Below are 70,911 nucleotides of genomic sequence, written 5' to 3' on the forward strand. Positions count from 1 at the left end.
TTATTGCTAATAACCAAAGGTGAGGACTTAAGTCATGTGACACAGAACTGAGTCAGACTCCAGTCACAAATTTAATGACTTTAGACGTGATTGAGGCAAAATACTTTAGACTTGACTTAAGACTGTTACACCAATGATTTGTGACTTTACTTTGACTTGAAAAGACTTACTTACAGTGGTGTGAAAAAGTGTTTGTCACCTTCCTGACCTCCCTTTTTTATCCATGTTTGTCACATATGAGTGTTCGGAGCATCAAACCAATTTACTCAAAGGCGACACAAGTGAACACAAAATGCAGTTTGTAAATGGAGGGGTTTTTTATTAAGGGAGTTTGTGATGACAAACATCACAAAAAAAAAATTTAAAAATTAGGCAATCGGGAAGGGAGAAAACACTTTTTTATGCCACTGAATATCTTAACCAAATAAAAAAGTGTGTCAAAAGCATTGAGTGTGCTACAATGGGTTACCCTACACTATTTAATAAGTTTTCTCCGCTTTCCTTCTCTTATTGCTACAAGAATGTCGCATCTACCGTATTGTTTACCTGTTTTTCTTCTGCATGCTACAATGACACCAAGGAAGCCAAAGGTAGGAGAGAGGGTCTGCCATCCACTTCTACCAGGTAGGTATGCACAAAGTAGGAAAAAGAAAAAAATGAGCAGCAAATGGCATCACCCAAACAATCGGTAGGTAACAATGCAGAAAACGTATATATATATGTCAGATAAGAGCAAATTAACAAAAGCATAACAATATACTTCTGTGTGCTCTTTATTTGATTTAGTTAATATGCCACAGATGCAATATTGACTTTTTTTTCAATGTTAAATGTTAGGTTTAGTTACATAATTATGCCAAAAAATATATATTTATTTATTTACTTGTTTATGAATTTGTACATTTGTAAGAGGCAAACTGTTTACATTTTTTTATTTATTTTGTTCAGATGAGCCACTTTTATTTTAGCCTTAAATTTCAGCCAATTTTTTAGTACATTCTCATAACTCATGCATCTGACACAACAAAATGAACATAACTTAATTTGCTTGCTAAGACTACAAAGCCATCAAACAATTTATATCAGAGTGAGGAAAACATCTGGGCTAAAATCTCAAGTAAAGATGCAACAACATCTGACTTCCTTATGCCCTCTGATCTTACACAAAGAATGATGAGTCAAAGCTAATAAATGATCTAATGTATGCTTAATGCTAGATTAAAAACTAAGATTTTTTTCGTTCTTACTTATTTAGTTATGGCGTCTGGAAAGTCACAGAGTCCGATGTCTAAGTGCCAAGTTTCTGGGTTCGGAGCCTGAACCAAAAATAGTAGAACAGCAGCTGTCTAATGTTACTAAAGCAGGCTCATACTATTGCAATAAGCCAACAAGAGGGGGGTGGAAAAAAAACATTTATTTTGTACAGAAACTTGATTATTTCACTTATGGATCATTTTTCTCATTATTTTCTAACTTTACTGGAGGCTTTGTTTGGATTGGATTATTTTTACTGTAAAAAAAAACATCTTTAGAACATATGTTCCGATGATTCCGCTTTACAAAACACCTTTTGATATAGTTTTAAACATCTCAAAATTATCAGAAAATTGACATACTTGATCAAATAACTCGTTCAACATTCGAAAATGAAAAGCTTAGGACTGTGATTTGACTGGAGGCGTGCATGCCTTGACTTTAAACTTAACTTGGAACATTTATGCTTTTAACTTCGCACGTAGCTCGACACTTGGGTGGAAAAACTTGAGACATGAAGTGCGATGACTTGTTCCACCTCCGCTAAAAGACGTCAAACTTTTCATTGCAGTGGAATCTTAAACAAAGTGAACTCTGGTTTATGTATCTAGTTTTCTTATGTTGTAAATCAACAGAAAAGTGGAAATGAACATCTGCAAACCACATTCTTAAGACATGTTAAGGTTTGTAAACCAGACATAAATGCAGAATAATTTTATTGTTGTATTTTTTTATTATTATTTATTTATTTTATATTTGCTGTAGTTAGAAACATAAAACTAAAAATATTGAATCTTCTACCAGTAACTACAACCTTTTTTAGAAAAATGTACTTAGAGCAGACAATCAGTTTGCTCTTGTTGTCTTCTGGACTGATCTGATCTGCTCTGTGTTGAGTCTTTGGGTCAAAGAAAATGTGTGTAATGTATGGCACCCAAAAATTCCAATAAACATTTCTGTACTAGCTGTACCATCATACATGTGAAGATGACTTACGATATGTTTCACACACACAATTTGTGGACGTCACCTTTCCTGGCCTCACTAATTATTTTGACACAAAGCAGCAAAACTGAGTGGAATGATTTTACTGACGGCTCGACTCGTAGCTTTGCATTTTAAAACTCTGGTCTCAGTCAGAGTGAAAGTTCACTCTGAGGCTGGAAGAATGTTTGATGCTTGGCTGTTCCTGCATTGGAATTCGGCACGGAATGTAAACAATCCAAAAAATCTAACTCGCAGAAAGATTAAAGGTTTTTTTTTTTTGTTTTTTTTTAGATAAACGTGTGGATCAAACCCATTTGTGGTCTTGATCGCCCAGAGTTTTTGGTGGGTGTGTCTTGGTTGGTCAGAGATGTTAGAGATGTATCAATGCGGCCCTCTCTCATGCTTTGTCTGCCATCCGTAGAACCGCTACTGCTGTAGCGGTTTTACTACATGACTCATTAACTGACTAAGCTCTTAAAAGAAAACACAAGTTTAGAGTTTTTGTAACATCTGCATTAGTTAGCCATTATTAATTTAAAGACATTATATTCTGTGTTTGAAAAATATTTAGGCTTTCTAACCAGGTCAGTTTTTTGTGTTTTTTAAAAAAGACAGCAAACTTGTCAAATAAAAATTGAACCTTCTGTCCTATTTATATGCAAGAAGAAACATATATACAGCACATTATCCCAAGCACACCCTAAGACATGGTAGTGGCAGAATCATGCCATAAGGATGCTTTTCATCAATAGGAGCAAAGTTGCTGGGAAGATGAATGGAGCTAAACACTGGGCAATCATGTTAGACATGGCAGAGGACTTGAGCATGAGGCAGAGGCTTGCCTTCCAGCAGGGCAGCAACCATGGACATATGCAAGACTCCACCGCAATGATGAATATCAAAGAACACTAATGAATTAAAATTATTCGAACAATCTCAGAATACTGTGCTGCCATTTTCAGAGTTGTATTTTAAAGAAAATTTGAAGACATATATTTTTTCTTCCTCTATTATGTAGTACGGTACTTGTTGGTCTACAATATAAAAATCCAATAAAGTACATTAGATTTATACGGAACTCTGTACATTGCCATCTTGTAAAGGTATTTGTTTTAAATATAATATTTCAATGCGTGATTAATAGCAGGATATTACAGACATGAAAATTGTGATCTATGGTGTGAAGCCACAGATGTTACACGTTTCAAGATCCGAGTGAATAGGCTATAGAAAAATAAAAAGGAAAACTTCAAACCAAAACATGTGCTGATCATAACAATAAGATAGTCTGCTATTACATAATGGTTACACTGGTTAATGAATGAATGACACTTGACCGAAAAGGAATTACAATGCATTACTAGTTTTATAGTGCAGCGTGGGACTCCAGAGCAGCGCCTGCATCCTCTATGAGTGCGATTTATGAAGGTTTTTGGCTCCCGTTCAGCACTCGGTTCATCAGCAAAGCGCCTGCAGCTTGCTCAGAGTAAGACAGGAGCCCGTAACATGAGCCGATGACAGACTCAGAGGCACTCAAAACTCATTTCTCTCGCAGAACAAATCGTGATGTCAGCAGAGACTGGTGTGCTCGGAGGATGAACCTTATTCATGTGGTTGTAAAGTTCTCTCTTAGTGAGGACGGAAGTTAAGTCACATGCGCATTGTCGAGTTGGAGAGCTGCGTAATGGTGATCGTGAGAAAGGACAGTCATTCCTAAACTGTGTACGGGAATGTCAAGAGGACATTTATTTATTTTATTTTATTTTATTTTTTACCCTTTGAGGCCACTCGGGTTCATCATCTGAGCAGCAATGAAGAGGCGCCCATTTGGGTCCGGCTCCAGCTTTAGCACGCAGAGACTATGAATGAGGAATGACCAATGGTGAGTAAAACCCGGGCTTCTCGGGCGCTTTAAACCAATTTGGTGGTGACGCACAGAGCCGAATAGCTGATGGTTGCGCAGCAAAAACGAGGCAAAGTTACCATTATGTTACAGAGCAGATTTAAATAAGAAAAACACTCATCCAAAGTTAGTTGGGTGAAAAGTTGCACTTAGAACGACAGAGGCGAAACTTACCCGGAGCCGCCAGCGTGCGCAAACGTCTCCCAGACTTCTCCGGCGAGTGACTGGCGCAGTCGCTATAGGTTGCCGACTTAAGTGCCTTTCTAAACGGGGGAATTCCGTATGAACAACCTCCCATCTGCCAGTCAGAAGGAAACCGATAGTTTCAGGATTTGGCTTACGGAAATGTCGTTAGCCGGCTTACCGGAATAGTGGACGCAGCTGATAATCCTCACCAGCTGAGATTTACGACCCTGAAGTAATGAGACAATCACACAGGTAGACATTTGCATGAAAGGAACAATGTAAAATCTGTTCAGTGCAGAAGGAGGGGGAAACAGAAACAGCCGTCAATTCAAAGGCACACAGTTACATGTCAGAGAGACGGAGCAGATTAATATGTTATCAAGGCCCGTTTGAGACTGAAAGCCTAATTAAAGTCATTACCACACACCATGGAAAGATTAGGAGTATATTTACAGTATATTTACATACATACATACATACATACATACATACATACATACATACATACATACATACATACATACATACATACATACATACATACATACATACATACATACATACATATATATACAGTATATAGGCTATTGTAGTTTACTTTGTTAGCTGTGCACAACATTGCATAAGAATGAAATAGTACTGCCTTGACATGATAGATTATTAGGGTTGGCCTCAGGTTGAATGTGGAGCTATATGCAAATAGTTACAGTAAGCATGAAATATGACCTCAGCTCAGACAGAACAGAAAGTAAAGATATATAGATAGATATGGGTGTATGTGCATGGGTGCTTGTATTTGTTTTTAACTTCACTACAGACTAAAGTTCTGAGTTACTGTACTGTTTAAGAATTACAGAGGACTCGGTGGCCCCCTGCTGGCTTCATGTACCTGGGCAGCAGCCTAGGTCACTTAAAACCTCGGGTCAGTTTTGTAAATAGTGAGTAATATATGTCTTTTATTATTACCTATTATTTTCCAGATGCAACCCTGCATTAAAATGAATGAATACATCCTGTCAGGTTTAATTGGCGTTCCTGGCAACACAAACTTCAAGAGATCTCTTAGTCTGTCTTTTTTAGAAACTATAACTATTTGAACATGTTGACTTGCGTTGAGAGGTTTTTGTATCCCGTACATCACGTTTTCTCGGGAGCCTGGTGCTGAGGGTGTTTCATTCATCTGTGCATGGCTGAATGAAATTCAAGAGGCTAACTGACAGAAATAATCTCCTGACATTTCAGCGCTTACTTGGGTTTTTCACTGCAAACAGCTTTCTCCATTTCCCAGCTTCCCAGTGTACAGTAGATGCATACAGTTTGTAATACCTGGACATCATTTGATGGTTATTAACTGTCCCATTCGTTATTTATTCATGCATTGATACCGTCTGTGTAAAATGTCCTTTCTTCCACTGGGCACATTTAATAAAAGGCAGTATTCAACTTGTATTTTATGCTCATTGCTAGTACATTAATCTTTCTCTTTCTTTCTGCCCCATTTTTCCCTACACTTTGTTCATGCAGCATCTTCTTTGCATCAATCTCCTAGTTCTTGTGCTTCTACCGTCGTCACTCTCCTGTGACAGTAAAGTTGAACTGGTTACAGTTCGAGACCATTTCAGTGGATTTGTGCAAACGCATATCGACAATATTGTAAGTATGAATGAACTATTTGTAAAAAGGTAGATTTATTTCATTAATCTGAAAGTGATATGTTTTCCCACCTTTACCCGGCATGACCCCTCAACAGCTTGGGTATTTTATGTCACATTTAGAATATGAAAGGCCATGTAAAATACAAGTACTCTGGTCTATCAGTGTTTCAATGAAGAAAAAAAAAACTCTTCCTCTGTAATAACTTGTTTGAATGGGGGAAAATGGATGGGCTCCAGAAGCTGTCATTCTGTAAATGTGTTGACAGAAATGTGGAAGTTACTCATGCAATGTCTGCTTGTAAAAAAAAATATATATATATATATATATATATGACAGTAAACTCCAGGTCTCTGCAATCTTGAATAGGAAGCAGGTTTAGAGAATACATACAAAAAAAATAGCCTGTGCATAAGTACTGAAGCGCTTTCCACTTATTTTTTTACTGTTAGTTTCAAATTTCAATGCTTTTTCGTTATAAATCTTGCAGCAGACGTTATCGAAATCATCCTATTTGCATTTATTTTGCTATTTAATTGTAGCCTCTCCTTACAAAACCTCTACTTTTGTATTTATTTGTATAGCACATTTCATGTGCAAGACAGTTCAAAGTGCTTTACATAAAAGTCAAGAGTAAGAATTTGAAATTAGAGCTTAAAAACACAGACATACATTAAACAAGAAAAAACAAATGAGAAACAAGGGGTAAGTCATCGTCTAATTAAATTTGAAATAAAACGTAGATAAAATACTTTTAGCTAAAAAAAACAAAAAAGAACTCTTTTCTGCCTGGATTTAAACACTATCAGAGTTCAGGCCTGTCTCTCTTCTTCAGGAGGACTGTTGCAGACTTTGGGAGCATAAAAGTGAAACGCAGCCTCGTCATGTTTTGGTCTTGAGACCACGGCCTGAAGTTCTCAGAGTCTGAGCTGGTTCACACGGCTCTAACATGCAGAGATGCACAGAGGCACAGGACAACGAAGGCACTTTACACACAAGCAGAGCTGCTTTAAAGTAAAGGCTATTCTCTGTGCAGCAGAAAGCCAGAATAACACAATGTTATAATTAATAAACACATTTATAATTAATAAATCATTTTGTTTATGAAATGTAGTTTCCACGAAGGAAAAAAAAAAAACACCTGCAGACAAGTTGGCGCACATGTGCCGAGGCTGAAAAAGAGACTCACAATAGCATATGTAACCTAATATTACACATTTCAGGCTCAGGTGATGTTTGTTTTTTTTTTTTTCAAACTACTTGTTATGAAGGAAACTAAAGCTTTGCTTACAGGTATAACACGATAAATCCCGCTGGATAATACGTTGTCCCCGTACTTATTACGATAAAATTGTTTTGAGACCATTTTCAAGTATTATAATGGTAATGGCAAAATAATGCAAGAACACATTCTCAAAGATGAATGCTCTTTAAATTCTCATGGACATTTAAACACTGGAACCGGAAGACGTTTGAAATACGCAAAACGAATGAACAAGACAACAACTTAAACGAATTACCAAGTCTCTGTAAACAAAATTGTCATTCAAAAACACTTCTGGTTGAGAGCAATGAACCAGACTGAAGACCAGTTTTGGCAGAAAGAGAGAGAAAAGATTAAAACTAAATGAAATTGATTGAGTTTGTTTTAATTTATCATGCAATTAATTGATTTATTGTTTATTGCGACAGGAATACTTACAGGTTATGCAATTAAGATAATTAAAATGGGATCATGTTGTCTGGGTCATGTTGTTTTAGCTAGGAGATTAATACAAACCAAACTAAACGGATATAGATCAAAACGTGTTTTCCCAAACTGTACCATGAGCCAATGAAAAGCCAATGTTTTTTTTTTTTTGTAATACTAACACTGTTGTGTTCTCATTCATTTAAGAGAGACAAGCTGCAAAACCTACTCTGCCCAGAACGGAACTACAAACTAGCAAACTGCACAACAGAGAACACTGTGAGTAATGATTATTTTCTGTGTCACCCAGAGATTTGGGCACACCTTTTGGTGTTCCCTGAATAGGTGTGACTGATTTTATTTTTTTTACTTTTACGTAACAGTATGTTCTAATTTTGGACTTACTGTCCATTGCTTCAAATGTAAGTCGGGACACAGAACATAAAAGCACACTTATGTATTTCTACTTTTGAGCAACCCTAACCCTACCGCAGCACAAGCACACACTTTTCCAATGAATTTGCCAATATCAGCATGCACGCATCAGTGTCCAAACCAGTCACTTTCTCCATTTCCCTATATTAAGAGGAAAAGCTGGGTATTTTCACTGTGTGTTTAAAAGCAGATCTGAGCTTCTGTGGTCATCGCCTTGCCCATGACTCACGTTATATTCCCGCAGGATATGGTGGAAACCTTGCTCCGTCAAGCCTGTGAAATGCACAGGCTAAAACTTCAGGACATGACAGAGCTGGCCAAAATTGTCCAAGATTCGATACAATGCACTTGTCCTAAAAATGCGGTAAGAGTGAACTGCCAAGTTCGTTTTTTATTTTTTATTTTATGTTTTTCTTTAATGTTCTATTATTTTTTAGAAACAAGAAACAAATCATAGGAAGGGGTTTCTTTCGCTTTTATCTCTTCATGAGGTGTGGAATTTATAATCTGCCTAGGAATGTTGGCAGGTTTTTATGTTTCCTTTTGTCAAGAGGGGTGACTCACTGTTAGTCTTATCCTACTTTGTTGGTTCATTCTGACAGTGTATTCAAACATGAGCCTATTTGCTGTTAAATCTAACTTACGTGGAGTCAGGCAGAACTAAGTCAATTCTCACCATGGATGTGACAGTTAAGTAGCAGGAGCAGCGGATCAAAATTTTAATCATTTTCTCAGCCTTTTTGTTCATGTGATAATTTTTTTTGGCTCTGTGGTCTTTACTTCATTGGTAGCCATATGTTAACATACCAACTACATAGTATTGTGTATACATGTCAAAGGTGAAAATCAAACTTTAATTGTCCCTGGATAACCTCTCTTTACACTGGCATGTACACTTCTGCTTTAGCTGCGGAGAATCTCAGTGAGATTTGATGATTCAGGCTGATTGTTAAAGTCTGAGTCATAAGTCGGAGTATAATCAGGGCCTTTGTACTGCGACAGGCTTTGTATTATTGCTTCACATTCTTGCATAGTTTAAAAAAAAAACGTTTCTTTTTTTTTTTTATTCGCTCTCGGTCAAAGTAATGAACGCGGTTTGGAACCAACTCCACATTTTTAAGATGCGGAGTGGTTCACCTGGTTTGTTGATTAAATTAGCCAGATATACATTTATCTTTGATTGCTTGTGAGGATAATGAATGATATTGTTGTGAGCCAGTATGAGTCTCTCATGGTACAATATGCTTGAGAAAAAAAAAAAAAAAACATGCCTTGAGAGCATTTGGAATAAGTGCACTTATTGTGCGACAAAAAAAGGAATTTGTCTATGGCATAAATATCAGAATTATAGAAAATGTGAAACTGAAAATTACATAGGTGCAAACACTGGACATTGATCGTCAATGGATTTTGAGGAACACATTTTTCTGTCACATCTTTAAAATGCGTGTGTGACCTCTGGTCCTCCACTGGTTTGAATAGCGCTTTGTATCACAATAAGAGGTGAGTAAATCACATCAGGAAATTACTTTTGCTGTAATGTGACTGTAACATTAAAGTATCAACTCACAAAAGGTGTAAATAAGTTCCGTCCTCGCCATAGCTTTTATCCAGCTTAATCATTAACTAGATCACGCTGTCTTGGTATCTGGCACACCAAGGGAAGTGTGTCTTCATCGGCGCAGACGAAGGATCTGCATAGCGCAGCGTGAGGTCAAGCAATATTAAGTCAGAGCAGTGATATTTGAGAAGCAATTGTGTCGAGTCTGTAAGAGTGGCAGACGTGAGGCATACATATTATGTTGGGGTACAGTTTTTCCAACATTTCCACAAAATCTGTGGCAACCTGGGTTCCAATTATTTATGCTAAAGTACAAAATGCATATAAATTCAATACTGCAACATATATTTGCACACCGCAAGGCAGGTATCAGCCTATGCCTAAAATGCAGATATTTCTTAATAGTAACTATAACTAATAGTCATAACTATTTGACTCAACACTAATTAGTATGTCTATCTTTATTTAACAGACAAAAGACCCCAGTGTGAGGTCACAGCGACGGAGGATTCCAAGAAACCCGGGGAAGAAGCAGATGAAAAAACTTTGCAAAGCTAAAGCAATTCTGTCTTCCATGACTGTATGCTACCAGAGGCTGAGCACTAAGTTTGCGGCTGCTCGAAACTAAGCTGAAGCACAGCATGAAACCAAACAGAAAAACAAACAAAAAAAAACACAACTTAATGTGCTGCCAGTTTGTCTGAACTGTGCTGTCGTTTCGGATTATGCAAGAAGAAGCTTCCAGTTAATTCAAGCTTTCCTGTAAAGTATCGGTATATCCGTCTTGCGGCTGCTTTGGGTGTTGGACGACTACTGACTCTTGAGATCAGTTTCCAAGCTACACAGAAACAAACTCATTTAGCAGAAGGAAGCAGACTGGACTTTCCCACGCTACATGGAGGAGCTGTATGCTGTACAGATCTACTGCTCCAAAGAGGAATTCACTTAAAAAATAAATAATAATTTAATAAAAAAGGCCTTTGGAATGCATGTAGCCAGTGTTTGAAGAGATGATTAGTGAAGAATCTATTTCCAAAGACTTAGTTAAAATATGTATATATATATATATATATATATATATATATATATATCTGTATAAAAAAAAATGCTCTGGTTTTTACTCGCACTCAAATGACTCCTGAAGTACAAACTGGAAATGTAATGGTGCTCAAATGCAGTTTTGCTTTCACTTCGGAAAAAGAATGACCCGACTAGTCCCGACATATTTTTGTTATCTTGGTTATCTGAAGCCGGTTGTTTTAGGCTGTGTGTCAAGTCATCGTTGCCGTTTTTAGTGACAATGTGTTCATTAGCCGCTCTGAATGATTGATATATTAAAAGCATATTCTGACACAGATGGCTGAGCTCAGCTCACAGGCCTTATTACTTACGTGGGAGACATCGAAGATGCCTTTCCCACAACTTTTGGTCGGTGTTGTGATTGATACTTTTATCATACAAAAAAAAAAAAGGAGCAACAGTCAGACTTGTAACAAAAAAAAAAAAGGTTGAAACATGCAGCCTTTGCTCTTTTTCTCTTCTACTACTTTCAGTGCTGCTGATGTCTGCCTTGTGCTTAAAAGGCCTGGTTTTAAGCAAGTGAAGTATATTTGTTGTGTATGACATTGCATGGGTTTCCCATCTATATTTATAATTAAAAATCTTACTTTGCACCCATGACTCTAATGCACCTTCTATGACATTTCTTTAGGCATCAACTTTCTTATGTGAGTCATAAATGAATCACTGGTGTCTTCAAAGAAGTTTATTTATGTGGTTGACATACATGACATTAAGTGCACCACCATATAGAGGTTAATGCTTTTAACACAAGAAATCCAACTTTTTGCTCAGCTTAAATATTTCTCCTTCTGTGACATGTTAGTTTTTAATCTTGTTTGGAATACAAAACAACTCAAATCAGTGCTAGGAGTAGAAAATGACTTAAATGAGAACAGAAAGGAAAGAGAGAACTTGTACAAGTGCCGACAAGTCCCACGGAAATATACAATCTAGTGTCACTGTAGTTGTGTTTCTACAATTCGTAATGTGTTGAATAATGAATCCATAAGAAAAAAACAACAACAATTACACTTAAAAAAAATTATTCTGTGAATCATATCTCGTATCATTCAGCATAAATTAAATGGATTAAGAAAATAAATAAATTTCACTTTATAAAATAAGGGGGGAGGAAAAAAGGACAGAGTAAAAACTACATTTGCCAGTAGCAGTAGTGTTACGGGACATGTTGCCTGTAAAGTGACAGCTTTAAAAACTGGTTTATATAGGGAGTGATCTCTGACTTAACAGGGCGGTAAGAGAAAAGTTCCAACCTGTTCTTAAATGTGAAAACCACATTGCGTTCCCTCAGTAGTCAATTATATTGCACTTTAATATGAAAACCTTCTGTTTGAGAAAAGAAGACTGACTGAATGCGCTTCAGGACGGGAGAGAAACTCAGTAGCCATCACAGCCATCTCCAACAAGCAAACCAAACTCTCTCTTCCTAGTTTTACTACACACTTCTCTGTGCGGATTTCTGCACACTTGCTAATCCCAGGGCAGTAGCTTTGTTTTTGATACTTACATAGGAAGTAGTGAGAAGGAAGGTCAGATGATTTGGATGGGTTTTTTCCCCCAAGAAAGGAGCCGACATGCATTAACCCCTTAACTGTCAAAAAACCTTTACACTTTAGACAATTGGTCCACGAGGACACCGGTGTTCTCTTGACAGTTAAGGGGTTTAAGATATTTAAAGCTTTATAGTTTACTATTGAGACCGCTCAAAGAAAATAATTCAGCAACATACTGAGGAATATCACTGCCATATTGTTGCATAGAGCAGTACAGCTTTTATCTTAGCCACGCCCCTCAGCTAACAGGAAACCGGCAACAACGTGTGTCAGATGGAAAATGTGTTCTTAGTCTTTATTAACTTTGGTGATACTCTTGACTGCTCTCTAAGCACAGACGCATCCCTACTTTCCTGTTCCTTCACCGACTTTTGACCTCCGTCAGATGCACATCCTCCGAATCCCACATTCACAGCAGAAATTAGCAGAGTCAACGGGGTACTTGGCGCCACAGGCGTGGCAGAACTTGCTCTTCATGCCCCCGTTACCGACGTTGACGTCGTTCCTGAAAGGCAGAGAGTTAAACAGTTATTTATAACTGGAGACCTGCAGGACTAGAATACTAAAAAAAAAAAAAGTAAGAAGTGACATTTAATTAAAAAGAAAAATAATAATAAAAAGCAAGCCGAAAAAAAAAAAATCATCAATTTGTAGCTGCTGGATTTTAAGATGGCTGCAATTCACCAGAAACACCACAAGAGGGAGGTGAAGATTGGAGAGTACTTCTCCCAATGACCTCCTGAAAAACTGGAGGTAATTTACCCAGACATGTTGGTGTCGGCTTTCTTTTTGTTGGCTCCTATTCCAAACTGAGAGTTCCTCACACCTCCACACACACCTCCGTAGCCTGAGCTTACACCTTTGGCCTTATTTCCCACACTGAGAGAGAACGACAACAAAAGGAGATGACAGTGAGGACTGGATTTGGAGACACTGATCTCTACTGCAAGACATCTATCCGAACTAATTCTGGCCTACAACAATTGGAGTTACAAAATGTCCTACATTCCCACATTTATTTGACTATCAGTACAGTCTGGATTATATGTCTTCATGAGAATACTATTTCAATCAACTATAAATTTTAAAGGAAGATGATATGCTCTTATGTAATAATTACATTTTAGTTATTGTGCTTTTTTTCCCCCTCCATTGACATGTTTATAATGGAAAGTGAAGTATTTCTACACAGACACACTTAAAAGAGAAACAAATAAACAGTAAACTGAAATCTGTAAGAGTCTAATCTGATTACAAGTCACTCATCAGGGTTTTAACATCCAAATATTTTACTCAAATCTTCATCTAAACAAAAATGATCTGAGCAATACGTTCTGGTAAACAGTGTGTGAAGCTGAAACACATTATAAAGGTGTGACTGCACACATACTGATGATGTTTGTTTTCATTATCTCTGGTAATTATGATTTTTCACTTACAACTAATGAAAATATGGTACTGATAAAGAGGTAATTTTGCAAAAGGTACTTTATTTCTGACAAACGAGCATCATCAAAATGCCTTTTGATGAACTGCGGGCGCACCGACTGAGGTTTTCTGGCCGATCACTAAAAACCCCAACCTGCCAATTTTGACCGATATTGTCTTTTTTTTTTTTTATCTCTGAAAAGTTGCTAAATATGTCGACAAAGTCAATCTGAATATTAGGGGAGTCAGAGACAGTTTATCAGTGCACCTCTAGACTGAAGTGTGTGAATTAACAGACTCACCCTGAAGGTGGGCTTGGGATTCCAGAGATATTCCTCCTCCCTGGGCTTGCTGAGTTTGTCTTACCTGGCGGGCTTACTTAAGTGAGTGAAATGGTAAGGGGGAAAAAAAAGGACATGATTAATATGACAGGGTGAATATTTGTATGCTTATCTGTGAATCACATAGTAAACTTAAGACATACTGTACATCTGAATAGTTTTTTTTCTGAATGGATGTGTGTCTGTAGAGCATTGTGAAGAAGTTCCTACAGGCAAGGTTTTGATCCCTAAGGGAACAACCTGTTTGACATTTTAAAATATTTCAAATCCAACTCCTGTTTTATAATAAACTTCAGTTTTCCATCAACAATACATTTTATTCTACCAAGAGGAGCCAATGGAGGTGATGTATAATGTATATTTATTGGCATTCTGGTAAAGACGTGTAAATAATCTTAAAGAAAACGCTTTTTTTTATTACATTAGCATAATTCCACACACATACAATCCGACGTTACATAAACCGGCTTCTATTTTTTATCTTTATCATTTCCGTCTCTCATGCTAAGCTCATAGCTGAGCTACAACGGCGAAACAAGAACAAGTTTATTTTACAACCTCTACATACCCAATTAACCACAAGGAAAAATGTGACGCAGTAACATTCCTCTGAGACATTTAAGGAACTAGAATCATGCAGAGAAAAAAAAAGGATTGTTTTCCTTCAGAGAGCCACAAACAATCTCTTATTTTTCATTAATGGAAGTCACAATAAGGGAAAAACAAAGGATAAAAAAAAAAAGTCCGGACTCTTAGGCAAGTAACTCTGCTATAAAATCTGCTACAAACACACATATATGTTGACTGAATATAGCAGCTTATGATTACAGATGAACTCAGCTGTGCTGGCTCACCAGCGGACTGTCCCAGGGGCCTCTGGGGCACACGAGAAGAAGTCGAGGGAAGTGTTGATGTACCAGGAGGGGTTGTTTTCTTTACAGGACCAGGAGGCTTAAACTGAGGACAGAACGGAGGCATGACAACAGGAATTTGGCCAGGAATTTCATATGGGAAAGTTTCAACATACAGAGGCAGTCATGTAAAATATAATGCCTGAAGTGTATCAGTGGAGTTTAGCTCTGTACCAGGAAGAGCCTCGTGTTCAATCTTACTGGTTTGATTTTGAAGTGGTATTTTTTAATGGAATTTAAACAATTAAATGGACATTTTGGTGTCATAGTTGAAAAGATGCATAAAGCCTTTAATGATGAGATGTATACCAACAATACATTTTTAAAACAAAAACAAGGAAACGTACCAATCAATTGTTAAATTTAAAAAGGCATAAAATATCTTTTTGGTATTCTATAAATTATGCAAAAACAAAATTTGCACCACTTGCCATCCATCAGTAAACATCGAACACTTTGATGTGCTTTTTCTTTTTAAAGTCCAGAATAAATCAGATAGAGGTTGGGGTCATATGCTATGATCCATAAATTTAGATAAGAATTCAAAACTACTATCGCCATCAAAGAACTTGAAGCAAAAATTTTTCTAATATGTGTTATGGTAAAAAATAAAATGCTGAAATCAGCAGGTAAGAGCTATAAAAAAAATATATATGTATAATTCAAAAAGGAAGCCAAACCAGAATATCTCTAGATTTTATACTTGCAAAACCTCTGCCTGTTGTCTTCAAAACACACACACTGCTTCACTGGGTTAAAATGAAAGTGTGTGTAGGGGTAGAGCGGGCGCCACGTGAATGAAGGCTATTAGTCCTTAACATAGCTGCCTGTGGTTCAATTCCCGACTCTGAAAGCTTTGCTGCACGCCTTCCCCACTTGTCTCTTTAACCATTTCCTTTCATGATCTAGTGCCAGAAAAAACTTTTAAAGAAATAAAAATAAAAGAATCAATCGAGCAACAACAGGATTTTCACTTTTGTCCTTTTGATTCTTCTTTCGTAACATTTGAATGAATCAATTGACACTTGAGAATGTGTCCAGCTGTATTATCCCTTTATCAAATCACCAGTCAGGATAATAGACGCATGTTATGCAAGACAAGAACATCACACCACCTCCAGGTCATTTCACAAGTCGTTCCAAGGTACAGCAGATCTTAACTCTTCCTTACGGTTGAATTGCAAAATGACGTGCACTTCCTGGATTCTTGCTCCCTTAGCTAAAAGTTAGTTTATCAGTAGTAGCATAGCAGTTTATTTTGTTTGTTTTTTGGGGGGGTTGGTGGGGGTTCACAGAGGTATCTTTTCATGACGTTTCTGTGTTTAATATCTGACTACGCCAGACAAACTTTCTACCAGAAAGACGAGCGGTATGCTCCGACTGATTTGGTTATTGTTGTGCGTGTGTGTACCTGTGTGCGAAGCGGAGTCTTCTTGGCATCTACCAGCTTGTTTTTATTGGGCATGCGGGCGGCTTGCTCCCGGCAGAAATTGATGTGTCTGTCAGCGGCATTTTCATTGAACCTCCGCTGACAGTAAGGACACTGGATGTAATCTACAAAGCAGGTTTGGTACACAGGTTACATGATGCGTACTTTTTTTTTTTCTTCTTTTTTTCCCCCAATGTTAAAAATAACAAAATAAAAATCCACCTGTTTGTTACCTGGATCGTAAGTCGGAGGAGGAGGCGGGGGTAGAGGTGCCCCCTCCCTCATTGCCAGAGTGGCGGCCTTGGCAGCTTGAATGGTGGCGATGAAGTCCTCGTGTTTCTTGCGCCAGTTGGAGGGCTTCTTCGGAGGTTCGGCCTGGTGGGCAACAATATAGTTAGCATAGATTGCTTTTGATCGGTACGTCTCTGTAGTTAGAATGTGACACTGAGAAAACATTTCTACGCAGCCCTGATTTCCAAAGTTCTTGTTGATCTGGAATCTTTTAAGCCTGAAATTTCCACCACTGCTCTGATACAGTGAATATGAGCAATAAATACATCAGGCTTGCTTTTTATTGTACTAATATTTATATTTTTTAAAAACTAAGAAAAAAAAATAACTTCATAGCTGCAGTCCAAGTGTTATCTAAAGCTAATCATTTATGACAGAAATAGTTCAGTGAACTCTGTCTGGGTTGGCCTGACATCCCATCTTCTCCTACAGCTGCACTGTTCAACTGCATCATGTCCATTTGTTAGAATGTACTTCTAATATTTTATATAAAATACAGCTTTATAGGTTCAATGAAAAATCTGTAGAATGTGCCAGTTTCTTTATCCTAATTAACTGATCCCTCATCTGAATAATTGATTACTAAAATAATCGTTATTTGAAGCCCTCCTTATTTTTCTGCACTTTTCATATGCAACTTTCATGGCATGTTTTTTTTTATTATTATTATTTCTCAAGACTTTTCGAAATGCCAGTGATGTGTCTGTTTAACTAAAGTTTGTCCTGTTAATACCGATGAGCCAGAAGCCACAATGAAGATGCGAGTTGAAAGCTAGACAGCAATGAGAAGACAAACAGATTCCTGAGTCAATTTTAGATCAAGCGCAAGAGTTTGTGCAACTCAGATTGACCTCATTAGAAACTGTAAGGCACGCCAGAGAACAAATTAAAATTTTCAAGGAAGCTATTGAGAGAAATCCCCTTTATTTGACTATTCTGAAGGCACTGCAAAGTTGCAAGCAGAAGACATTAGCATTAAGAGTCACAGCACAAGACTTCTTTACACATAGAGTTCAAAAACTGAAACGCCACCGAAAAAAATCCACTGATTTTTCTCATTATACTGACATCACAAATATGAGCTGACATGCTTTCAACTACCATTTGCTCCAAGGGTACAAGTGAGTATTCAGAATGGCAGAAAGTGTGAGCAAAAGCAAAACAACTGTATATGGAAAAACAAAACAAAAAGTGAAACAAGTGAACTTACTTTCTGTGCGGCAGCTGAGGTTTGTGACTGAAATACAATTGACAATGTTTTACATTTGAAAATAAACGCAAAGATTCATGTACAAGTTGTTCATCAAAGTAAAGATCAGAGTGCTGAGAATATTCTAACAATTAATATAGTACTGGAATCCAGCACTGATCCAGAACAGAGAGCAAGTTTTAACATGACATACGATAGGGTATTAGCGCCATTGTAGATAGGAAAAAAATAATGATAATGTGATCACAAGGGAGTAAATTCCCACCAGAAAACGTAAACCTTTATAGAATAATTACACAATTTTCTGACAAAAGAATGCAGATATCCTCTGTCAAAAAAATTATACATTTGAGAGAAGAAAAAAAAATGTCTCTGACTAAAGGCATACATTTACGATATTAAAACTAAGAGATTCTCTGAAGTCGGAAAAACTGGTGTTTTCTGGCGTCGCAATGTCAGAGAGTTTCTTAGTTTTAATGTAAATTTATGCCTTTATAGACATTTCAACTGGCGTTTAGAACATTTGTCCATAGCCTGATTAAAAAAGGCTTTGACTACATTTGCTCAAACAAATTTGAAAAAAGGCTGAACCATCTTCAGTGTTGGAATGTTATTCCCTTCATCCCACGACTTACCACTGGTTTTAACGGTTTTAGTACGGGGATGTCTGTGCCCTCAGCTCTCTGCCGGCTCGAATCGAAAACTTTTCTCCTTTTAGCCGCTGCCTTTTGGCAAATTCTAGCATGTTTCTCCTATTGGAGGAAAGGTAAACACATTAATGAAGAACATGGTTCCTATACAATATCCCTACAAAACCTGAACATGTTGAACAATTATTTTTGATCATTTAAAGCAAGTCTGTGAAAATGTCAATTTATCTGCTTTTCTGATGCAAAGATTAAAAATCAAGTTTCCCTAAAACCTGTACCTTCTCTATAACAGCTTTTTTAAAAAAAATAAAAATAAAAAAAAATAAAAAAAATACTGAGTTTGTCAGCATTTTGGTAAGAAAAAATACTACCTCTGAGTCTGTCAGCTGAGTCCGTCAGCTGACAGACTCGGAGGAAAATGTGATCGCCTAGCAACTTCAAAACTTTCAATGTTTGAAGGGCCTAAAGCCTTCCTGACAACGTTTGGCTGGGATAAAACCACAAAATCATCTTCCAAAATGAGTGCACTTTTACGACACCGAATCAACACAAATCTTACGAAGTATTTGGAAGAAAGTTGTGTTATTTACCAGGACACTGGGGAAGAAAAACCTTGCACAGGTTTTGCACTGAGACAGTTCCTCACCAGGAGTGTGACCATCTGCAAGAAGATAAACAAATGAAACAATGGTAACTCTTCGCCTTTAGACGATAAAGACGTAGAAAGATGCTTAACTTGCAATTGTCTGGTTAATACTCGCTTTTGGCCTCAAGTATTGCGTTGGGACGATTTAAGTTTGCATGATAATATAACCACAACCTAATATTGTGCTCTTAACAAGAAGATTATACTTTTTTTTAAAATGCAATGAATAACAAACAAATTCAAAACGGTACAGAGAATAATGATTCAAGTTTGTTCAATGAAATGCATCTATGACGACGCCCCAGTCCAGTTCATTCATTAAAATGTTCCACAGATAGCAGTAAAGCTAACACAGGGCCACTCTTGTGGCGATAAATCACACCCACCTAGTTAGCAGCTAGCTTCATTTTGATCCTAACATTACCTTAGCTGTACTTGGGCTAAATCCCAAACAAAAGAGGTCGCTGTCAAAATAAACAAACGGTAAAGCAAACGAAGCAGTGACATTTTAAATGGTGATTCTGAATGTGTAACGCTGAGACGCTGCAAGTTCGAGTTTGGCAAAAAAAAAAAAATAAAATAAAAATACACAAAGGAGGAAAGGGATATCTATTTAGTTTACCTTGAAATTCTTCCATTATTAGGTTATTCTCTTGTCTGATGCTGCTGCCGTTGACGCCAAACGGCCCGACGTAGTCTGGGCAATAAAGAGCAATCCCTCAGTAGCACTTCCGGTTTCGCAAAAATGACCGAAACAGCCAAGAATTTATGGAGAAAACAACATTTTAGCAAAACAAACAAATAAATAAATTAACTAATAAATAACAGAATAGTAAGTTTAAAGATATTTTTACAACGTTTCGTCCAATTACAACGTTTACATATATTGTTTGTGGGGTATTTTAAAACTTTTTTATTTAGTTTGTTGTGTAACGTCATGCTCCAGTACTATTATTATTAATAATAATAATAATAATTTACCAACCAAGCGCTTGTAGAATAACTATCTTGACAGGACTTATCTTTGGCTATAAATAGCGACTAACATTTTAACATCAGCGTTTTCTATTGGTTGTTATATCAGGTACAACCAATAGAAAACCAAAGCACTGCTTTGCTTTAGCACTACATCAGATGGGGGCGTGGAAGGAATTATGACCTCAGAGTCTTTATTTATTCATTTATTTCAAAAAATATAGTGTTCAAGTGGCCTGTTAGTACATGGGAATCAAGCATGTATTCCTTCTTACTTTTACAAAAATCAAACATTGTCAAATGCAGTGAAATATCTGTGTGTCTGTAATTCTACATTACTTAATAAAAGGTGCTGGTACTTCGTAATTAATAAAGCAGCACTGAGACTGTTGCTTGTTGCGACCGTGAATCCCTGTTTGTCTTCCAATGGAATGTCACTTGTTGTGAAACAGAGGTATACAAATAGCCTGAACTGACATATATTGTACCAATAATATATTATGTAACATTGGTTTAATTCCCAGACTAAGAGAATCAGTGTTGTCCTGCTGACATACGGTGGGTCAACATTTGGCTCCAGGCAAACACTTGGGAGTTCACAGTTTGCCAGATGGGGAACATGTGTCATCTGAAAGAACCGCTTCACAAACAGCTGCTGTGAGAAAGCACAGAATTGAAAGGATGCATCTCCGTTCATTACAATAAGACCACTGTTCTAAAACTGGCTGTTCTCTCTGTCCTCTATTTCACACAGATACTCACACTTTTCTATGCAAACAACTACTGCTAGTAGCAGCTGCTAGACTTTGACTTTCTTGTAGTTTTAATTCAAGTACCGAAGGCAATATATTCTCTTTTGTTTGTTTTTTTTTTTTTTTTTGAGGAAATATTCTGCGTTTCTAGCCATTAAGAGAATCTCTAGAGCCTCTTGATTCTGAAATGTGAATAAAAAAGGAAGTAGTGTAATATTGTTGGATAAAAGATGTTGTTAAAACCTAAAGAAGAAAAAGAAGCAACTGTTACCTTTTTTTTTTTGTTGTTTAAAAATGCTTTATGGATCAAACATGACTTAAAAGAAATTGCAATTTGATGCCATGAAATTGGCCTCTCTGTTTAAGAAGCTCTGGCTCGTTCTGATACACCAGAAAGAGTATCAGATACAACCATTCTTAGGAGTCTTGGGGTGAGACGTAGTTTGTGTCTTAAGCTCAGCAGATTTACAGTTCCACCAGGTGTTTCCTAATTGCTGCTGCCTCTGGTCTGGAGGAGCTGAGTGGGAAAGGCATGTCAAAGGATCTGGAAGTACTGGCAAATAATTCAGTCCCAGTTTGAACAGCAAATACATTGTGGTTTTGATGCTTGCGCTAATGTAAAGTTGTTTAAAAGCCAAGAGGCAGAATCAAAAAATATTTTGGAGGGAATTTCAAAAGTAGAATCACAAAATCATGAATCTCACTATGAGTTTTTATTTATTTATTTATTTATTTTTAGAATGTTTGTTGAGCATATTATCTAAAAAGAGTGTTGCTATCTGGAATCACCTGACAACTTCACAGTCAGCCCCCATTCTACGGTGCTTTCATAATACACAACACAAGGGGGCACCCAGAGCCCGTTCACTGGAAATCACAAAAACTGACGAGAAATTTTATGAGGAAAAAGCAACAATGTTTTATAAGTGCTGGGGCTGCCCCCTTACACAATGGCACCCTGAGCAGTGAGCTATATCGCCCCTTTCAAAAGTTGCCAATGGAAGAGTCTTATAGCAGTCTTACACAGTTTGGGACTTTGTTTTTAGCTCTCTGTTTTTGCACAGCTTCCACGCCTTAGCTCACATTTTTGCACAAATAAGGTGATCCACAAACATAAGTTTGTCGTGGATTTTATTTTGAAACAAACGCCCGGAACTAAAATCAGCCTTGCTTCAGCTTCACGCCACGAACTCTCGTAGATGAACCGAGGTGCACGGACTCAGGCTGGAAGTGACTGACCCTTGCGAACAGTCGCAATCTGTTTAGCCCAGACAAGGTACAGTTCTAATCCCGACAGGGATCGCACGATGCACAGGGTGCATATGGAGAAATCGCACGCAGAACGAGTTTGCATGCCGTTTGTGTGACACTGACCTACCTCTGCCTGATTGGGGTCTTTGTCATCAGCAACAGAGAGGCAGATGGCCGTTCTATTTTCAGTGACATCAGCTGGAGACTCAAGATTGTGCCGCGGTATTTATAGCAGCGCATATTTATTAAACCTCACTCTACGTTTTGTTTTATTATTTAGAACATTAAATAAGAAGCACAACAATGAATCTCAATCGGGTTTTTTTTAAATGAGTAACTGTAAGATGTATAGAGTTTTACTGAATGAAAGCATCAAATAATATTGTGCGTTACAAATTTAGATACTGTTCTGAAAAAGAGACGCAATATTAATTTGTGAAAGGATTATCATGAATAGAAATGATCTGACAGGATCAAAGCTGAATGGGGCCCTAAGCTGAATTCCCACTTGGAGATAAGACTGTTCTTAATTGTTTTCACAACTGACTTTAGAGATAGCTGTAACCGCAACACTGAATTCCCCCTGAATTGTCACATCAGTCTTATTTTATTGGTATAATTTGTTAAAAAAAAAAAAAAAAGCACATGTGGCAAAGTGTTGAGGAAGGTAAAAGCTGGGTCGAAAGTTTGGTAATTGGGCGATTCCTGTGACTTTGACATTTGCTCTTGCCCTCAAGTCCAAAGCAAGAATCCTTAGAGATGAGGGGAATGGCCTGGATGAGCTGCAGGCCTGTTTAGAAAGATGTCACGGCTACTTAAGATTTATTTTCACGCAGTGGTGTTTGTGGATGTGTGTTACAGTTCATTTCCCAGGACAGCACAGCCTTAGGCTGTCAAATTCTTTACCAAAAGAGTTTTTCTTTTCTTTTGTTTTAAAGAAATCTAAGCGCATTTGATCATCTGTAGCTCAAATCATAGTATCCGTGTAAGCGTAAAAAGAAATACATAAATAAAACACAACTTAGAGGGGTTTTGATAAACTTGTAAGCAAAGAATAAAAGCACTTTCTTTAAATTTTCTGAGCATTAAATGGCTGTTGGGGTCTTTGGGCTCCAGAGCACCAGCAGCAGGAAGCTCTATATAAGACTGGGCCTCTGTGGGGAATCGAGTAGCTGGCGAAAGTTATTCTGGGTCTCTATTTCATTAACTCTCCTCTTTACTAATGCTATCAGTGTTTGGCAGCACAGCAAATGAAATGGTTTCAAAGACAGATCAGCAGATTTCGTCAGGACTATAGAAGGCAGAGAGGCCATCTTGGCTCTTGTGCTGTGCTTTGATCATTAGTTTGGAGCTACATTTGTGTCCAGGTCAGCCTCAAACTGTGTAAAGTGTCATTTTTAATGTAACAGGATATTCTTTTTTTTTTGGAGTGAGGGCAAAAGACTCTGAAAGGTCAGGAGCAACAAATTAGGTTATTATCATCCCTGATTTGACTCTCCACATTCCTGCATGCTGTCTGTAGTGTCCCCCCTTTCGCTGTGTTCAGTCTGTCTGTTGGGCACGCACAGCATCTGTTGGGTTTTGCCAATTTTGACACCATGTTGAGAATGACAGCTGAATGGGAGTGCGCTCGGCTGATGGCGGATGAGACATTCAAATATTGCGTTGGTCAGTCAAAGCCTTTGCGGCTATTGCTGCGCATGGATTGATCTGGAGGCAGCACTCTTCTTTTAATTTCTGAAATGTCTCTCTCTTTTTGCATTGACTCTTTTGAGTCAATGCAAGAAATCAGGAAACCTTGATTGTCTTTTTTTATTTTTTATTGTGGTTCTAGTTTGCAAAGTTGTTTTGTTATTTTTTCTTCTTAAGAAGGATTTCCAGTTTGGCACAGTAAAAATAAATCTGTGATTGACAGATTTGAAGAAACAGAGAAGGGAAAACAAAGCCTGAGCCTGATTATTGCTAAAGGGCAGCCTCATCCAGCTGGGTTGATACAGAGAGCTGGCATGTCAACAGAGAGTGCAAGTTGACTCCTTGTTAATTACCCCTTTGATTGAGCATTTTTAGTTGAGCTCTGCATTGGTTTAGCAACGTCTTTCTTTAAATTCTCCTCAGCATTCCCCACCACAGTGTACATGTTCATTTCTGTAGAGTTGCCTGTACCCTGGACTGAGATTAAAATAGATTAATCAGGGATTAGATTGTGAAATAAGAGGGGAGGGAGGGATATATTGAACGAGCGTCTGGAGTGTGTCTCGCTTTCTTCTGATGTGTCCTCCTCACACACGTTTACTCACCAAAAACCTCCGAGACCTCTCTTGAGTTTCGTCATCCTACCTAAATGCTGCACACGTTTACACCCGTGTGCGCCTGGAGCTAGCATTAGGTTTGTTGCTGTGTGTGTGTGTGTGTGTGTAAAAAGGCAATGCTATGGTGAAGCGTGCCAGCGATGACGGATGTGGAGGCCACTTACGAGGACTTCATCGCTTCTCGACGATCCGGCCGCAGGAACGCCATCCACGAGATCCCAGGAGACCCGGGAGTGCAGGGGGCCGCTGACCTGTCCCAGACTCTGGCACAGCTTAACATCAACAAATCTGGTGAGACTTAAGAATGCAATTTGGACTGGAATTGAAGAATTGGGAAATATTTTGTTACTTTCTATGATAAATACGAAAGGAATGCAAGTATCTGCGTATGGGTACCAGATCGAAGCCTGTGCGTTCAAAAACTATCCACATGTCCACCTTGTGCCCTCCCCGCAGTGTAAAGAATGGCACCCAAGGATTTATCTGACTGTTTTGTCTGTGATTAAGCCAAATATCAGATTTCCAGTGCTGCATCTGTGCAAAGCTACTTTATTTCAAAGCAGAGTGTTGAGAGCAAATAAAAATTCCCACATTTTGACTTTACCTCAGCTCCATCAAGGTCAAACCAGACTACCTTCTCTAGGAAAAAGATGGCCCTGAAATGTAATGGGAATGAAAAGGTGCCCTACTCGTGAAACGTCTTGTCTAACCGTCCCTGTTTCTGTTTGTAAGGGGATGAGGAAGTGGACGCAGAGAAAGGCCAGGGCGATTCAGCGAAAGAAGAGGAGACTAAAGCTGAAGACTCCTAAGTTGAAATGGGGACCAAGCATGGACTTGAGGGGTCTAGAATAATCCCAGGATTCTCCAGCTTTCAGCTCACCGTTTGCAACCAAGAGAGAAACTCAAGAAAACCCTCTACTGCCATCGTCCCAGCAGGACAAAGTTTTCTTGCTGCATTTGGTGATCTAGGATCTAGGTCGCCTGTGAGCGTAGCATGATGTCAGCAACTAAAATCAATGTGTTTTCACAATTCTTAGGTGTGGAGAAAGGAAGGCAACAGACACCAAAACGAAAAAGGTCCTCTAAGGATTTTTTGAGGCAAATTCTTAAGAGTTGCCACTAAGTCTAAGCATGTTTACCTTCCCCTTGTTCTGCCTTTACTCAACCAGCACTCATTTCTCTGAAACACTCCCAGGAAAAGGTGACCAGGGTCTGAAAATACTCACTCCTCCACTTCATCATCTTCTCTTGCAAGTACTGCACACTCTCTAAATGTCTCCTGTCAGCTGTTTCCTTGCGCTCAATAATTTTCTGCATGATTTTTTTTTCCCCCCCTCTGGACCATAGACCTAGTTTAGCTAATTGGCTTTGTTGACTTTCTATTTGTCCATCTGCCTTAGGTAATCTCAGACGCAGCTGATTCAAATGACGATTAGGTAACACACTGTTAACCCCTGGAAAGTAGAGTCTTAGGTCTATTCTGCTTCTGAGGCAACGTGCAGATTAGAGGTCATGCTGTTGTTTTTCAAATATTTCAACACCTTTTCTTCAAGATCTGCACATGAAGTTATAGTTTTTTGCCATGTGAAGGATTTTTGTAATGCAGCACCACTTAAAAATTGAATATTTTGCACTAATAAGTAATGAGTTGTTAATATTTTTAGTGTTAGTTTTACAATTACATTTGGAAGATGAAACGCTCTGGACTAAGATTTTTCTTACCGTCAAGCCTTTCGCTGTCTGTGACGAACAAATTTCACCCTGAAATCCACATTCTTCACATTTCTGGTCTCCATACAGTAACACACTGCCGTGCATTATATTCTAATCATTTTTGTATGTTGTCTTGTTTCAAATTTAACGTGTGATCTTGTGCAGCCCCAGGAGTATAACGGATATTTGTTGTTGTTAGAAATTGCACTACTTATTGCACTCAGATCTAACCATGCGTGGATTCTGATTAATTTATTTATTTACTTTTGATGGGATGACTCTTGGGCCTGTATACTCTGCTCATAAACCTTTTCATAGTAAAATAGCTTTAATACTATAATGGTATTTTTGCCTTGTATAACTAAACCAAAACATATGAAGACGCACTCTCAAAAAACGTCTTTGTAAAATTGATGCTGTGAAATTCTTTCATTCAGTGGTATTATGGTATCTGATTTTTTTTTTCCCTCTTTAAATTTGAGGTATTACTCAGAATATTTGTGGATAAAAAAAATGTTTGTACCGTAAAGCAACTCAGGTGTAATTTGTTTTAATGACCAAAACTGTTGCAGTGTTGGTGACTGATGGCAGCCATGTTGATTTTTTTTATATATAACTGTCTTCAGGAACTCGGGCACACCACGGAAAAGGCATTTCACGGTTTTGAAATGTTTTCAGTTTACTTACAGCAGCTTTGACACTTTTAAGTTATCATGGGTGATATAATGACTGGAGGAGAAGTTTGGGTGTGGAGAAATAGCATGGTCACTGCTTCCCTCTGGTGGTCAGCTAGACCTAATCTTCACTAATAAAGAGCCATATGACACAAACTGTTTAGAGACTCTATGAATTATGAGATTATGTTCACTTATAGTTGGGTTGAAGCATGACGAGTCAAAAAAAGTCACATGATGCTTGATGAGGTGTTTTAACTATATATATTTTTGATTCATTTGTGTTATTTTGGTGTTCTGTGATGGACTAGTGGGCTAACGCAACGATGGGTGGACACAGGCATATCAGTGTTTTTCTAGGTGAAAATGGGTGAATGTCTGTTGTGTTAAGTACATTGAGTGGTGGACATGACATGTATAAATTCTTTCCATTTACCATATGTATCTGACAAATAACCCTTATCAAAAACATATCCTAAACATATTCTAATCTATTAAATATGCAGTAGCAAACACCTTTCTAACCCAGGAACATTTACAGATAAGAATAATTGTATGTCATTTGCACACCATTGTACACTAAAGTTCTAATTTCTTTACTTACATTTGCCAGAGGCGACATGTAAAACAGGGCCTAGTTTTGATCCTTGGAGAACCCGGCAGGTAATTATTGGGAAGCGTTCTGAGATAGTGGGTATCAAGAGCAACAGTACTTCAGCTCAATAAAAAAATAACTTCTGCCATTGTAAAACTGCATCAGGGAGGGCAAGCTGATTAGCTTTGATAAAACCACATGCTCAACTGCCAACTTCAAGGATTATATGCAATAGTACTAGAAGAGTGAGTTTGCCTGAATCTTGATTCAACCTCAGCACTTTCAGAAGTACTAGTTCTGTGTCCAGCCTGAAAGCCAGACCGATTGGGATGGTTTATCAAAGATAATAATTTAACAGTTTTTTTTTCATTTATATTGCCCAGGACTGGCCAGTTAGCTTTTTGTGGAATGTAGTATGGCATTGGCCAGGCTTTCCAGGTCAATGACTGAAAAACCCATCACCAAAAGTAATTCTGTGAGAATACAATAGCTATAAAGGCTAGTTTTATGGCATTAATTATGTTTTGAAAGAAAGTTACAAACGTATTGAAAGACTGAGTTGACAGCTGATTCTTTACAACATAGAAGGAGGAGGTCACTAATTTATTAGGAGGAGAAAAAAAGGGAGCTCAGCATTATTCTGGTATCAAGTCTGAGAAATAATTAGATAATGTCTCCTACCTGGCTTCATTTCACTGCTCTTTAGTTTAAATGGTTGCTTCTACATGTTGTCATGAACAGTTCACGGGCTGCGCTTCCTTTTTTGTTCAGCTCTCCAGCATTTTGTCTTAAAGCAGTCTCTGTAGATTTCCATGTGATTTTAGTCTTACCTGTTATGGTCCTATCTTTCTTTTGATAAAAGCTTCAAAAAGGTTATGACACGTTTGTGCTGTAAGCGATAATAGCAACATTACAAGGTCTCTGATCGGCTGTAAAAATCACCTTTACTTGTTCCTGTCTTATCTCTGCATGGTAAGATAATGAGTAGTACAACTCCAAACTTAGCGTTTACATTGGTCTTTAATGGAGTAATATGTAAATATTCAATAACAATGATACATACACACATGCATGTGCTCAAGGCGAACATATATTTATCTCTAAAACAGAAACAATATAATATTGCACGAGAATATCATTTCACAAGCTTACTATATTTAGATACAGTTTAAGCCCGCACATAAGCTGTCATGGTAACAGGGGAAGTAAGATAAACGATGGTGTGTGGTTATGCAAAGTCAGGCAAAAGCATGTGGGGGCTGAGGAGGGCTGTAGTAAACTTCAAACATGTTGCATGTTGATTAGTTCCCTTTTGGAATAAAAATTCCATGCATGTCCTTGTAGAGGTCAGCGTTGACATACGCCCTGGCAACTTCCTTGAATGTTTTTCCGTCGAGGATCACAAGAAAACCAGACTGGCCTGGATTGGAGTTGATGACAGACGACAGGACCACTCCTGCAAATTAGAGTTAGAATTTAAATTCATGCCAATTTACCAAGTAGTATAGTGACAAAAAGATGTCTGTTTTTGCCACGTCTTTGTATGTACACAGATTAAGAGCACACAATCCAGAGCAGATTGTGCTCTGGATTGTAAACCTGGTGTTAACGCCCAGGTTTACTTTTGCTTATCCATACACTCACCATCGTCCTCTGACTCTCCATTTGGTCTTGGAACAAAAACTGGCTCTGATGGCCAGCAGTTTTCTCCATTCCAGTAAAGCATAGTCTTTGTCTCTGTGTCAAATTTTGCAACCTAATGGAAATGAAAAAAAAAACAAAAACGTTAACAATATGTAGGCCTGTCACGATAGCAAATTTTGCTGAGCGATTAATTGTCTCATAAAATTATTGCGATAAACGATAATATTGTTTGAAGACCTTTTTACACTGATTTAATGGAAATGACGTAATAATGCATGTGATTTCCTGCCAAAGATAGATGCACTTTATTTTCAAAAGAATATTTAACACTGGAGCTGATAAACAAAATAAACAAAACAACCAAAAACAAAATGGATTCTCAGTCTCCATTAACAAAAAATGTACTTGATAAAAACTAAACAACATAAAGCCAAAGTGGAAATAAATACTGCATTCAACCAAAAGAGTGCAGATTATGAAGTCTGTATATTATGTTGCCCTTCAGTAATAATTAGATGTAAATAGAGACCTAGGATTTCTGTCGGCTAATGTGTGGTCTGTCAGGTTTTGAAAACGGCCGACAATCAGCCGACAGCTTTGAGATCGTGTCGTGTGCGCTGGGCTTTACACTGAGGAAATGAGGAAGGGGGGGTCAGTGGAGAGCACCGGAGTTGAGCCTTTTTTCATTCAGTGTCATCAACAGAAAGAGAAAAAGGCCAGAAGAGACGATAATGCCGATAATTAAAATGACGTCGATAGTTTTAATTTATCGTACGATTAATCGATTTATCGTTTATCGCGACAGGTCTAACAATAAGCATTTGAAGCAACTCTTACCAGTGAAAACTTATTTGGGCAATAATAGATCTTGGAAGCTCTGTTGAGTCCTAAACGGGAGGATTTCCTCTATACTGACGCTGCATGCATGCTCCACACGAGGAATTGCTACAAAAACTTTTTAAACCAATTTGAATAAGGAACTGACCTTGACTGCACTGTTTAATTACTAGGATCGATTGGAATAAATGTATGATTGGATAAGTTTTTTTTTTTTTTGTAAAATGCCATCAGATGACGTGTTATGAATTGGTACTTTATCCATCCATTTTCTAACATCCTTGTCCCTAGTGGGGTCAGGAGGTGCTGGAGCCCATCTCCAGCTAACGTTCCGGGCGAGAGGCGGGGTCACCCTGGACAGGTCGCCAGTCTGTCGCAGGGCAACACAGAGACAGACAGGACAAACAAACAATGCACACACACACTCACACCTAGGGAGAATTTAGAGATACCAATTAACCTGACAGTCATGTTTTTGGACTGTGGGAGGAAGCCAGAGTTGGTACTTTATAAATACACTAAATAGAATTGAACTCAATTGTAATAGAAGGGATCAGAGTCTTTTTTAAACAACTTTAGTGAATAAACAGCATTTTAAAGATCAGGGATCTTTACAATGCCGTCAGGAATAAAGTTGTTTTCGGACTGTGGGAGGAAGCCGGAGTACCCGGAGAGAACCCTCGCATGCACCAGGAGAACATGCAAACTCCACGCAGAAAGACCCTGGGCTGGGAATCGAACCCAGGACCTCCTTGTTGCAAGGCAACAGTGCTACCAACTGCTCCACTGTGCAGCCCCACACAAAACCCACGAAGAAAAATAGGGGTAGCAGCATCATTCTGTTCCTCCAGGTGCTCCTCCACATTCTGGCCCACTTTTCAGATTTCTACTTGTAAGAAGCTTGAAAACTGCGAAACATTCCAATTATGCACCACACAACTGTGTAGTGTGTTATACCACAAACTTGATTTAAGATATATTGGGGTTTGTACTTTTAATATTACAAAAAAATGTAAGAACTTGCAAAATATGAATACTTTTGAATACTTTTTAGCTTTTTTCTAATAATAAACTATGTATGACTAAATGTCACACCCTGCTGACTTATCAACCACAAGATGGATTCACATATACATTTATAATATATCTTAATGTCTTTGAAGAATGCAAGATCACTCTTTATTTAATTACTTATGTCCAAGGATATTATATAGCTATGTACATGTTTTAATGTTCACTTTGTCAAAATGTATCTTTTTCTGTTCCTACTAGCTTCTCTTTAAAGATTTCCCGCCATCTTGTCTTGAACATGTTATTTGTGAATTAAACATGTTGGAGGACTTTTATCAGTCATACAAGCACCCATTCCAGTCAATCAGGATTCCTTTTTTGCGGAAGATGGACTTGTGACTCTTTGCTGACTCAGACAGCTTTCATGATGTTGAAATACGATGAACTGGGAGACGTCTCTATCTCAGTTCAACACAAATGCCCTGTAATAAACCCCCCATTGCATGACAACTACATTTTGAACTTCCACATACTAAAGCAGGGAGGTCTTTGGGTTTTCATCAGCTTTACTTTTTTTTAACTCTTATCTCACTGAATGGTGATAACAGCTGATATATCCGTGTTTTGTAGACTTCGTCATCTCACGCCGTACATTGAGGTTGATTTTTCCATTTTTCATTGTGTCTAATGTACAACTGGGCCCAATGGACCTATTATAATTTCTTTTGTACCAGGGTCTTCGGACATCAAAGCGTTAAGGATATTGTGATGCCTTAGCAGGTAGTTGTACTTTTAAAACTGCAATTTCCTTTCTGCGTCAATGAAACAGCGATGACAGGAAGAGCCCGTTTCCCAAAACCTTTAAAACATATTTTGTGAAACATTCTGCAAGGAACACAACTCTCTTGAGAACCTAGTATGCCAAAAGAAATATGAAATCCAGATGTTCCTACAAGTTGAACTACACAACGTCCAAATCAAAAATAAAAAAAGAAGAAAGGAAATTTACCTGTTTTGACAATGCAGATTTTTCCACAATGTTCCCATAGGCAAACTTGTACTTCGTCCCATTGAAATCATAATTGATCCTGGGTAATTCAAAATCTGGAAAGGAAGAAAATAATAGGATGGTACTTATTGGAAGCTTCAATAAGCAGTATTGGTTCACATAAACATGAACCAATGTTTATGTGATAGAGCCAAACAAATTTTTACTCGCTAAAGGCAGATTTAGGCTGAAAAAACTAGGAGATAAACTTAGCACAGGGACAAAGCTTACTCAGATTCCAAAGTACAGACAAAATAAATAAATAGGTGAACAAATGAGGTTTCTTGGAAGTCATGGGCGGGGAAGATAAAGTGCTGCAGCAGAAACAGGCCAAGTGTGTCTGGCATGTGAAAATGGGTCATATAAACGCTGAATGAATTGCAAAGCAAATCAGTGACAAAACTCATAAACTAGTTAATAAATACTGTTACGATTTGACGTTGTTTGAGTGTCCATTCAAAGGGCTTCTCCAAGGTATCCAAAACAGTTGGATGTTTTCACATTTTGTCATATTGCAATATGAAACACAACTTTTATTTTATGTGGTTGACATTAAGAAATACAAGGTAGCAAATGTGTCAAATGTTGTTTTTAAAAAATGAAAACTCGATAACTGTGGCAAACATTTTTTTTTTATTCAGCTCTCTTTAATTAAAAAATAATGTCAAGTGCTATACATTTTTTTTTTATCAGAATTGACCTGGCTAAAAGAGTCCATCTGTAGTGATAGAATGTTTTGGGAATAACTTTCTTCAGCAGGGAAATTATGACATAAACCAATGTATACGGGTACAGTGCAAGTACACCTACAAAGCACTGTATGACGGGGTGTTAGCTTTACCTTCACAGAGCACCTCTGACTGGCATGTGCATTTGCCCTCTTTCTCCTTTACAGCACTGGCTGTTGTGTAATTGAGTTTCACAAGATTCTCTCCAACCCTAATGCCCTGCAAAACCGAAGAACAGCCCAGACTGTAAGAAATCTCAAGCCATTTTTAAGCTCCAGCTTAAAATTCAAGATTTATTTTCCTACCGTACCTTGTCCGACTTGACAGGAAGTGCGAATCTTCTGAAACTTGGTTTGGAGTACTCGCTGCTTTGAGAACTAGCATCATGTTTTAGGTTTTTCAGGTAGAACATGTCATAAAGCTTGCTGTCATTGTAGGCGATGACATCAAACACCACATGGTCTTCATCTTCAAAGGCATTCACATGATGATAAATGACCATTGGCCCAGTGTTGAATTTCATTTCAACCTCTTTGCCAGTTCTTTTGTCGATCAAGTGGATCAGAGTCTGACGCAGAAAGGAGAAGACGTTAAGGAAAAGTTCGGATCGTACTTATGCCCTCCCACTTTTTCCAAGGTTTATAATATGAGCAGAAAAAGCAACGTTTTTTTTTTGTTTTTTTTTACTTTGCTCTAGGGAAAATATATGAACAGAATGCAGCTCCTTACAGTTTCATCAGGGCAGAACTTCATGCAGCTTGCCCAGTTGACTCCCCTCATGTAGGCAGTGGCCATCTTGAGGATGTCCAACTTGAAAGGCTGCTCGACGAAGATGATGTAATTGTCTGTGAAGCCAATGCTGTGGCAGTAGCTCGGTGTGAAAAGGGACCGACAGGAAACAGTGGAAATCGCCTCCACATTCTTCAGAGCAGGAACAGTCTTGCCTTTGTCTAAAATGAGACAAACACATTTAATAATTGTGTTTAGCTGAGGAGACAAACTTATTTCATCTGACCAATTCTTTCATTCTGTGGGGCCTCCTTTGATTTATCTGAACTGGATTTTGGTTCTGATGGACACCTGGAGCCATTATCTTAGCCAGTTGATATTTTTACATCAATTGACTGTATTTGGAATAATTCATCATTCAATATAAAGGAAGTTGAATAAATATGTTTTCCATATGTGACTGTTTATTGATAATCAATCCCACTTTTGTCCTGTCTATTTTACAATCACACCACTTTTCGATCAAAGTTCCTTTTTATTTAATTCAAATAATAAACTCATCCCTCCTGTCGCTTGATTTCAAGTATCGTGTAGATGCGTAGAACTAGTCAATGAATGGATGGGTTATGAATTTTTTCACTTGGATAAAAGGTAAGAAATGATAAGCAATCGAGAGTCAGGACACAGCTTCAGTGATTAAATCAAGAAACTAGTGATCAGGCCCGAAATCTGGGTGTAGTGATGGACCTGAACTTTCAGACATGCACAAAGACAGCTACAAAGTCAGCCTTCTATCCCCTGAAGAACATTTTGGGGATTAAAGAACTGATGCCCCAGCAAGATCTTGAAAAAAATCCTCTATGCTTTTATCTTTAATTGAATTGATTACTTTAGGAGCGTCATCATAGGTGTACCTAAAAAGTCCCTTAGCCAGCTTCAGCTGATCCAGAATGCTGCTGCTCACATCCTCACTAAAACTAGGAAAATAGAACACATCATCCCAGTCCTCATACCTTACACTGCTGCCTTAATGCACACAGAATAAACTTTAAAATACTAGAAATATTAGTTTAAAAACCTTAAATATAATCTTGAACAAACTTCCAAAAAACTGATAATTATTATTATTTTTCTTTCTTGGAGTATTTTAGAAATGTGCTATGTAAATCAAATGCATTTATATGTGCTAGGACCAGTCTTGTGACAGCATATAGCATTCTACATCGCTACGTCATGCAGTATCATTGGTGCCTACCTACCAAACAGTGAAAGTTGTATATCCATTTGGCAATCCAATTGCACTTTTACACTCACATTGATTAAGAGTTCTGAACTGATAACATGAGGACTGTGTGTGCTCGTTGGCCAGGAAAACAAATACTCAGACGACTTTTGACTTCTCAATAGTCCTTTGAATCTAGGATTCTGGGCACAGATCCCAGATCTTACATATTTATATTTTTTGCTATGTATGACCAAGCAAATTGTTTATACATAATTTCCAAAGTCCAAGAATAAAATGAGGCAAGAGAAATATTCTTTTCACAAAAGTTGTGAACTGTACTTGGCATTGGACATAATGGATGTCTTTAACAAAACGCTCAATCTTAACCCAGGTTCACATTATATTATTGTTTGGACCTCAGTTGGAATCGTTTGTACTGCTTTCTCCTCATCCCTGTTCCTCTACATCGTCATTTAACCTCCAGCTCTGAGACTTTATCACATGCTAGCCAATCATTGATGGACTAATACCTGTGTCAACCCTTTTTGACGTAATTCTGCAGCAGCAGCAAATCATTATTGATCATTTATTTTCTTGTGTTTAGCCCCTATTAAGAGGAATATTTTGCATTCATCGTGTTAGTTACAAATGTTTATTGTTTATTACTTGTTTAACTTGATCGTGCTTTACATTTAACTGCTACTGGCGATTTCATACCCTGTGGTCTCCTGTTGTTCTTTTCAGTTTTCAGTTTGCTATACAAATAAGCTTCGGCTCAACTTGACAAGACGAGAATAGAGAGTAATAAAGGTTGACTGTAATATAACACATTTAATATGCCTACATTGTGAAGCCGACAAGAAATAAGTAATAAATCTGAAAGGAGAAAGTAGTCCCCGAGGTCTCTGTTGTCAGAAGATGTCACAACCTACCTTTGGGTGAAACAGCGGGGACTTTGAACAGGATGTATTTGGTCTTTCCCTTCTCTGCTATCGAAATTCCAATGTTGTAGGCATTGCCTTCTTTGTCATAGTGCGGATGAGATGTAGCCAGATTAACTGGCAGGTACTTCATGTAATCTACCTTAATGATCCAAAAACAACAACAACAAAAACATTAGTTGAAAATGTTTCACTTACTGCAATTTTCACAATAAAGAGGACCCTGTAGGGCTACCTTGTCTTGAGTCTCAAGGGTAACCGGATCAATTTTGCGGATGTAGTTGGTTTCAGAAGTGGCATAATAGTCACCTCCGTATTTTATGATGTTGCTAGAACCATTGTCGGTAAAGTCTGGCACCGTGTGGTTCAGGAAAGTGATCGCCCTGAAGAATAAAGTCATGTCACTTTTATGAAGTGTGAAACTTTCGATGTTTTTACCTTTCAGAACAACGTCAAAGAATGTAAATAAAGTCGTAGTCTCACGGATACCAATTGTTTATGATCATTGTCATTAGAGCACAGCAATGACTCTGTTATAGTTCCTATAACAGAGCTAAACAGACCTCTGTTATAGGAAATTATAGAGCAAAAATACAGAATGAGCAATATAATAATAATAATAATAATAATAATAGTAATAATAAATAAAACAAAAAAAAAATTGCTCTTACTTTACAATAAAGTTTTTGCTTGGGTCTGGATATGCCATTGTCCCCATTTCAGACACTACTATTCTGTTTGCACTCATGTTAGAGTTGTAGGTGTCACTTCTGAGGAATCTGCTGCTATGGGTCATCTCTCCTGAAAGGGCAGAGAGAGAGAGAAAGATATTAAAATTTAAAGCAGAGCACAAGATTTAAAGCAATAATAATAATAATAATAATAATAATAATAATAATAATAAAATAATAATAATAATAATAATAATAATAATAATAATAATAGCTTCATTGCTCAACGAACCGTCCTTGAATGAGAAGCTGGTCATTAAGGACATCCCGTCAAACCAGTGATCATAGCTGGTTTCCCCCACAGAGAAAATCCCAGGTCCGTTACGCAGCAGAGTTCCTTGCAGCCAATTTGGAATCGTACCTGTTTAAAATTAAGACATACAACTTTACGCGATCATCCTGGGGTTTGTGCATCAACTACCTTTAGAACATTAAAATAGCCCATATTAACCTTTAACTTCCGCCTTGAAAGGCTCTGGTCTCTCTGTTGCGTTTTTGGAGTAGTCCATGTTGGCTACTGGAGAGCAGGAAGGCACAGTGGTATCGGAGGAAGCGCACTGAATTACTTCAATGCGCTTGAGCTTCTTTTATAGCTCTGGTCTTGTGAGGAGGCTTGGTAAAACATGCATTATCTTAATCTCCTTATCGCTTATCGGAGTGTCAAGATACAGTCTCGGTGATATTTAAAGCACATCCCACCGCTCAGTTCTGCGAGAGAAAAAAAAGAAGCTCAATTTGCAATTTTTTTTTTTTTTCAAACTCATAGCCCTGCCTACTCAGACCACTTCGGTTTTCTTTAGCTCAAAATCACATCAGACTGTGACATTTGTCTATTCAATTATACATTGTTGCGTTCATTGGTGTATATTTCTCTAAGACAAATCAGCGAATGATGACTGTATCAACTCACAGGATTTGACCTGACATGGCAACATTAGCTCTAGCAGGATCGAGTCTTTGGTCTTATCCAAAGTGAGAATGTGTTGTCTTATCTTATGGCATTACGCCATAGGTCTAATTGTTCACTCTGTGTGCCTTAAACTTTTCCATATCACCCACGTAAAGTCCATCTTGTGTGATTAAGTTGTTTGAATGCCGTGGAGTGATCCAAAGACAAGAACACCGCATATGATTATCAGGTACAGTCTGAATCTTTAAGGTTTTGGCTCAGGAAGGAAATAAATTTATGACTTATGGTGACAGTTCAGTCTATGTGCAGATAATATATTGTAAGGTACTTTTGCAATAAGATGGATGGATGGATGGATGGATGGATGGATGGATGGATAGATAGATAGATAGATAGATAGATAACCTTAGAAATGGCTGCTACCCTTTCCAAAAGGATAGATATCAGTGATGTTTCTCAATTTCTGAGTAGTTTGTTTGCATCAGTTGTTTACCCATAATCTCTGCATGTAAACAACGATCACATTATGACATATTGAGCACCACATCTGTGATATTCCGTGTCTCATTAAGGACTGTATATGTCTGTATGTGTATACACACATACAGACACATGGACACTTTTGTCTACACCTTTACAGTATGAAAGTCACTTAGAAATGTTTTAGAAGTTTCCCACCAATTTGAGAGAGGTTGAAAGGAAAGCGTACTCTGCGAACAAGGTTACATGAGATGAAAAAGAAAAACATTTTGTTATTAAGAAGTTTTTAAACAAGTGTTTCATTCTCTAAATGATTTAAGATTATGATTTTCAATCGCGACTGAGTCATAAATAATGTACATCACTGCCCTCTAGTGACTAGAATATGACATAACCTGATGAGAATTGAGCTTTCACTGGTAAGCAAAATCTCCACTTTATCTACCAATTTCTGCTACGACAGTCTGCAAAATTCTAAAATAAAATACCACTTTCCTAACACGCATATATTACAAGTATGAAAAACATAACTTGGAGACATTGTTATGTTAGCCAAGGACATTACAAGTTGTTAATAAACATGTTTGCAAAAGACACGTAGGAATATCTTGGAGAACAGTTATGTTAGTAAAACATCATGTTGTAAAGGTCTTGCTCTTCAGTGGGTAACCCATGCTTGCCAAAAGTAGTTCCACTAAATAAGACACATCACAAGTTAATTTGGTTTTTATTTTCAAGAAGAACTGAAAATGTGATTTGACAAATTTCTATCGCCAGTACATTCACAGAATGTCACAAAACACTCCAACTACTCCGACACGTTTCCTCAAAAGGCATCGAAAACAGAAACACCAACAAGACACAGCTGCTAGAAGCAACAGCTTCTGTTTAAAATGCACCCCCTTCCTATTATGTCAACTCCAGTTGGAATAACATTAAAAAAACAAAAAAACAATGCAACACATATAATGCAGGATGGTTGTAAGATTCATGTTTATTTTGCACTGCCCAGATTGTTATAAACTGTGCTGATTAGTATTCAAGTATTCCCTTACTGTATATTTCTGTGCTGGACACTAGTCTAAATATCTGCTTGTTCATGTTAGCATCACATCGTTAATCATCATTTCCTGTGGACTACATTTTGTGGCACAGTACAAGAGTAAAGTTTAAGTAAACATTATCTACATGTCGTAAGAAAAGAGAGCAAAGCTGGTCTTCACAAATGTATATGCTAATTTCTTTACAATGCAGTCCCCATGCAAAAAAAAAAAACAACAAAACCCCACATGCAGTTACAGAAGGTGCATGAAGACGGCCATACTGAGCGTACAGGAGCTTGCACGTTAAGTTCACCCTGTTTCCATTCAGAAAGAGCCTGCTGCTGTTTCCACTGAATCCAACTGATAAGTCAGCAGTCAACACATTCTTCCTTTTAATGATTATTCACCTGAAGATGACATGCGGCACATTCGCCACTGCCAAAATTCGTCCGAGCACTTTGCCAGCAATGAAAAAACAGCGTAAGCATTTCATGCTGTTATTTAAAAAAAAACACGATGAGAAGGAATCTCAGGAGGAAAATAAAAGAACTCCACATACATACATACAAAAAAAAAAAAAAAAATCAAGCAAGAAAACTCAACTAAACAGAAGCTCTGCCATTCGTAGCTTTCGAAGAAAAAAAAAATACAATACAAGAAAGGCGAAGCAATCACATTAGAGGGGAATCAGACTGGGAACGTTTGCAGTTTTTGTGATGAGTGTCAGAAAATATCCACCGTGCAGTCATAGGTTGTTCTACAAAGGCAACAAAATTGAACACTGAGAACAGCAAGGCATACGTAAAAAATATGTAACAATCTTTACCTCTGCCTAAATAAAAATCTGATGGGAGCTTTTTTCTGTACAGCTCACAGAATTTCAAGTATGTACTGAAAATCACGAGTGGGCTGAGACCTTTATATAAACCGACAACACATTACACTCAGGGAATGCTCCTAATCTTCTCTCAGCATCGAACTTTTTTTTTAGCAAAATTATTACAGTTAAATTTAAATTCTCCCCAATATTTTTTTGTGTGTCAAAAAGCAAACAATCTTGGATCGGGGGGGAAAAAAGCACAAGTAGAAATCAAAAATATCTTGAATCTGAAGCTTTCTGTCAAAACAATTTAAAGCTTCTCCTGTATGAAACAGATTACAAACTTCCTTATTACATACAAATAAAATGATGTAACAAGATGATCAAATCATTTGTTGAGTTTTTTTAACCTGAATTTTAAAATATCATTATGTAAAAAAAAAAAAAAAAAAAAAAAAAAAGCTAATTATATACTCTTATAATATCTTGATTTTTAAAATCATCCAAACCAATTCCACACCAGCTCTCTATTGGATCAGTCTCACAATTATACAAGTATTTCTTAAAGTGATGAACTGAATGCAAAAAAAAAGTGCCAAAAAATAGTTTTAAAAATGTTTATTTAAGCAGTGCAATACTCTCCTTTTCATTTTGAGTAATATCAGGTGGCTTTCATGCATCATTTGGCTAAACAGATCAGTGTGACCTCAGAATTTTCCATTTCTAACCTTGAATCGCAAAACGCAACCATCCGCTTTAGGTTTCCCTTTAAGCTTTACAAAAAGTGCTTTACAAATCATTTTTTTGTTCTATCACATAGCAGTCAAGGTTATAGATTTTATAAAACTAATTTGCCCTGACACCAGCAAGACAAAACAAATAAAACTACGAACAAATGCCCTTCCAACCAAGCTTTTAATACCCCTGCGAAGGTAACCAAGAGGAGAGATGAAATGCATTTCTACCCCTCTCTGCGAACGCAGCTCATTCAGTTTGCGTCTTAACCTTCTTCGACGGGCATCCTGCAACGAACCTATGGCACTGACCGTCATCGTTGAGCAACCGAACCACCTCAAATCCTGGCTTATTCATGAATGTTAACTCACGTTTCCTTGTTTTCTGTGTGCCGCTCGAACAGCAGTATTAAAACAAAACAGAACCTTCTGTTGAGTAAGAAGCGTGAAAAAAATGACATACTTTTTGACAATTTGTAGTTGGGCTAACAGTCCTTTTTTGTTCACGGAGGAGCTGTTCAGTACTGCTCATGAGAAATAAATTGGCCATGCACATAAAGTATTGCTTGAAAGTCTTAATCATGGCTTAGGTACGACCACTTCACTGGTCCATTTAAACATCTCGGAGGTTCTCTGCTTCCCCCCCCCTTCAAAAAGAAGAAGAAGAAAAAAACTCATTACATTCGGTCCTGCAGGGTTAAGTCCTGCTCTGCTGCCACGGTATCAACCTGAGGGTCCAAACCGCTACTGGCAGTGCATCGAGAGAATTGTCTCTTTTGTTGCGGTGTTTTCACTCCGCTGACATCCTGGTTCTGTTAGTCCGTCTTCCCGTTCTCCTGAGGTGCTGCAGCTTTGCTCTGGCGCGCGGATCGCAGCACCTTATAGCAGCCGCGTGCAATCTTGTGCATCCACATGATGTTCATGATGTCCAAACAGATACTGGAGCAGATCCAGGCCACGCGGCCCCCCCAGGGCACCAGGTAGAAGGCCTCGGTGCCGTACACTGCGTACATGCGGCTGTAGTAGACCGGCATGACGGCGATGCGGACCATGAAAAAGACAACTGCCATGGCGACGCCGTTTGCCATATTGGGCCGGGACGACTTGGGATATCCTAGTACCTCAAAGAACCAACTGAAACGAAACACATTTTTATGAGAACGGCGAGTGGAGAAGAAATGGAAATATTAAAATGTGTGATTATTTTTAATTCTCCGTGCAGTCACCAAGGAAACATTTCTAGTTTACACAATACAACTGTGAAAAGTCAAGAGAGTCAAAAAACTCTTTTGATCGAGAATTATTACAGCTCTGACTGAAAAAAAAAATTACAGGTGAGACTTCAAAAATTCTTTATGTAAATAATAATCTCTTTTCAGTAAGGCCAGTACATGAATAAAAATTGAAACAAAGTGACCATTTAATATTTTTAAAAGTGAAGTGATTGAAATTGAAACCTGGCAAAGGGTTTTAACACTTAACACTCCATTGTAGTTGGTGATGTAAGCAAGTAAATTACATGATGAAATTATATACAAGACATAAACAAAAATTTAGGCATTTCAGTGAAAATGAAGCAAATTAATAACAGTATTATACTTTAATTTCCAACAATATTACAAACTACCTTATAAGTACAGATAAGGTGAGTTAGATAAGATGGATCCTGACTTAAATACAACAAAATGAGTTACAACATTAATATATACAATTCTTAAAATGAAAGAAAGAGTTTTAGAAAAGAATTTTGAAATTAAATTTGCCTGAATCTGTGTGTTCAGAAGACTGTGGGTCTCACATAATGGGAATATCAGTAAGAAAAAAGATAAATAAATTTTGGGCCACAGTAGCACAGTTCTTATTTTTATTTCAAATGAATGAATTTTTCATTTTCACCTGTGCTGAATTCCACCTTTCATGTAGAAATACAAACACATAAATCTACATTATGGAAGATTGGTGTCTTAAGTATTGTTTTTATTTTTTTAAGTATCAAACTTATAGCTTGAAAACCAAATAGTACAAGCCTCTAATTGCACAGTTTGTTTCGTATATTCCAGAAATAATAGCAAGTATAAAATGAACAACTGTGAAAAATGGAATGGCCTGAGAAACCAGGTGTAAAAGTGAGCGAATACATACCGCTGGTTCACACATGGTGTGGAAAACTCAGCAAGCAGACGGAAGTTAGCAAAATAAGGCAACATTCCTTCGCCCTGGAAAAACAAGGTAGGCACAAGAAGATAACAAAACGTGAAAGGGACAAACACGAAACATGGAATCACTTGGATCAGCAGCCACAAAGTCCATGCTTGACTTCCTCCACACAAATACCATTTATCTGAGAAGTCGTCAAAGGATAAATGTGGGTAAACGCTTGAGAAATACCCGGTTTGAAAATATGCGCAAATTTTAATGTCCACAAAACAGATGAAAAATACTGCTATTGCATGGAAAACTCACGATCAAAAGCTAAAAAAAAAAAAAAAGGATCCATCTGGCTGATTTATAAATAGGCTTCCCCTCAGGGCCCAAGATATTTTCTTAATCTTGGCAAGCCAAAATTAGACTGTCATCTTTAATTCTCATGCATAAAGGTTCTTTTTTATTTACTGAAGAAGTCTTTCATATTACATATCAGTCTGAAGGAAGAAAACATGACATATGTACTGGAGAAATAGAACTACACTATACGAAGCTGACAGTAACACATATTAGGTAAATAAAGACATTTTTTAAATCTGTAAAACGAAGAAGCCTATTCTTTTGGCAGCAAATTCTACACGGTGTAAGTAAATAAAACTATTTTATTCATCATGAGATTTGACTACTCTAGGAGATTTAAGCCAATAAGGCTTTTGATAACCTTTGCTGGAGTAAAATGTTAGTCAACTGGAAAAGTGATGACAAGACAGCCTCCACAAACAGAAGCGTCATACAGGAGCAAGACACAAAGGACAGATTCACCAGGAAACCTTGGCATCACTTCTACTGAGGCAATAAAATGTCTTGCCTCACACAGGGTTTCCAAATATTACAGTTAATCAGCGACCAAATTGTGATCGAGTAGCCTCTGAAAACCTGTAAACACAAGAGGAAAGATGCAAAAAAAAAAAAAGAATGCTGAAAAAACGGAGCATTTTTGCACATAGATTAACTGAACGCTGCACAAACATTCTAAATTTCATTCATACCAATCAAAAATCAAAACAGTGCCACAGTGAAAAGATATCAACACGGGTAATGATAGATGTCTTTTACATAAATACAAACACTGAGCCAGCCACTAGTGAGGGAGCAATCAAAAGCCATGCAGAATAAGTTGCATTTTATGTAGAGGCCAGTCTAATCCGTGCTAATTAGATGTACAGTCTGGAACACTTCTCCTGAAACAATGATGCTAAAAATACACCATTTTCAATATTAAGTTCTGGCTGAACGATGCTCATGGATGAGAACAGATGTGGTAAGTAACTGCTGGAACAACAAGCCCTGACGGATCTAATTGAGACCCTAAGTTAAAGAGAGTGTTAAGGTGCAGCAAAACAAAAACTAAAACAAAAAAATCACACTAGTCAGTTTCAACATGAACACCCAAAAAGAAAACATTTATTAATGCTATCTGCCAGATTAACTTTTATAGGGTACTGCAAAGTATTCATACCCATCTAACTTTTATGTTTTACACTTTGTCATATTAGAACCACAAACTTCGATTTATTTTAATGGGATTTTAAGGGACAGGCCAACACATGCAAGGGAAGATAAATTACACATGGTTTTTGATATTTTCCACTATTAAAAATCTAAAAAGTGTGGCCTGCACATGTATTCAGGCAGTCTGAGGAAATACATTGGAGAGCCACTTTTTTGCCTTACGGCTTTTGTAGGGAATGCCTCCAAAAGCTTTGCACAGCAAGAGACTGGCATTTTTGCACATTTCCAGCAAAATCGTTCAAACTCAGACAGAGTGGATGGAAAGCAACTTTAAACATAAATTTGCAAGTCTTTAAACATTGGATTTAAGTTTGCACTTTGAAATTAAAAAATAAACATGAAATTGAATTAAACATGGTTAAAAAAAACTGTATTTTAGGTCTGAAAAAGTGTCTCAGACACTTTATTTAATAGAAGAAAACCTTTGTTGTATTTATCTGAGTTTAGTAAGATAAATACAACTACTAGTAGGGCTACTAGTGTTTGTAGCCTACTTAGTATGAAATTAGAATGAAAGCAAAAAATAAACATGTTTTCTATTCAACAATACATAAAATAAATTTCTTATTTAAATGGTATCTTAAAAAAATGTCCAACTGAATCAGCTCCCTTTTTTGGACACAAAATGCACAAAACAGCTCAGGTTGTTAGGGTTGCTGTCATGTTGGAAGGTGAATTCCTGCAGCCTCTACTCTCTGATTCTCTGTCCCTGTTAGACAAAAGCATTCCCACAGCATGATGAAGCCATAACCCTATTTCACCATGGAGATGGTACAGCAAAGCTTATTTGCTGTGTTTTTACTTAGAGTACTTATGCTATGTTATCCATAGCAGAAAAAATACTAATTATTAGGATTTTATAATGGGCCAGCACGTAGTAGCAAATGAAAGGGAAGAGTTTGGATATTTTTCATTATTAAAAATCTAAAACGTGTGGCGTACATATGTATTCAGGACTTCCTCTGACTTTTGAAAACCATGTGTCCATTTCCTTCAATTTTACGCCACAGTATTTTTGTGTGGATTATCGAATAAAATCCAAATGAAATATTCTGAAGTTTGTTGCTGAGATTTGACAAAAGCAAAAATTCAAATTCTACCACGACTTTCACAAGTATGTGGTCAAATACTTACCATGGTAGCTGAAACAGAAGTTGGTGATTGACACATACTTACTATGTGTTACTTAGAGGGCACATTTGCATTGCATTTTATGTATATTTCAAGTCATCCACCTAGCATGAGCATGCTAGTACCCCTAGGAACTGGTAAGTCCATACTGTGACTGGGCATCATATCTGCTCAGTGCAACACAACAGCAATAACAGCAGACAAGACAGGAATAAAGTAGTCCCCATCTAGATCGTGGCCTGCTCTGTGTTTACTAAATAACACATAACCGCCTGGTAGTTTTTGCATGAACAAAGATGACCCAACCCAACTTCAGTGTTTTGGTAGCTTTTGCATGTGAGGTTTGAAGAGGGGCCGCTCTTGTTAAAATCAGCAAAGGACACAGAGACAGACAGATATATTAGAAGGAAAAAAAAGCAAGAGTAAACTGGAAGCAAAGAAGGAACACTTACGACACTGAGAAGAGAGCATGCATCGACTGTCGACTAGTTATTGATTAGGCTTTGTTTGACAGTTGAAACACACACACAAAACACAGATTAGGCTACGGTCAGACAAATGAAATAAATGACTTGAACAACATTCAGGTCAAGCCATTTGAGACTGACTGATACATAATAAAAACATTGCAACAAGATCAAAACTACACTTGCCTTGACTTAGAAAGACGTGCTAACTTCAGCTGAAGTTTCTCATGTAAATATTTTTTGGCATTAAAATGTTCAGTTTTGGAATTTTTGGCTTGAACAACATAAACACATTAAACATATTAACTAATGAGACCGTGACAACATGTGACAGATCTGACTGAGAACACAATTAAATAAAATGAAAATGACATAGAGGATTAGCCAATTGTGCTTTAACGTTTACAATAAATGCCGGATGGCTACAAAACTCTAGTGCAAATTACTCTTGACCTTTTATAATTATTATTATCATTGGTATTGCCAAATGTAAAGCTTTCCTTCAGCAGTTTAGATGTAACCTGAGAATACAGCGATGAGTGTCCAGTGACAGTATGGCCAACTTAATCTCATTATAGTACTTTTTAAATACAGGTGCTTGCTCTGTTTCTGCCGATGAAAAATGAATTTACATTCCGTTTAACTTTGAGGGCAACTTTTTTTTCTTTTACTTTTCATCGTAACAGGAAGAGGTGCTTTGATGCCAAGAGAAGCCAAAACAGAAAACCTAATGTATTAAAACAAAAATGAAAGAGTAGAGACCTGTTACAATCTACATTTGTAGCAACATAAAGCGTGGATCCTTGTTTAAAAGTTGCATCAAGACTCAAAAGCAGAGCAATGCACGCTGTATGTCCTGCCATTTTTGCCTTAAAAAAATTCATACCTTTTCCTGTTCTGGAGCAACCTAAACTGTAACTGTGCTTAAAGAGAAGCAAAAACTGGCTGTTGAAAACATTAAAAAGTATTTAATGCTTTCAAAAGCATCTTAAACCTGAATAAATCCACCCACCATTGTTTCTGTGAAGAGATCTAACTATCTCAGAGAGCGATAAGTAGAAGAAGTACAAAGGAGAACTAGACTCTGGCACAGAAAACAGACAGGCATAAGGTATCGTACATAAGCAGGTGAGTAATTAAGAAAGTTGAATACAGCTTGCTGGCATGCACAGGAACAGGAAAAAGGGACCCTGCCTGCGTAGGATGGTCAGAGCTGCCAGCATGCACACAGTGAGTACAGATCAGCCTTCATCTGTTTTAAGCTCAGGAAAGTTCATCTGACATCAAAACCGCCAGAAGGGGTCAGTAAAACAAAACAGAAGGGCACAGAAATTGTAAAGGCAAAGTGTGAGAGGGGAGGAGGATTAGGAAGAGGGGAAAAGAGCCATCAGCCAGTAACATCACGGAGCATTCCATGCAAAAATTACCATAGTCATCCATTTCCTGTAATTATGCGTCAGACCCTGTCGACCTAGAGGGTTTCAGACTGCACCAAGAGTGAACAGCAGTGCTAATGAAGGCTGGATGGGCTTAGTAATTGACACACCAAATACCAACAGTTACAGTGTCATCGATGAAAGCATAAATATTTATAATGAAGGTTATTCACCATGAAAATAATCGCTCTTGTTATGAGTGTAGTGCTAATAGAGCTGAAATAATCTGGACTGAATTTGACATGACCTGAGATGTGCTTTGCTGTTGATATTTTTTTTGTCCATAAATAAACTGAACTGAATAAACTGAGAAGCTAAGATTGTTACAAACTGGGCTGCTATGCAAGGCAGGACACATTGTCTTGAGAAGTCAAACATTGACAAATTGATTATTCTCACTTACTTGCAGGACATCTTTATTTTTGTTAAATTCACAGTAAAAGCAGTCAGTAGTTTAAAAAGTTTCAGATTTTTTCTTTGAGGATTTATCAGTTGCAAAGATAATAATCACTCTCATTATACTTACAATGTATAAGACACAATGCTGTATGGGGAAATATTGCAGATAACTAATTTGTGTTGATGTTATTAGCTCTACCACCCAGTTAAATGGTACACAGCTGTACACCCTTGGTTGTCTCCTTCCCATCTTGCCTGCACATTCTGCTATTGGACAATAGGGCACTCACCAGTACATAGTAGTAAGCATACAGTGCTGCCAGATGGTGAACTACAAAAAACTTGTCCCCTATCGCCTTCCAATAGTAAAATATAAGCAGCAGATCTGAAAAACAAACACAAAAAGTACATTACCATGATAGCAAATTTAAAGCTGCTGTAAATGAAATAATATACAACCAAAAATGTATTTTTTTTTGTAAAAACTAAATGGTTTCCAATACTACAAATATACGTTTTTCTTTTACCTGATATGAGGTAGCCTGTTGTGATTGCAACATTAGTCTTCACCAGTTTAGGATCCCCCCTAATAACACAAAGACACACTGGATTTAAGAATTTACATTTCCAAATGTCGCCTTTCGTCTAGCATATTTTTAGACACATCATAATGACAGCAAAATTCTTAATAATTTGCAAAATGGCAAATGCAAAGAACTTCGAGCAAGTTCAAACCAGTTTAAATCTAGTAGCTAATACACATTAGCAGCTAACGTTCACTAGCTACATGTTAGACAACAACACATAAAATGGTGTTTTAACTTAAATTAGTCATATACATTTCTTGAAGGGTTTCAAAATTACAAAAGGCTTATAACTCAACATTGTTGTTTCTTGGTCATTTTAAATGCTGTTTTTTCTGACTGATGATCTTAAACATGGGAATATATATTTTGCTAAAGTATCATCCTGGAATTCTGTCCTTGATTAGACAACTCCAACGTGGCAGCAAGGCAGTAAAATAATACGTTTTTGAAGTTGGCTAACTTAATGACACACCAAAAAGAGTGTAAAGCTTTTGACCCAACCATGACATGTGGGCCTTCTATGAGGCTGAGATGGATCAACTGGATTTTACTTTGGTCGACTGTTTTATAAAACAAATAAACTTCAGTTATTCCCAACAAAATCTACAATACATTTGTCATTTGAGTTTAAACAGATGGACCAGTATTACTGGTGCTCTTGAACTTCTTAGGGGGCCAATGCCCGGTGTGATTTGCTAAATGACATAGAAGGACGGCAATTGCTTCTTCAATCAAACTGTAATTGCGTCATGTAATGCAGGGAACTCAGAGCTTGTTCTCCTTCATCATCAACAAGCAGCAAATAAAGGTCACAATTCGGTTAATGTGTTCAGGCTCATCCAACAGCACTGAGCTGCCCTCAAAAAATCCTCCAGCCTTTGTTGACCTATGCACTCAAACAGATCATGGCACGGTGTGCCTCAGAACTAATGGCTATAAAATGTCAAACAGGTTGTGACATGCTAATCTGGCTGACAGCTAATCTGGTAGAGTAGCGTTCCTTTTATAGAACTTTGATAAGAATCAGATCTTTGCAATGAGAATTTAGTTGTTTATTTACCTTCTTTTATATACATTTCACATACAATCTGGGCTTTGTTTATGTTTTACTATAAAGGAGGCAATCGATTAGTTTAACAAACTATGTATTTATCTGCATCTCTATGGTTTTGGAAGGAGTCAAAATGAGGTACTGACTTCCAAACATTTTGGTGATCTTAAACCCCACACCCACACCATAATTGTTGTTACATTAAGTTCAAAGTCTAGTAGACCTAGTGTCCCCGCAATGGCTTCTCCTATTTGTCAAAGAAAAAAAAAAATAGACACTGAACAAAAATCTTGCTAATACACTGTTAGAAACATGAGATCTGCCATCTCACCAGACTGGATCTTCGTTGACGGCATCATCAAAGAACAAGATGCAGAGACAGAAGATTCCCACCAACAGTGCATGGAACGTTGACACAGTCCTGAGGGGGGATATGAAATACACACCAACATTCAAATCTTTTCCTTGTCAAAAGAAAATTTGGTTATGTCAAGGACCTTAAAAAGAAGTAGCACAAGAAGACCTTTCATTTAGCAAATTCGCCTTTCAGCTGTTCTTTGGTTTTTGAAAGGGGAGTTTTTAGTGTTCATGGTGGATCAACTAATTGCTTGTCATGGTTGCACACTGACTCAAACCAATTAGACTGAAAGATTAAATACTGCTGAAGGGTCGGCCAGAGTGACACTGAGTCCCAGGGATTCATCCACGTTGCCAGACAGTTTCCGTCTCAGCAGTCAGTGAGACGGAAAGACAGCAACTTTCACTGAAAGACTGCTCAATTTGAATCTGTAAAGTGGGGGATTTCTACAGGGATCCCCAAAGCTGGGATTCATCACCAACTAATCATTACGTTTCATTTGCTCATCGCCCACAAGGCTGATTCAATTTATAAAGAGCTCTCATGAGTAATAAACTGAGGATGAAAAGAAATGTAAAAATGAGGCTCAAACTGATCAAGCTTTTGAGGCGAGTATTGCGAGGCATTCATCTCACAGCTCTTCAAAACACAGTCACACCACAATCTTTGGTCTAGCTGTGAACTTACCATCACATATCATTTTGCACACTGAAGCTACGTTTTAGCCATTTCCTTTTTCATTTAAAAACAGTAAATAAATCAATTACCATTATGATGAAAATGATTGTAAACTGAAAAGGACTGAAAATTGTGGTTTACTAACACAAGAAGATGGTGCTGCCCCCACTGTGTTTCATAGTGGAGATGAAGTGTTCAATGGCATACTTTGACATATTTTGGCAGTTCCTCCACATTTGCTGTTGTGCCAAACCCATTCCATGTTTAGATAATTGACTTGTACAAAGTTTTAAAATTGTTATTACTAAAAGTTTTGAAACCCATATATCCCATACTTTTATTTGCATTAGTCTAAAGTGTGTCACAGTTTGTTGTATCATAACAAACTGGGAAAAGTTTAAAGAGTATGAGTACTTTGGCAAGGTACTGTATGAAAAATAGATGCAAAAGGGATAATTTCGTTTTTGAAAAATGGTTAAAGTAGTCAAACACAACTTTAGAAATGTGCAACACAAACCAACCCACCCACACCCCCCCAAAAAACATCACAATTTAAATGCTTCTAGCAGTCTGAAAGAGTGAGATGCAGAAACACTGCACAACAAACACACAGAAAATCAAATGCATGAGTCAGATACTGGTGTCGCAGGGAATCTGTGGGCTGAATGTCAACTCATATCTTTTGGATCTAGTGAACACGCACCTCCTTCTGGCCAGCATGAATGCAAAGAGCAATATTACTGTCTCCGCTGCGAAACTGGGATGTGGACAAAAACACCTCACGCAGTCACAACAGACGTGAATTAATCTCAGGTCACCTTGAGTTCCACTCCACCTTCTGCTTGTCAGTGAGGCCCAAGAAGCCACGGCTGATGCGCATGGACATCCAGGGGCTGACTCTGTGGAACAGCCACTGGAAGGTGAGGAAGCTGGTCACCGAGATGGTGAGGATAAGCTGGCTGAATGGGTCCATGGCCACCCAACCCCACTGTGGAAGGACAAAGAAAGGAATCAGGATTAAAAAAAAATAAAAAAAGATAGTTACCAGGACATCATAAACAGTGATAAAACCTAGATCTAATTTAAAAAGATACTTTTTATTCACCTTGGACTCATTTCAATGACCTATTCTTTTACGACTGTAGTATCTGTTACATAACAGCATAAATGACTTGCAAGTAGTACAGTTCCACCATAGCACTTCACAGCAGACTCTGTCTTCAAAGAAAAAGTGAATACTTTCACATATCTATACATATTACATAATTATTATTGCGATGATAATCAGTTAGAACACACAGTATCATGCACTTATAATAACTCACTGATTTTTCCTGAAACCTATTTAGTATTAAGTCTTTAAGATAAAGTTGTGACAGCATCTATAGATTATAAATAGTTTGATCATTCAAGGCTTTGTTTAACACCATTAACAACAGACACCAGAGTGGTGTAAAAAAAAAAAAAAAAAAAATGGGGGTCGGGGACAAACTGTCGGCACAGAAGGGAAAACAGATACAGCCTGCTGTGCATGTACTGACACATGGCCTGCACACAACATGTCACTGAAATGTTCTCAAAAGCTGCAGATGGAGCTGCTGCTGGTGAAAATGTGGCTCTCGAATCTGGCCTCATTCACTGTCAGAGTCTGTGAAAGTCACTGAGTCACTATGAGACGCTTGTGCTCTGAATGATAACCTCGGAGAAGGCATGACATGTCCACAGGCAAGGGCTCAAGTGTAGTCAGTTTTGCTCTTTGAATTGCTGCCACAGCATTACAACAGAGGCTGATGGAGGATTGCACCATGTATCAATAACACCACTGAAAGCAAAGTGCCTATCCTGTGGCTGGTTGAATGCTTCAGCCGCAGGTATGTTAAGCATATTCGTACAAAGAGATGTCTGATGGAACTAATATCAGAGTCACATTTGAACTGATACCGAAATACACCGTGCTCTTATTCCGACTTCAAATTAGAGTAAATATGTTCTACTTTAGGTCTGGTAGGCCTACCAAAATTATCTCTACCTGCGAACAATAACGAGAGAAAAGAACCCAACATTTTTTTAGACATACTTTAAAACCTTTTTCAGCTTAAGAATTGTACATAGTGTGGATCAAATATTTTGGGTATCTTTCCACAAATTTGTCACAATGGTTTGCTTGGTTGACATTTTGCCTACAAATTTTTGATAGGACTCAGATTAGAGATTGTGATGCGACTCCTTCGTTACTTCCATATTGCCACAAAAATTTCTTCGTATGTGATTCCATCTATTTTGTGAAGTGCACCATTCCCTCGTACAGCAAAACACATCCAAAACATGACACTGCCACCCCGATTCTCAACCATTTGGATAGACTTCTAAAGTTTACAAGACTCTATATGGTTTTAGCTTCCACTTTTATCTTTCAGTACAGTCAGCATGACCAGAACCTTTGTTTTTCTTTCAGCACACCACAAAGTATGTCTCCAAACAAAAAAGGTGTTTCTCTGTGTGGCCTTATGTGAAATATAATCCGTGTACTTTTTTTTTAACAAGCTTTCAGTCAGCCTCTTCACAAAAGCTTTTAGTTTTTTTTCCTACTGTTGATACACACATTTCACACCAAAACATGTATACATACAGTATCTCTGGCCATGGAACATGATTAATTACTGAGCAGCATGATGCTGGAAATTCCCATGGCATTTATACTTGAACATAACTGGACAGATAAGAGGGTGACCTTCTGACCTTTAGATATTTTTAACCAAAAGGAAACCTTAATCAATTTCAACATTTCTGAATTTCAGCTCAGGAAAATAATAGAATAAAATAAATGTCTCATTCATTTTTTTCAGGCATTTAATATTTTGTTCTGATTTGGAACAGGAGAGGTTTAGTCTGTTTTTATGCATGTAGATGGTGGCGGCGGGGGAGGAAACACTTTGTGTGTTTTTATCTCTGAGTCTAGCTGTGTAGTGCAATAGTTTAAAATGCACCCAATACTAAAACGACTCTAATTCACTCTGATCAGATATTAATTTGTTATTGTAATTTGGTGGCATTTCACTTACAAACTATTAAATAATTTCACCAAATCTCGGGATAGGTGGTATCAAAATAAAACTGCACGTAATAACAGAGCTCAGTGTATCCCGGAAATCTGACCTGCTTATGATGCCAGAAAGCCAATCCATACTATGAGAGCTGAGGTCATCTGTAAAAATTTAATGGCAAACCATCAGTACTTCCACATCCATATCAGATTTTCCATCATTTTTAAACCTGGAAATGAAAGTTGTGCATTGTGAGTTGAAATTTTATAGAATGAAATGTCACTGATGTGAAACTGTCTATTTATGACACTAATGAAAACCACAAAACTCTATATTAATGGGTGAGCTTTGTTAAGTTTGCATTTAAATTAGTTCTAAAATACTTGTGATGACCTGGTACAAAAATAAGAATGGGACCTGTTTGCTCGCTTCATATGAGCTGTAAATCTTTGAGTAAGGAATGAATTTGAGTAATCGTGCACCAAATAAATTATAAACAGAGAGCACACTTCACATTGATAAAGGGTCAGGGCTTTATTATAAGATCACAATTTTTTATTTCTGAGCATGACAGCTACATTTTATTTCCTTCAACTCTGAATATTTTTATATCTTTAAAGCTAAGCCACCTCGGATGAGACCTTTTTTTTTTCATTTGTTGTCACAATAAAAAACAATAATAATGCAGGATTTCCCCCAGTGTATTATAAGCCTGGCGGCCCGCCATGCTTTACTAGCCCTTTACTTGCACTTCTGTTTGGATTAAACAGAAGTGCAAATAATTGTTATTCATTTTAATTGTATTTTATGATTTGTTATTTTTAGTTGTGGGTTTAGATAGCAATTCACTGGCATTTCCCATAACATATAATTAGTAGTAATTTTACATTTCCTGTCAACTTAACATCTTTTAATACAAAAACACGGTGGGTCGCCGGTGGACCGCCTCGGCGCCCCAACCACCGAGCTTTGCAAGTTTTCTGGGGGAAACCCTAATAATGGCTTACCTGAAGTGACAGTTTAACAAGCTGCTATATAAATATTAACTTGTCTGTTACTGCGTATGGGAGGAGAGGGGAGGGACTGGAGCATATTGTTATCACATACCTTTCAACTTACAATCTAGTTACTGAAAAAGTATTTCAGAGAATCCTGCGCTCATAACCCTTGCCTCTAGATTGATGTTCTCCAGAACTCAAACAGACCTAAAATTAGCGGCCCTATATGTGCTCTGGCTTGTCAATGTATACCAAGGACAGAAGTCCATAAAGGCCATTGCCCTTATTTTCCTTCAACACAAGTTTTACTGGGCTATTTAATTCTTAAATTAAGTAGAAAAGCATACTTATCTGAAATAAGTCTGAAGGTTAGTAAAAATCAATTGACATTTTTCAAAATGAGAGACAAAAATGTAGCCAGTCTTCCAGCAATATCATAAACACACGTTAGCTGTGAGAGTTTTAGCATTAAGGAACCTAGACGTGCACTTTGCTACAAAATAACAAAAAGTAACAAAACTTATCAGGCTTAAGTCCATTTCTAAAGTGTGCTCTCCTTATTATTTAATATATTTGAACATTTCATGGTGCAACGTGTCTAAACTTTTACAAGATCTGAGAGAAGCCACCATCTGGTATGCTTAATGTGAAGTGAGGAGGGTTGCTTTACATACACACGTGCATGATTGAGGCCTCCCAGTGAAACACAAGACCCTGTTACCAAGGGTGACTGGTGGCAAAGGTCAACATTAGGGTGCAGAGAGAAAAAATAAAGCGCCAAAGCTGGATAATAAATAACAACAGCTGATTATAGGTGCAATGAACTGAAAGTGAAAATGACCCACGTGTTAAAATGCAATCAGGAAATCATAACGAGACAATTGGTAACACACTTCCTGTTAGATTTCTTCAGAATAAGTGATTGGAGAGGTGGATACAATTTCATGCAGAAAACAAAACGATTATAGTGTGGTTAATTATTATTTTTAAATAAACATGCAAATACACGAATCGCAAATTGCAAACACGTTGCTTCAGTTTGTCAGCTTGTACTTTCTGGAACAAATACTGACCTGAAAAATAAAACAATGTATTAGGCTCCTTGAAAATATCTATTAATGAATCATATCGTTGCCAGGAATACCACTCTGCTCTCCTATATCTCCTTATAAGCGCTGGGAAAACGCGCTTGCGTAACGCCTCTTTTAACGAGGAAATTGTGGTTCCAGGAAAACAACTCTTGGTATGTAGATCCGCTTGGAACTAACATGTTAGAAACGGTGTCACAGAGCTGTTCAGATTTGGTTATGACGCGAAAGTGGTGGCGTAAACAGGAGCTAAATCAAGGCCAGTTCACAACCGCAGTGCCCGTCCAGATGCTGGCATAGGATGAGAAATATCACCGGCCTAGTGGCGACTCTGCTTATCTTCCACACAGGCAACATGGAAACAGATAACGTAGCCCATATGAAACATGGTGGTCGGACTCACCTTGCGTCTTTCATTCAGATGATTTCCCCCCGCCCCCACTCGCGCTCACGACTGCTTATGGTTTCCAGGAGCCGCCCGCCGAACCGCGTATGTTGCTTGAGTCACAGCCACAGCCATGTCGTTTCATTTTAAACAAGCGAGAAGACGGCAGCAGCAGCCAGCCTCCCGCTCCGTGTTCGCCACCGACAACCGCAACGACGACACCAGCCGGTGGGGACGCAGCTCGGAGCCTGGGGCGGATTCTGCTGGCTTTAACGCGACTCCTGTCCGACAGGAACTGTGCATAACTGCTGCGGCAGAGGTGCAGATCGCGCAGCTCGACGCTCGACCTTACAGAAAGTGCTGCTGGGTGGGGGTGGGAGGTGGAGGGGGTTGTACATGGGGAGGTGGGAGGTGGAGTTTTTGCGTGTGTTTTCAGTCGCACGAGAGTGTGAGGTGACTCTTATTTCTCAGGACTCTCGTTTCATTCAAGCTCTTAAAGACGCATGCACTATATAAAGGAGTATCGACTTTCCCTGGCTTCATATAATCGTAATAATAATGGAAGAACATCCCATAAAGACGCAGTAAAACATGAAATGAGATTAGATAAGATGAGTGAAATGAGTTCAAAACACATAATGCTAAATGGCCACAATAACAGTAGGACTGGTTGCACAGATAGATTCCAGTTGACCAGGTGAAAATGAGAAAATACTACAAAGGGATCCAAAGGGGGGCGTTTTAATGCATTTCAATAAATCAAAAGAAAAATACATAACATACATAATTAAAAAAAAAATACATAAGCCCCTAGAATATACGCATATATAGATATATCAATAACCGCTCACCTTTTTCAGACTGATCATTAGCTCTGTTCTTCGTCCCTGAATAGCTTTAACTATCAACTGAATATGCTTGAAAGAACAGAATGTTCAACATGTTGAACATAATTCATTTGCTTCATGAGCAACGACGTAGCTGACCGTGAAGATAACACACACCGCAACGTGTTCGGTTTGATGGTTATGTCAGAAACAGACAAGTTTGTCGGGTTTGTTTTGTCGGCTGCGATAAGGCAGCATGTTGATAGAAATAGCAAAACAACAGGCACCTTTTGTTACCACAAAAACATCTCCAGTTTTACAACAAAACACACGCAAAAATCTAGTTTAGTCCTCAGAAGATTGGTAAAACGTTTTGGTATAGTTCTTTCTCTGGTTTTACTGGTAACGTTGAGGCTCAAATCGAATATTTTAGTTTTTGTGTTCGGATTGTAATTGTAGAACTAAATCATGTAAAAGAATAACAGAAACAAATACGAATTGCGTGTAACAGATCCAAGCAACACAGCTTTCAGAACAGTTTAAAGTTTAAGTGGATGTGATCAATCAGCTCCCCAGAAGATGCCGCCCAGGGCGGTTGCCCATGTCACCCATATCAGAAACCATCACTGATTATCATCAATGTGGACATGACACTTGATGCCCTAGCTTTTCTGTGATGTTCATTGTTGACGACGCTTTTGAAACTCTAATTACTTTATTTGCATTGGATACTGCAAAAGTGTGCTATAATTTTAAGTGTTTCCATTTTACCGAGTCTCATAGATTGTTATCAGCAAAACATTTTGCTTACATCGCCTGCGGTGTTGGACGTTTGACAAAACTTATGTAAGCTTTAATATTGGGGGAGATTAAAACCAAAAACAAAAGGCTAGTCAAGATCGGCAGTGAGAGGGAGAGGAGAAACTGTTACTGACTGAAACAATCGTTTGAAACTCCACTACCATCGGACCAACCAGCCTCATTCCACTCAACATGCAGTATTTATAAGACACTCTTGTCACCATTTTTTCCTGGCGGTGTTATTTCCTTTTTTTGTCGTTTTTGTGACGTGTTCTCTGTTGAAGTCCAGTCTTCAAGATTATTATGCTGTAAAGATAGTATCTGCGACACACCTGCAAAAATTGCGTTTATTGTGCCTCGTTTTTGCATTTTATTCGCGCAAGGATTCATGGGTATACTAGCCAACCAACACGACGTATCACGTAAGCAGTGACGCTACATTTATTTATTTTTTTCTACATAAATAATTTTATAATTTCATTCAAACTGAGCCGTCTGTTTTGCTCTTGTAAATGATTCATCTTATTTTATTTGCTTACATGACCACTTTATTTTTATTTTGGATGGGGGGAACAATTTTATCGGTGGCTTTTTTTTTTTACTGAAAATCAGAAATCTTCCGCACTGCCTGAGTGGAAGTGTATAGCAACCCCCCCGTCACAAAATACTACATTTGAATCAAACTTAATCAAAAACCTTATTTCAAGCAGTCCGTGATGCAGTACTGGTTAGTGGCACACGGGGGTGCTCGCAGTTCGTGCCACTAGACTTGGATGAATATGAATATCCCAATGAATATTGAGATCTGATCTCAATATTACATTACGTGTGTTGTTCTTCAGTATGCTTAGCAGTTGCATAAAATTTTTGGAAAGTTAGCTGATAGTGGTTTTACTTTACCAAATGGGTGACTCTCTTTAAAAAACAATAAAAAACCTCAGTTTATGTCAGGATGTTGGGTCATTTGAGTTTGTTTTACGTCTTAGTGATTTTACTTGTGTTTGTGTCTAGTCCTTTTCTTGTGTTCTCTAGTTGTTATATTTCTTATGTCTAGTTATTTTGTTGGATTAATTTCCTTGGCCCCCTGTGTCACTTCCTGTTTCTTTCTCTCTCCTCAGCCTGCCTTCTGCCCTCTCCCCACACCTGCAACCCATTAGTTCATCAACCCAGGTCTTTTGTTCAACAACTGTTCTTTTTGTTGAAATTTAAAACCAAACTGTGAGCAATCGGCAAAGACTATCTAGCAGAGAAGAGCTAGAAAGATTACTGCAAATAAAAGTGAAGCGTTTATGTATATTTAAAGCTCGTGTTTTGTGCATTTCTCATCAAATACAATTCCACATTTGACTTTGTTTAATAATTGGGTATTTCAAGCATTATACTTCATTCTCACAATAGAGTCATGGTGGCTGTTTTGAGCAGCTGTACATGATTTTGTCAAAAAGAAACAACATAAATGATATAGATACATCATTTATTATTCATATGAAAATACAAAAATTAATATACATACTTTGATAAATATGGTGCAATCAACATACAAACATGTATATATTTATAAAAAAATGTATACTAATAGTGTAAATCAAGCTCTGGAAATCTTCTGCTGAAATAGTTCAATTAGACGATACACATGACCATGTCCTTGTTTCATCATGTTAAAACAAAATTTTTATTCTTCTGATACTTTTCTACTTTAAAAGCAGCAAAGAAACCACATATACATTATATATCTTGGATATAAACTTTGGTCAACAAAATAACAAGAAAATGCAAAGCTAGGTGACCGGTAAGAAGCTACATAACATAGATATATGTTATAAACTGGCTTTAATAATCACCATGATCATTTTAAACAGAACATTTAATTATTGGTAATAAATGCCATGCAATGAAAGCTAGTGGATGAAAGCAGCACAATAATGAGTCGGTGAATCGGTGAATTTTATAAGTAGCATAATGTACCATAGATTTGTCTGCTTCACATCTTAGTAAACACTCAACCCATGGCACAGATTTTAAAGATCACTTCATAAATACAAATACAGAAAGTATACATATAAAAATACTGCCACGTAAAAAAAACTCCAAAACTAAATGTCATGCGTTGAAGATTAGGGTCACTTGTCCATTATTTTTTTTAAATTAACCAAAGCATTCCAGCAAAAATGTACAAATATAATGATGTTTTGTGGCTCCGTGACTCATGTCACCCAGTTTTATTTGTTAAATAAAACTTGATGATCTATGGCGATCCTCTTGTGAAGCCAAGGACAATAATAAAAATTACCAAAACAAAAACACAAACAAAGAAATTATCTTTGTTTGGGTGAATGCTAAGCTTTTTTTTTTGTTTTGTATTATGTGAAGATGTTCCAAGGAATATGACACAGCAATAGCACCTTTGGAGCTACATTGGGAGCCCTTTATTAATACTGTGCACCCAAAACAGAAACCTCTCTACCTAATGTGTATGTTACACTCATAATCATATGTAGACATGGACACTGCACAGTTCAGACCTGAGAATGCCATAGCAATAAAACAAGTTAAAAAGGCAGTTCTTTACCAGTGTTTCTTCCATTTTGTTTTAGAAATTATTTTGAAAAACACTTTTGAAGTCTTGGCTGAGCACCAGAAAATGAAGCTCATCCATGATGGGTTATAGTCTTGATAGGAAGGATGTAAAATACAACTCCAACTGGAACTAGGGTTCAGTCTTTTCAATGGATTATACATTTATTATTATTTTTTTTTTTAGAAAATATTGTGCTCTCCTCTATAGGCACTGGTAGAGAACATTTTCAATAGATGCTTAATACTTGGGCCTACATAAGAGGTCTGCTGAAATTCACTTTAAGGCAGAGTGGTGAATCACAGTACCTTTCAGAATGACTTGTGTATTTGTTTTATGATTTTCTTTTTTTATGAAGTATAGTTTGCATAAAATTGTAGTAATTATAAGCCTGTATGTGTCCACAGATCAACATGAGTGGTCCACCCTAAAAGGTAATAATATTTAGAAGATCCTGCTCAGGTCCCGTCTGTCTCCAATGTTGCATTCATATATCTCAGGCAGAAGTGATGACGAGAAGCACAAACCCACTCCGTATAAGTGGGCATACTATATTTTAATTAAGCTGCCAGAATAAAGAGCATTTTATGATGCTCTGTCGGTCACACAAATGGCAAATACCCCAAGACACTCTCACTGACAGTCAGGACCCTGCCTGCCACTACACCATGAACTGTGTGTATCCTTCTGCCCCGGTGACGATCACATCCATCCAGATCCTCATGGCCTCGGGAGAGGGGGCCACCATGTAGTACACCCTGTCATGAGTCTTAACGCTGAAGGTCAGGGAGGGGTTCGGGCTCTGAAAGAAAATTGTTTAAAATGAGGAGAAACGGCTCAAAAAAAAAAAATAAAGAAATAAAATAAAGAAAAGCTCAGGAACGACGATCAGTTAGATCAATTACTCAAAGCCAAGGGTGCATTCAATAGATAGACATGAATGTAACCACATACCTTGTGTGCACTTTTCAAATGGTCATAATACACCTCTTCAATAGCTTGAAAGTAAATCACACCTTTCAGCTTAGCCTCATGTTTGTCTGTAGGTGAGAAATGACAGAAATATTGCCAAAACGCAAATTGAGTCAAGGAAACCTCTGTATAATTTCTTTGATTTAAGACATCCACCAACTTTTGGTTATTACTTTAAATCATTGCAGCTTTAAAGTACCACAAATACATCTGCATAAGCGTGCTTTCTGTAGCTACCTGCATAGTAGGACAAAGTGCGACGGTTGCGGTCAAAGACAAACCAGCGTTTCTTCCATGTTTTGATCTTGCCTCCCATCTTGATCAGGTAGCCTCGGCAAGTCTTTTCCGAGATGGATAAGTGGAAGCAGGTGTCTGTGTTGTGACCCGCTGACTCAATGTGAGCCCGCAGGTCAAAGTCGTCCTTCCTCACCGGCAGGTAGCGAGTCAGCGGCCGGGACTGGAGAGGTTAGGAGAGAACAGCTCAGTAAGGGAATGAACTGTTTGAAGGGATGATATAATTCACAATAGTTGCACAAATGTATTTCATTTGTGGCCAAACATAAAAGTGCAGAAGAAGGACAAACTGGTGGAGCCGTAGTCAACAGTCTTTAAGCCAAAAAGAAGCTTTGTGTCTGTCAACAATGGCTTTCTATTAGTTAAAATGTAAATCAAAACAGCATAATCCTTTGGGAAGATCTCCGTTGCTGGTTTTTGTGGTTAAAATGCTTTTGATTTGTTCCACAGTGCATCCACTCTTTGAATGGAGCTATTAAATAAATTCTTGGGGAACGATGGAGCCTGGGAAGTCAGAGCTCAGATCTAGGAATGATCAAAAATCTAAATTAAATGTGTTCCAGTTACATGCCATTACCATAGATAGCTGGTGCTGCGTGAGCACGATTTCTACGAGTTGATAGCTAATCTTTGGATTACATACATTCAAATAGAAAAGGAGTAAAAATACACAAGTAAATAAGAGAAAGATACCATTTGACTCTTGAGTAAAGGACTTTTTTGTGTGTTTTAAAGTCACTGGGCAACCTTTATTCATCTCTAGTTCAAATGATGAAATACTTAGGTCAACCAAAGCTGTGCTGACTTATTCCAGACAAGATAAAAATGATTTATAATACAATACACTCTGTATATGTCAAACATAAAATCATAAAAATGTCTGTTCAGTAAATGGCAATCCATTTTAGAGTTAACCAGTTTTCTTTTATTTTTTATTTTTTATTTTTTGCAGCTTCCATGCCTGGCCAAAGCTAATAGGGTTTACATACAAAATAAGAAACAGCTACTTGTACAGAGAACTGGTGCACATGTAGCACCAGTTCTACATGTGCAAATAATATTTTTTTTATTACTATGTGTTTGGTGGAAAACCAGAGGATTTAGGATCATATTTATTCCTTTCTTCTTCACCTGTGCCCTTTGTTTCTCTCTCATCTTCACTTCACGATCGATGAGTTTCTGACGTCTGCTTGTCTCCTCCTGTAGTCTTCTTTCCAGGTCCTCTCTCCTTCTCCTCTCCTCTTCCAAGGCCTGCTTGCGCATCTCCATTTCTCGTTCCTTAGGGACCATAGCAAAAGAGGACATATAAATATGGATAAACCTCGATATAATAAATCTAAGTAAAATATTTCTGAATATAAGTGAGCAAGTGTGTTGCTCAGTTTAAAGCATTAACAGGAGTGAAAATAAGTGGACATTTTTTTATGGCCTGCCTCACCTTGTGTTCCAGGAGGCGGTTCTTCTCAGCCTGTGCCTCCCTCAGCAGGCGCTCCATCTCCTCTAGCCGGGCCATGTTTGAAGTACTGGCGCTGCAACCCACAGACAAATGAGTTACACATCAGAAACAAAGTGAAACTAACATCATGTCTTGGTTTAAATGAAAGCCAAACAGGTATTTTTACATGAGTAGCAATTAATATTTCTTTTTGACATTTTTTTTTTTTTTTTTTTTTTTTTTTTTTTTTTTTTTTGTAACCCCTCCAGGGGGTCTTTTTGTGGGCTCTAGTGTCCCTTTTCATGAAGTAGGCTGACAGGAAGGGGGGAGGGAGGGGGGGGAAGACATGCGGTAAATGTCGCCGGGTCCGGGAGTCGAACCCGCGACAGCCGCGTCGAGGACTTGAGGCCTCCAAATGTGGGTCGCGCTAACCCCTACGCCACCACGGCACGCCCAGCAATTAATATTTCTATAGACAATGGTAAAGACTCCGGACTCAACAGCGTTGAGTCTTGAAAATAATTGTGTTTAGTCTTCTAACCCAAAAGCTGCACTCTCTCTCTCGAATAATTCAGTTTATTCCCTGTTTATGTTGTGTCTATTCCTTTTACAGGTCCACTGGCAGAGAAAACAGGATGCCAAGGAAATTTAGGACAGTTCCATCTTTCTCTCTCTCTCTCTGGCAGAACACAAGGCATAGATTATCCTCAGTCTCTTAGTCTGCAGATGGTCTGCACATGACAGGCATTCTTGACAGACATCAAAGGCATTTCAGTAGGTATTTTATTGTGTGTGGTTTTGTGACTTTAAACCCTTTTTTTTTTTTTCAATTGCGCTGATTCATATTATGTTTGCCCATCTGTTCTTCTGTCAAGCAAAGGCATGGACACTCTTTCCATCCCTTATTAGGTAAATTCCATTGATTTTCTGGAGCTTATGCTAATCCCAACTCGAAAAATCCTTAACGTAACAAAGACTTACTTTTGACCTCCTAAAACTGAGGTGATCCCTCTCAATAAAACAGTGCAGATTGATTTATGGCATTAATACATATGTAATGAACTTCCATGCACATTTACAGTTTCCTTTAATCCGGAGCCAGAGGGAAATGGATACTCCGTGTTGATGTGTGATGATGTCATAACATAGCTGAGAGGAATGGTCCGCATTAGACTTCGGTATACACAAACCAGGGAGATGTGGGGGAGAAAAGCGGTAACAGAAATAACAAAAGAAGACTGAGTGGGAGGGAAGGAAGAGTGTAGAAAAAATAAAAGCATGCAATCCTGTTTCCCGCTCAAGTTTCAACCTTTTTTTTTTTTTTTCCAAAATAGATCAATAAATTTCCAGTTTGAAGTCAAATCTGCCTAAATTATACGCTGGTAAAGAAATTTTAGATACAAAATGGTTTCCTGTAACTAATAAAAATCAACTCCTTACTAAGGTTAAATTTAAGAAAGTCTGTATTTCTTAAAGTAGCAGTAGCTTTTCAAATTATTTATTTTTTATATGGCGTTATTAACTTCAGAAGTTTTTCTTAGCATTTCAGTTTTGTTGCAGCAGCAACACAGAAGCACTTATTTCTTTAGTCAGCCCTGTCTTAACAAAAATCCTACCTTAATCGATGAGAGGGAAATGTACTCATAGTCATCATGTTGAAGTTAGAATCAAAAACAAGAAGACAAAAACCAATTTTCCAAGTCCCAGAGTAAGCGTTTTGTCCAACACAGGTTCATATTCCACAGCATTCCTTATGGTTCAATTTAAACAGGTCCAGTCCACTCTGAGCAGGTAGATCGCAATCCGACAGAAATCAAGCTAAAATCCAACTGAAAGATTTCAGTTTTGAATCCATTCTGCTAAATGGATTCAAATCTGCTGAAATACGACTGCAGAAGTCAGAGAAACAAGACACGGGCAAAAAAAAAAAAAAAAAAAAGGGACGGATGCAAGTGTTGTAAATCAGAGCAAGAGAGAGAGCAAGCACACATGGTTTCAGGCCAGATGGGGGCTCAAGCCCAAAATCCACCGCCACCCCCATTCATTTTGTTCAGGTCGCTTCAACCTGAGGGGGCTGACTGTTATGGCACACATGCAGAGTCTCACAGAGCTTCGTGTTTTCCGTAACATGATGCCTAGACCCCTAATCAAGAGTAGCCCTCAACACACACACACAATGCACAGATCCCACTCTCCGAGGAGAGAACAAGAAAGGCGGGAAAACCTTCCAACATGCTTTTTACATTAACACACTTTCCTCGTCTTTCTCACCGATCACTAAATTCAGAGGTTCATATTACAAACACAGTTCCCCTGCTTCTTTAACAGTTTTAAATGTTTGGTCCTCAAATTAGAAATGTATTTCTTTTAACAATAGCTACACCATTTGACATATAACAAAAAATATTGTTTTATACTTTTCTTAAAGAGCAATTAGTTGGATCCTGCACTATACCTAAGGACTATCAAGTTCAGATGATCACAAAGCTCTTTGGTGTGGACATTTTAATCAAGGGCAGAATTTATTTTTAGTAACAAGGAGGTGTTTAAAATGTTAAAATATGCTACTGATAGTGTTAAACGTGGATTAGTTGGTGTCAGATATCTAATCTAATATATTTCCACAAAGTTGCTTCATTCTATCTGTTTGATTGTGGCTAATTCTGTCTTCCATGGGATGAGCTGAAAGAAGATATGTAAGCTGTTGGAAATTCTGGAGAGAAGAAACACTTAATTATTCTAGCTGCTTTTAGTGTTGTAACTGAGCCGTAAAATTTTTATTGGCAGGTCAGAGCTTTACAAAATCTGTGTTGTTTTATCTCAGTATCCACTGTAATGTATCTGCAAATACAACAATAACACAAGCACGAACCTACCTGGAGACATTGTCAGGCGAACAAGCTGAGATGCTGGTTTCGATGGAGTCACTGCTGTCCACACTCAACGTGTCAAAGGCCTGGTTTTCACGGTACCCGAAGGCATCGAGGTAGACATTAGTCTGGGAAGCCGCTCGGGAGCCAGACTGACCTGAACCCACAGACAAACAGACACACGGAGAAAAGCAAACGTCTTAGCTGCTGCTATTTGTACTTACTTTCCCTTCTTGTGCAAACGGCATACCTGTCTCAGGTGTTTCATCTGGGACAGTTTGGCCAGATGGCTTTAAATTTGGATCACAAAGACCTGCCACGGTGGCACGTTCGCAAGAAGACTTAATCACACTTAAAATTGTAATAAACAAGTAAGAAAAGTAGCCTCTTCAAATATGTCGACAAAAACAGGATACGTTCTGATAGAGGGCCGATGACAGAATGACTCTGCAGAGCCTTTGAAGAGAGACTAACTCAGTCTTTGGGTGAAGGAAGAGGCACACACAAACAAAATCTGATAGCATCAGAGCCGCACAGGAGACCCACCCATCAGATGAGTCAGATCAAGGGACCAAAGGGACTGAGGGACCAGATACACGTGCCACTTCCCAGGAAGACAGGCAGAGTTATAGTGCAAACAGACAAAAAAGAAAATTTGTATATCCCATTAACAAAACGGTGCCACAGAACCTACCTGCTGCTTTCGACTTGCGCAGAGCCCATTAGATGTATTTACTTGAATGATTTGAATCGAAGGGAAGTGAAGATATTTTCCTAATGAGGTGTAATGGCTTACAGAAATTATTGTGAATGTCAGTGTTAGAAGAGATCAAATAGTGACTGGACGTTTCTTGTAAATGGGATTTTGAGCTGTTTTTATTAGATTACTAAAGAATCAAGAAGCAGCTCTCCTGCACAGACTTTCATTCAGTATCCTAAATCTCGAATAAACAAGTGAACAAAATGAGAATTCCCAAAACGCCATCCAACACGAACCCCTATGAATAAGTCCTTAACTTGGGGCAATTTTTCTTTGAATTTTCTAAAGGATTACCAGCCGCAAGTCGCCAAAATGCCAGGGTAGTTTGTACAAACTTCAATTTCTCTGAAGCAGAATACAATAACTTAATTAACGCTTGTTGTTTCTAGTTATGCTCTTCATGTGTTTGTACCTTTCTGTAGACGACGAGATTCAGTCTCCTTGCTGGACAGAGAGAGGATTCTGGGAAGAATACTGCCACAACTTGAGCTTTGTACCAGAGGCTGGTGGGACTAGAGGAACAAAAACAGTTTCCAACAGTAAGAAATCTCAATATAACCGAATGTGAAATTTTTCCTTCACAATTTATTAAAATACTGTATTGTATAGTTTACATATGAGCACCTTTGTTTGATAGCTGCGCCCAAGTGTTGAGCATGTGTACTGGGTATTCAGAGTGGGAATGTTCTTCTTCCTGGGTAAAGTATCACTTAGATGTGAACCACTTTCCCTTTCAGAGCGCTTTCTCTCTTCCAGCAAACGGAAATGCTAATTAAACAGACAGAAAGGGAAGAATTGCATATTGATAATTCACTATTCATTGTTGAATTTAACTTAAACAGTGAAGTAAAACTGATAAGCTATTGTTTATGTCATGAAGAATTACCCTTTGCAATAATTTGACATAGGCGTTTTACTCTGCTGCCATCTGGTGGCAGGGATTAAAGTACTTATTGTACAACAATTTTTGCTGTTCAATGTGCGTATCATAAACATTTCGCATAGAATAAGAATATTACAGACAAAAAAATAAAAACAACAATATTAATAAGAATATGCCATTAAATACAGCTGTGGCCAAAAGTTTTGAGACTGATAAATAATTACGGTTTTACTTTAAGGTTGTCAATTTGGACCGAATCTAGTGTGTAAGTAAATGTGATCAGATGAAATGCAATTATTTGCTGAGATCAATACAATTAGTTCGTTTTTAATCAGAAGACCCTAGTTTGCAGTTTTCTGTGTGAGGTGGTGACCTTCAGAAGATGACCCTGTCAAGACAGGTAAAAAAGAGGCTATTTCTGAAGTAAGACAGGGGTAGAATAACTTTCTCTAGTAAAGATCCTTCAGACTGTTTGGAAAAGCTTGAGAAGAAAAGTCTAAGGCTACCATGGGTCCTGTGTCATAAAGTGAAGCATCCTTTGATCACTGACGTGTGGGATTGCCTCTCATGAAAGGCGGTGGGCTCAGCCACAATTCTCAAAACTATAAATGTGTGCTTAGTATTAATTTGTTGTCTTTCACTATATAACCCTTAAAAATATATTATTATGGAACTTCAGCGAAACTAGAGTTTATGAATAAAAAATAGAAGCTTCTTTAAGTCTCAAAAACTTTTGTCACAAGCACATATCAACTATAGGCAACAATACACACATAACCACACACACGTTACCTGCCTGTGTCGCTGATGATGGTTTTTGACAGGAAGAGGAGGTGGGGGAGAGTCGGGAAGAGGGGAGGGGTCTCGATAAGTTACCATGTTCTCTGGCCAGTGCACAGAGGGAGTTTTTGGGAGGGGACGAGCATTGACGTGGGCAGAAGAAGAAGAAGAAGGAGAAGAAGAGGAGGAGGAGGAAGAGCAGTGACAGTCGGCTGATAAAGAAGAGTGACAGAGCTTTAAAAAGAAAAACAAACACTGTAAGATACAGAAACTGAGCATGAGAAAAAGACAATGAAGAATAAATGTGGGAAGAGGAGAGTACTCTCATCATCTGCTGGTCTACTAAACTACACACTGCAAAAACAGACAGCCGTCACATGACTCCACACACCTCGTCCTCCGTTGGCTTTGTGGAGTCTTCCTCCGGGGAAAGGTTTACCTCAGACTCGGGGGTCATTTTGACCAGAGCAGGGGCAGAGGCAGGGTTAGGATCCTGCCCAAGCTGTGAGTAAAGCTCATTGATTTCACTGACAGTGACATAGCCCTGGAGGGTATTATGAGGAGAAATAGAGGAAAGAGAACGGGTGAGGCATAGCGAGAAGTGAGTGAGTCACATTACCAATGCAAACATAGAAATTAGTTGTTAATATGTTGCACAACTTGGCAGCAAAAAAAGTTACTTACACACATGGTAGTTACCATACATATCAGAACAGACAGTCAATATCATTTCAGCATTAATAAAAAGAGATTATTATTCACTGAGATTGTTATGGAGACTGGAGATCAAGTCAAAAGGAAAAGGAGGAAACACGGCAGACTCCAACAAGACAGGAGTACCTTAGCCTTCTTGAGAAATACATTCCAAAGAAAGGACTGACACACATCGGCTAAAGAAGCTGTAGCCTAACAAGCAGAGAAGAAGATCCGAATGACTAAATCCGGGCAAAGTTTATCCACGTCTAGAGCCTTAAGGAGTCACATCCAGTCTGCTCGCTGTCAGTCAACCTACCTCTCTTAGAGAGAAACTCCGGCCACCAGTGAGGTCAGCGTATTTTCTTTCCAGTGTTGAAAGGCTTTCCTTTTCCTAACAGAAAAAAAAAATAGAAACTTAGACCTTGCACTAAATGTCTCCTGTTTGGAAGGGATCCAAAAATGGGTATCGTCATACTCTTCGCAGCATCACTTCAAGGTTGCTCCTCTCCTTCAGAAAGCTCTCCTTTTCTCTCTGAGCCTGCTCCGTTATCTGCTCTGCTTGCTTCTTCAGAGCTAAGAGTCGCTCCTTAAAGGAGGAACAAAAAAACACAAGCCTCGGATCAGTCACATTCAAGCAAATCTTTAGGTTCCATAAAAATGAGAAGTGTTACCTTGCGAGTGACGGTGCTGCGCTGGTAGTCGGCAACCTCTCGGAGAAGTTCTTGTGTATGGGTCTCCTTCTCCTCGTCCTGCCTGCTCTCCTTTTCCAGCTGCTGGAACTCCAGGTCCTCGAAGCGCTTTGTCTCTGCCTCAAGTACCTCACAGTCCTAATGCGCACAATAAGAAAAGACAATGAAGGAGTAAAATCCAGTGAGTCTAGCAATCAAATCACTAAAACCAATAATGTGCCATGTGTTTAAAATTATAGAAAATTAAGTAAGCATTCAGTGTATTTAAGTTAAGTTTTTGTATATATTCTGTCTGACCTTCTTTAGCATTGGAAAAACTATTTGCAAAAAAATGCATATAGTTTTAATAAACTTTTTAAGACGATAACAAAATAGGTGTAAAATATGTCAGACGTATACATTAGGTATTACAGACTGACACACGTGTTGTTCTGAAAGATCGTACTTATGTGATATAAGATCTCAGCAAAAAACTTTAGTGAAACAAAGCAAATGCATGCAAAACAGAAAAAGACATATTCGACTTTCATGAACATTTACCAGTCATGCAGACACCGACCCATGGCTACTTGACTTCACATGCAAAACATTAGAAACATTTAGGCACTCATTGATAAACAAAGCAAAAACAAAATCCCTATCAGGCTTGTAATTTTAAACAAGGAATTGCTGTAACTAAAACATAAAAAATGAAAGCTAATATTCTGTGCCCAAACTGGTCTTTCAGCCTTGCTATTTTAGAACCTTAAAAGATCTAATCAGTTTAATAGCATGTAGCAGTAGCAGAAATAAACAGAGCTATTCAGTAGGAATCGAGAACTTGAATGGAAGACAGCTTGAGTGAGTCCATAGAGAAGCTGGGGTGATTTAGCTGAAGAAGTGCAGATTTCTACATGCATAATAAAGTATGCCAGCATCCCGTGCCTTTTCCAGTCCACCCTGCAAACACTTTCCCACATTCATGTTCTAGTTAATGCCACACTGCTGCATGAACTGATCTGTGTTTAATGCTGCCGTTGCATGCTTTTTATCTTCTTCCATAAAACAAAATAATTTGCTGAAACAACAAGGAAAGAAAGTGCTCTGCAATTTATTCCCAACTCTTGAACATTTTACATTTGTTAAATGTTACAACCAGAAACCTTAATGGGAATGTATGAAATAGATGGAAAATGATAAGCTTTTAAAAATATATATATATATTTTGTATTTTTGATCAAAATATGCAAAAGGTTGGTGTGAATTTGTGTGCTGTTGCTAAAATAACTCTAGTTCAGTAATATTTCATGGGATGCATCTGAGAAGAACAGCCAGGCTATAAATGCTTAATGCAGATCCTCCTGAAGACAGTGGTTGTAATGGATTTTATTTGGGGGTATAAGAGTAAAAGGGATGCATGGATATGTATACCACATTTTTCTGATTTTAAATAATAAAAAATTTACGAATCATTTCTCATTTTCCCTCCACTTCACAATTAAAGTTCATAGTTCCAATGTTGCAAAATATAGGAAAGTTCAAGCTGCAAGAATACTTTTGCATGGCACTGTACAGAGCTGTGGCAGTATGTGCGTGTGTGTGGGGGTGTGCATGTGTGTGTGTACTGACCCTGGCTAGCTGCTCCTGTAG

The 70,911-nt window shown here is 37.9% G+C and overlaps 5 protein-coding genes and 1 long non-coding RNA gene across 14 annotated transcripts in view; 2 read left to right on the top strand and 4 right to left on the bottom strand.

Moving 5' to 3' along the window:
* The first annotated feature begins 4,033 nt into the window (after positions 1–4,033).
* LOC111606258 lies at positions 4,034–11,339 on the top strand. Its single transcript, XR_002752002.1, has 5 exons — positions 4,034–4,123; positions 5,855–5,983; positions 7,881–7,952; positions 8,353–8,472; positions 10,142–11,339. It is a non-coding gene; the product is annotated as an uncharacterized LOC111606258 (long non-coding RNA).
* An 80-nt stretch (positions 11,340–11,419) lies between these two features.
* zc2hc1a (zinc finger C2HC-type containing 1A) lies at positions 11,420–19,912 on the bottom strand. The gene is made up of 10 exons (XM_014474009.2): positions 19,834–19,912; positions 19,156–19,226; positions 18,551–18,667; positions 17,916–17,942; positions 16,648–16,789; positions 16,397–16,539; positions 14,929–15,031; positions 14,036–14,111; positions 13,068–13,184; positions 11,420–12,810 (listed from the first exon to the last, which is right to left on the bottom strand). Exons 1-10 carry the CDS (start codon positions 19,847–19,849, stop codon positions 12,687–12,689), a joined length of 936 nt encoding a protein of 311 aa, XP_014329495.1. The 5' UTR covers positions 19,850–19,912; the 3' UTR covers positions 11,420–12,686.
* Positions 19,913–22,117: 2,205 nt separating this feature from the next.
* Positions 22,118–27,044, top strand: LOC102219602 (cAMP-dependent protein kinase inhibitor alpha-like). Of its 3 annotated transcripts, none has more exons than XM_023326389.1 (3): positions 22,118–22,411; positions 24,612–24,789; positions 25,231–27,044. In XM_023326389.1, exons 2-3 carry the CDS (start codon positions 24,639–24,641, stop codon positions 25,305–25,307), a joined length of 228 nt encoding a protein of 75 aa, XP_023182157.1. In that variant the 5' UTR covers positions 22,118–22,411; positions 24,612–24,638; the 3' UTR covers positions 25,308–27,044. The 3 variants fall into 3 exon arrangements, with proteins under 3 accessions (XP_023182157.1, XP_023182158.1, XP_014329500.1); XM_023326390.1 differs by having other exon boundaries at positions 22,118–22,214; XM_014474014.2 differs by having other exon boundaries at positions 22,118–24,789.
* Positions 27,045–28,481: 1,437 nt separating this feature from the next.
* Positions 28,482–37,052, bottom strand: LOC102218318 (beta,beta-carotene 15,15'-dioxygenase-like). The gene is made up of 11 exons (XM_014474010.2): positions 36,826–37,052; positions 36,607–36,735; positions 36,315–36,444; positions 35,879–36,026; positions 35,635–35,785; positions 33,478–33,698; positions 33,059–33,316; positions 32,862–32,967; positions 31,982–32,076; positions 29,125–29,236; positions 28,482–28,936 (listed from the first exon to the last, which is right to left on the bottom strand). The coding sequence occupies exons 1-11, from the start codon at positions 36,881–36,883 to the stop codon at positions 28,782–28,784; spliced, it is 1,563 nt and encodes a 520-aa protein (XP_014329496.1). The 5' UTR covers positions 36,884–37,052; the 3' UTR covers positions 28,482–28,781.
* Positions 37,053–38,474: 1,422 nt separating this feature from the next.
* On the bottom strand, positions 38,475–56,085 carry LOC102218573 (transmembrane protein 56-B). Its single transcript, XM_005812793.3, has 7 exons — positions 55,719–56,085; positions 51,004–51,173; positions 49,481–49,570; positions 48,039–48,097; positions 47,802–47,896; positions 42,504–42,577; positions 38,475–41,495 (listed from the first exon to the last, which is right to left on the bottom strand). Exons 2-7 carry the CDS (start codon positions 51,156–51,158, stop codon positions 41,177–41,179), a joined length of 792 nt encoding a protein of 263 aa, XP_005812850.1. The 5' UTR covers positions 51,159–51,173; positions 55,719–56,085; the 3' UTR covers positions 38,475–41,176.
* Positions 56,086–58,783: 2,698 nt separating this feature from the next.
* The window catches only part of LOC102219853 (pleckstrin homology-like domain family B member 2), a 36,978-nt gene continuing 24,850 nt past the window's right edge, over positions 58,784–70,911 (bottom strand). For 4 of the 7 annotated variants that reach the window (XM_023325840.1, XM_023325844.1, XM_023325846.1 and 1 more), the window contains 14 exons: positions 70,891–70,911; positions 69,265–69,420; positions 69,069–69,179; positions 68,910–68,984; positions 68,289–68,441; positions 67,910–68,131; positions 66,859–67,002; positions 66,647–66,746; positions 65,481–65,631; positions 62,608–62,698; positions 62,301–62,447; positions 61,113–61,332; positions 60,858–60,943; positions 58,784–60,705 (listed from right to left, as the gene is read on the bottom strand). The exon at positions 70,891–70,911 is cut by the window's right edge and continues 108 nt beyond it. In XM_023325840.1, the coding sequence (XP_023181608.1) occupies positions 60,565–60,705; positions 60,858–60,943; positions 61,113–61,332; positions 62,301–62,447; positions 62,608–62,698; positions 65,481–65,631; positions 66,647–66,746; positions 66,859–67,002; positions 67,910–68,131; positions 68,289–68,441; positions 68,910–68,984; positions 69,069–69,179; positions 69,265–69,420; positions 70,891–70,911 (1,818 nt within the window). In that variant the 3' untranslated portion in view covers positions 58,784–60,564. The remainder of the gene's footprint in view (positions 60,706–60,857; positions 60,944–61,112; positions 61,333–62,300; positions 62,448–62,607; positions 62,699–65,480; positions 65,632–66,646; positions 66,747–66,858; positions 67,003–67,909; positions 68,132–68,288; positions 68,442–68,909; positions 68,985–69,068; positions 69,180–69,264; positions 69,421–70,890) is intronic. The other 3 variants (XM_023325841.1, XM_023325842.1, XM_023325843.1) reach the window with 3 other exon arrangements.

Source organism: Xiphophorus maculatus, chromosome 21 (assembly GCF_002775205.1).
Source record: "Xiphophorus maculatus strain JP 163 A chromosome 21, X_maculatus-5.0-male, whole genome shotgun sequence".
Classification (NCBI taxonomy): Eukaryota; Metazoa; Chordata; class Actinopteri; order Cyprinodontiformes; family Poeciliidae; genus Xiphophorus; species Xiphophorus maculatus.

Bases quoted from the DNA above. Each gene is read 5' to 3' on its own strand.
- zc2hc1a (XM_014474009.2), bottom strand. The intron at 16,540-16,647 runs GTAACAAACAGG...CCTGCTTTGTAG, and splicing joins TCCTCCGACTTACGATCCAG to ATTACATCCAGTGTCCTTAC. The intron at 15,032-16,396 runs GTACACACACGC...TTCTGTCCTCAG, and splicing joins AGACTCCGCTTCGCACACAG to TTTAAGCCTCCTGGTCCTGT.
- LOC102218573 (XM_005812793.3), bottom strand. From the start codon at position 51,158: ATGGACCCATTCAGCCAGCTTATCCTCACCATCTCGGTGACCAGCTTC. The intron at 49,571-51,003 runs GTGACCTGAGAT...ATCCCCCCTCAG, and splicing joins AAGGTGGAGTGGAACTCAAG to GACTGTGTCAACGTTCCATG. The intron at 47,897-48,038 runs GTAAAAGAAAAA...TTTGTTTTTCAG, and splicing joins AACAGGCTACCTCATATCAG to ATCTGCTGCTTATATTTTAC.
- LOC102218318 (XM_014474010.2), bottom strand. From the start codon at position 36,883: ATGGACTACTCCAAAAACGCAACAGAGAGACCAGAGCCTTTCAAGGCG. The intron at 33,317-33,477 runs GTAAGGAGCTGC...TTTCTGCGTCAG, and splicing joins AGTTCTGCCCTGATGAAACT to ACTCTGATCCACTTGATCGA. The intron at 32,968-33,058 runs GTACGGTAGGAA...TCGGTTTTGCAG, and splicing joins TTCCTGTCAAGTCGGACAAG to GGCATTAGGGTTGGAGAGAA.
- LOC102219602 (XM_014474014.2), top strand. From the start codon at position 24,639: ATGACGGATGTGGAGGCCACTTACGAGGACTTCATCGCTTCTCGACGA. The intron at 24,790-25,230 runs GTGAGACTTAAG...TCTGTTTGTAAG, and splicing joins GCTTAACATCAACAAATCTG to GGGATGAGGAAGTGGACGCA.